This window comes from Glycine max, chromosome 17 (assembly GCF_000004515.6).
Source record: "Glycine max cultivar Williams 82 chromosome 17, Glycine_max_v4.0, whole genome shotgun sequence".
In the NCBI taxonomy this organism is placed as follows: Eukaryota; Viridiplantae; Streptophyta; class Magnoliopsida; order Fabales; family Fabaceae; genus Glycine; species Glycine max.
The window spans coordinates 31,303,491-31,375,579 of NC_038253.2; the positions used below are offsets into that span (position 1 = coordinate 31,303,491).

Consider the following 72,089-nt stretch of genomic DNA (forward strand, 5'->3'; position numbering starts at 1 on the left):
TCACAACCTTTTTCAAAGGCTTGGATACTTCATAGATATGCATAAATGAAGTATCCAAAAATATTAGGGGTTTGAATTATGGACATGTGAAGCAAATGCAGGGACAAGTGTTTCATAGCATATGGGCTGATATGGTGGAAGAACAAATCCATTGGGGCTATCACAGTTTGATCCATAACTAAATCATTATTTTTTAAGGATTTGAAAACCTCTTTTAAGTGAAAACAACTTCACAAGAGATTCCTTCTTTGTTTCTTGATTTGGCTGTTGGGCCTGTACATATTTTTACCATGAAAAACAAGTGTCTATAGATCTTATCCCAATTCTTGCTCCCTACTCATTTTGTTTTTGTCCTTGTTGTATGTAGGCCATTGACAAATTGCCAGTTTTCCCAACGGTACTAGAATTAATTGGAATATTTTGCTCTGTGGTAAGTGCTATGCTGCATAATTGGTGTGTGTTTCTGTTAATGCCAATTATGTTTCTATTAACTTTTCCTTTCAATTTTCAGTGGTTTACTTATCGCTATCTCATATTCAAACCTTATCGCTATCTCATATTTCCACAATTTTGTTTAATATTAACCACATCATAATATTAAGACCTCTGATTTAATAACTGAAGTGACAAAAGTAAAAGAAAATTTACTGTAGATAATGATTAACTATCTAATGAAGAGATTAATCTCATGTAACTAATGAAACTTTTTATTTCATAAATAACATCACTCACGGATTCTTGTCAAGAGAATCTCATTAAAAAAAATTAGCTTCTAGTGCACTCACTTTGCAAGCAACTTCACTTGAATTTTCTTAATACAGGGAAGAGCTTTTTCAAATCTTGAACAAGTCAGCATCAGATATCTTGGGCAAGTAAGATGTGCGGCCAAAATGCTATGCTAGATTAGGAGTTATGCATGACTGATATTTTATTGAACTTATTTAATATTTTATTAAACACATACTTAATGACATGTACCAATATTTTGTGAACATGTCAGTGTCAGAAAGTTGTAATATTTCTCTTATGATTTCTAATTCAGGTGTGAACCATTTGACACCTATGCATGCTGCAAACATGCTTTCTGTTGAGAAGAAAAGGTACATTTTCTCCTTTTGTTGCTCTTCTATCTTTTTATGGGTAATTTTGTGTTTGTGTTGTTTTTCTACCTTGTCTAATTGGAAATTGCTTGTTGCCCTTTTTCCTTTCCTGTATCATTGACTGGCAAAGGTCTAAGCTACTGACTAATGGCTTGAACCTTGTGACTTTATTGCTTGTGCTGTCCAAATTGCTCCCTATTTTGTCGCTTGTGCATATACAAGTCCTATGCCATAGGTTGATAATGCTAACAACTGCAAGAAAACAACTACTCCTCGATGATTTGCTAACACATTTGTTTTTAGTTATCACACTTTACTTTCAATGGTGTTACATTGGCCAAAGTTCAGTCTACCATATGCTTAGTTGATAGTTTGTTCAACAAAAAGGTCAATTTTGGAGAGGACAAAAGGATGAAAAAAGAAATAACCAAGGGAAGGAGTGTAGGAAATAATAACATACTAGACCGCATGAATGCAGCCAAACGGGCGTGGTCGCTTTGCAAGTCGAAGAAATGTGCTTTTATCACATGGCCAACTCTTTGTAGACTCGACAATCCCTTCCACCAAATCCCATGGTCAAACCCCAATTAGAACATATTCCACATGCAATTTTATTTGCTTACATTTGCATATGCATAATAAGATATATAATGGCATAGGGGATTGATACGGGATACATACATAGACAAAACATTGGTAGAATTGTTAGATCATGTGCCCTTGCCAAGCTGCACCTCTAAATTGTTGCTATATTGATGCTGATTTTCTTTAGTACTCTAATATTCTATAGTGTCTCCTTGAATGTGTGTGTGTGTGTGTGTGTGTGTGTGTATATATATATATATATATATATATATTCTATGTATGTTATCTTAATCCTTAGATTCTCTCTATTTTTTACCCTCCTCCAAAAGATGGAATTTGTTATTGTAACTGCTATCATCAAGATTTTCTTATTCTTTTTTAGTACAATATAAATTTTTACCTTCTAGTAAAACAAACAAAGAAAGCCAACCTTTCTTCAGTTCTATCATACTTATTCATAATACTGTTATTCTTCTGAGACTACAAACTTTTGTGCCTTTTAATTTCAACACTTAATATGTCCTATGTAATGATTTATCACTCTTTGCACTAGGGAATGTTATCTGCAGAATGATGGAAATGTTATTGTTTTTTGGTGCTTACTGCTTAGCTTTAATGATGTAAATTAAGTCTTATTAATCTTTTCTTTTAATTTGAAAATTTTGTTTATGTCACTTAATGATTGGTCTAAACTATGAACAAATGGTCCATGACTGTCTAATAATTTCTAAGTTAGGGAGTTAAGTACTACATTGGTTAAGATTCTCTACCTTGGGTGATGGGTTGGCCTAGGAATTCATTCATAATGAGGCCCTTCATGGTACACAAATACTTTCTGTCTACTCTGTTTCAGTTTGAACTTTCATTATTTTATTTATGATATGATACAAATACTATTGATGTTGTCTATATTGGAATCCTAATTTCCCAAGTTATATTCTTAGGTGATTTGGAATGGATACGCATAGTGTTGACAGTCGATCCTGGGGTTAGATTGGAAGATATTGAGGATCAACCACCGCCTCGGAGGAACGAACATCGCCGTGTTGGAGAGTCAAAAGGAAAACATAGACAACAAACCCGACCTTTATGAACATACAAAGTGAGACCAAGAGATTTAGGCAAGATGTTTTCAATTTAATATTATTGATAGCAAAACTTATTACATACATGTATTCCTATTAGAAATTGTATTATTGTATTGATAGCAAAATTTATATATATATATATATATATATATATTGATTTTTTCACATTTTTTGTTGTAGTTAAATGATTTTATTTATGTTGAAAATCAAAATGATTATAATACTTTTGGTTCCCGTCAATGTTGAAAATGATTAAAGATACAATAGAGCAAAAAAAAAAAAATATTAAACAAAAAAAATTCCAAAAGAAAAGTCGCCAATACTACGACGGTTATCATATAACCGTCTTAGTATCTTCGATATACTACGCCGGTTATGTGATAACCATCGTAGAAAGACATTCTATTAAAAAATAAATAAATAAATAATAAATATTACGACGGTTACTCAATAACCATCGTAGAAAGACGTTGCATATAGATACATACAAAGACGATCTGTCAAAAACTGTTGTAGTATTTGAAATTTTCTAAGATGGTTGTTTGATAACCATCATTGAAAGTGACATCACCATACGTGCTTACTAAGACGGTTGGACATATAACCGTTGTAGATTGGACACATATACAACGACGGTTCTATAACAATCATCGTAGAAAGTCTTACTTTCTACGACGATTCTAAAGTCCGTCTTTGTAAATTTTATACCTTTTACGATGACCTTTTTTACGATGGTTTAGAATCGTTGTAAAATAGGAAAAATAACCGACTTTAAAAGTGATTTTTCTAGTAGTGTTGACACGCTTCCAAATTCTCTCTTTGATAAATCCCAAAATTTGCTTCTTCTTTTTACCAATGATGGATGAAAACCTTAGATACTCAAATCATTTAAATAAGTTTTTTATCTTGAATCTGTGGGTCATATAATATTACACGAATTTAAAAATGTTTAAATGTACTTTTGGTATATGCAATTTAACATTTTTTTTGTTTTTGGTCTTTGCAATTTTATTTTTGTTTATTTTTGTTTTTGTTTGTTTTGCTTTTCATTCTTAAAATGCTTTAGATAACTTTTTTTCCCTGTTCATAATATTTTTTTACTATTCAAGGATAAAAACCAAATATATTTTGCAAGGACAAAAAAAATGCTAAATTGCAAGGATAAAAAGTATATTTAAATCATTTAAAAATTCTATAAAGAATGAAAATTGTATTCTAATACTAAAGTTGTTAAGATGAATGCATAATTTACTTTTTCTCATTTTTCTGATGATTGTTGGCTTGAAAAGTACCTTTTTATTGATAAAAAATAGCTAAAAAACATTGTTTACAAAGCCATTTTATTTGTGTAAAAAATGTTTCATTAAATGCTCCAATGACAATTTTGTTAAGCAACATGTCTTACTTTTAAGCAACTTGCATAATCAACAACATTGTAGTCTTATAGATTCTCTAATGATTTTCTATTGTACAATTTAACAATTTCAATATGATCAAGTTCATTTGTAATAATATCATTAAAAAAATTAATTACAATGCATATAATATCATATGAAATGATGAGTCTCTATATACAAGTAATAAAATAAATAAATTAAAATGCAATTAAATTATTCAAATTAGTATAGTAATTATTCCTTACATGCTTAGATGCACTTTGGTAACGGTGCTACATTTCTATAATAATTATTAGTTATAGTTTATTTGTCCTTCCTTCTACATTCCCTTTCATTTAAAGATGTTGATCTCACATGATAGAGATTATACTTGTACATGCATTTATGAACTAATTTTTTGGGGATAATGTTCCTTTCTTCTAATGTTGGATAAAGCACAAGTAAATTTTTCTTTTTTTCAAACTTTTACACATTCAAATTTGTTAGGTTGTTTTCTGGAGTTGAATCCCTTTAGAGCATCTACAATATATAATTGTTTAAATATGTTGTTTATCTTAAATTTGTGGCCCTACAATGTCACAGATTTAAGAATTCTATACACAATTTTCTTTAATATTAAGATTGCTAAAATGAGTGCTTAACTTAATCCACGCTAAATTTTGTGATTGAAAAATGATTTTTTTTTATTGGTATAAACAAATAAGCAACTCAAGAACACACTACCAAGTCGTATGCTCCAATGAAAAATTGTTGAGCAACATTGCTTAATTTTAAGCAACTCATGGAAACACCCGCACTACATATGCTATTAACATCCTTCTAAAAAATGTCAATAGTATCTGTAATACAAATTTTTCAATTGTTCCTTTAAAAATTTAATGTTTATGGAACTTCTTTTAGTTATTGTTATGTACTCCTTCATTACTTGTTCTTTGTAACATCCTTGTCAATAAGAGTTGAAATTAGTTGGCCAATGGTATATCATTGGTAGGGATGACAATATGTAATAGATTTTATGGGTACCTACAAAAATTGAATAAATGATCAATTTAGTCTTCTAAAATTTATCTTGTTTTCACATTTGTCACACCTTAGAGGATATTACCTTTTGTCTTCTTATATTACTAAATTATAAAATTCAGTATATAAGTACATCGAAGTTTAACTATGCGAAAATTAAAACATAAACTTATACAAAGCTCTCGACACTTAAACAGGCCTTACAAAACATAAATTAAAATCTCATACATTGAGAACTACAAGCTATACTAGTCTTCCTCCAACTAAGTAGCTCCAAGCTCCAAGATTTTCCACGAGGTGTCCATTTGCCAACCTGTAAAACGTGAAAACAAAAGGGATGAGACATAATGTCTCAATGAGTGCTCTAAGGAATCTAGGTTTACTCTTTATCCTAGGTATCATTTTCTTACCACTTTAAGATTTTATGGTATTTTTTTAGTTCTCACATTCATAACTAATCCTTCCTCATAATCTCTTTACCTTAGACCATGGATTATAGTCCAATTATTTCTTAGGCACTTAGAATTATCCTACTATGCCAATTCTAAGGCCATAGGTGAACTAACATAGTGAACCTACCTCTAACTCTTTGACCATTCCTTTGGGTTTCACTTCCCTATCACATCGGATAAGGACATACCTAAGCTTTCTATTCTTTCTTGACATGCCCGACTAGGGCTTACATCATCTCTCTATGAGGTATCTAAACTTGCCTACCCCTTGGGTAGTTCAAATCATGCGCACATCCTCAACTAAGGTGTAGGTCTAACTTACCTCTCTCACCTAGCAACTAGGCTCAAGACTACTCTAAAGCATGCACAAGGAAACAGATACATACATCAAGCATATAGTCATCCACTAGTTGATTTCTAATTGTGTGATTTGGGTTATCTTTGTATTTAAGTTACACTTGAGTTTTGTCATTACCTAATATTGGTTGAGCTCCAAGTTACTCATGATAGACAATGTAAATATCTACTTAATGGGTAAAAGTATTGATACAAGAAATTACTTCAAAAAACAATAACAATAGGTACAACTATGAGTACCTTAATACCTACCTCTATACTTCGACTTATATATACACACACACATATATGTAAATATGTATGTATATATGTATATGTGAACGCAAGTGAGCATATGTGTGTACAAAAAATAAATACACACACACACACACACAATAGAACTATCATTTTTCTTCTTATAGGTAAGAAGAAAAATTGTAATGAATTTTTAGTATGTTTAAGACTTGTACCAATTAGTTTTACATATACACACAAATGTGCACATGTGTGCGCACATATATATATGGGATATGATCCATTTACACTAGGTTACATCAAATCTCATACGTTAATTTTATTAAATCAAATGGTTAAGATTGTTTGACTTAAAAAATTAAAAAAAAAGAGTAAGTCACGTGTGTTCTTGATGAGAATTCTAAAATTGCCTAAATATAGGGACCTATGATCAGGAGTAGGACCAAACAGTCAATGGATACCCTCTTGTTGGATCAAGTGGCCTCGGAATAATTAAGAAGGGAGGGGTTGAATTAATTATGAACGTGTCTTGACTAATTAAAAATTTATCCTTCTTAATGTTACTAGATTCAATTAGGCTTTACTACTAAGTTATGAGAAAGTAAGGAATCAAAACAATAACTTAGACAAAAGTAAAGCATAAATAAAAGTACACAACGGAAATGTAAAGAGTGTAGGGAAGAAGAAGACAAACACAAGATTTATACTGGTTCGGCAACAATTCGTGCCTACATCCAGTCCCTAAGCAACCAACGGTTCTTGAGATTTCTTTCAATCTTGTAAAATCCTTTACAAGCCAAAGATCCACAAGGTATGTACCCTCCCTTGTTCTCTTTGAACAACCAAGTGGATGTACAAAGGGAAAGGGAAAAAGATATCTCAGGCGGTTAGTCCTTTGAAATCTTTTGTCAAGAGGGAGAAAGGGAAGAAACAAAAGAATTCTCAGGTGGTTAGTCCTTTGAATCTTTTGGCAAGAGAAAGAAGTGAATGAAGAAGAAGAGTAGCACAAGTTTTTGAACAATGAACTTTTCTTGGAAGAGAAAGTATTGAACAAAAACTCTATGAAAGAAATCTGTTAATCATGAAAGGAATCAGTCTTTTTGAATGAAAGGAATTAGTCTTAGTTTTTTGAAATTTGTGCCATGGTCACATATTTATAATCATTTGATGAATCAAGTTAAATTTTGTGACTCTTGGCAATTTCTTTAAAACTAGTCACCTTTTAAAATTTGTGACTCTTTTGAAAACTAGTCACTTTAAAAGTTGTGACTCTTTCGAAAACTAGTCACTTAAAGGTTGTGACTTTTGAAAAACTTTTCAGAAACAAGTCACTTTAAGAATTGTGACTTTTGGTAATTTATTTTTTGAAATCAGTCACTAGTAATCGATTACCATTATAGTGTAATCAATTACACATCAAAAGATGTGACTCTTCATGTTTAAATTTGAAAATCAAAACGTTTAGAAACACTAGTAATCGATTACAAGTATTGTGTAATCGATTACACAAGTTTAAAATTATTTGAAAATGTTTTACCACTAGTTGTGACTCTTGAAATTTGAAATCTAACGTTTTAAAACATTGGTAATCGATTACATGATTATGGTAATTGATTACAGCTTTGTAAATTAGTTTGAAAAGAAAGTTGGTTACTGGTAATCGATTATTGCCTTTTAGTAATTGATTACCAAAGAGTAAAACTCTTTGGTAAAAGATTTTGTGAAAAATTCTTGTGCTACTCAATGTTTTGAAAAACTTTTTTAGTACTTATCTTGATTGAGTCTTCTCTTGAGTCTTGAATCTTGATCTTGATTGTTCTTGAATCTTGATTCTTGAAATTTGATTGTTCTTGAATCTTGATTCTTGATTCTTTGAAACTTGATTCTTGAAGTGTTTTGACTCCTAATTGTTTAGAACTTGCTTAACTCTTGATTTTTTGGCATCATCAAAATAATCTTGGAAGTTATTGCTTCCACACCTCCAACAAATGGTAGCAGACATACTTAACAAGGCCCAAGTGGAGAAAGATGAAGACCTAGAGGCAGAGGCACTACTAAGAATATTAATTGTTGCTGAAGGCCCAAACTAAGTTGAAGGCCCATGCCAAATATATTCTATTTTTTATTTATAATTTTTTCATTGTAATTTTGGCCCAAACTGATTTGAAGGCTCATGCCTATTTCTATTTTTTTTTGTTCAGATACACTATATGTATGGATTTCATTTTCAATAGAAGCACTTTTGGCATTTGATAAAATTTTGTGAGAACTTCTCTCTGGGTTCCTAGCTGAACCAATCTAGGACTTATCAAGGTAATCCTTGTGGCGTCTACCCTAACTTATCTTCCCTCTCTAGAAGTGGCGTCATACAAAACTCTGTAACATGTACCAAGCGACCCGCTCCTAGTAAGGATTACATCATCTGGTATCAAAGCTTTGGCTCTTGATACAGGTTCTATCTTATCCAATTCCTTTTCTTTGTAATTTGTCTTAGGTTCGTGTTTTGTCCTTGTTCTGTTATTTGCGTTCTTGTTTGCGTCTTGTTGCGTTCTTGTTCTTGTTCTTGTCCTTGTTCTTGTCCTTGTTACATTCTTGTTCTTGGTCTTGTTTCTTCAGATTCCGTGTAAAAAAAAAAATTCTGTTTGAATTTTGTTTCAAATTCTGTTTGGGGACAATTTGGTTTATTGGAAGAATTTAGGGGTTTAGGGTCTAGTAGGTTCTTGAATCTATTTGCCTATTTGCTTGTTGAAAAAATTGCCTAATTTCCTATTGAACGAATTGCCTAAATTATTATCCTAGATGAATTTGAAAAGAAAGCATAATAAAAAAAAAGTTGCAGAAAACTTGAAAAAAAAGAGAAAGAAAGTGGGTGTTTGATCTTTGAATGCGGATTTGAGGCAGTTGGAGGCATTTTTTTGGCAAAGATCGCAGACCAAATATTTGTCTAGGGATTCTCCTCTGAATTCTGAGCGTTTTGACATATAGTGGGCGTCAAACAGACAACCGTAACAGAAGTTATGACCATTTGAAGTTTACATGTCATCTTCGTTAATTATGTTCTCTTCTTCTCTGTGATTGAGTACTTTCTTTGTTTCTTCTATTTGTTATCAAATCTGTTATTAAATCTATTATCCAATCTGTTATCGAATTTGATATCAAATTTGTTATCAAATCTGTTATCCAATCTGTTATCCAAATCTGTTATCCAATCTGTTATCCAAATCTGTTACTGAGTCTGTGATAATTAAATTGTATTTCCTATTATATTACCTTGTGCGTCTAATTTGATTCATCTAGGAACTTAAGAGGGAGTGAGTGGTAAAAGGCAAGAGTGAAAAAAACATCACTCAAAAGCCTATATTGAGAGCATCAAACACGAGTGTACTATCATCAAGAGAGAAACACGTGAGTAGAGTGTGGTGAGGTCTTGAAACCTTTGTTTAAATTACTGCAAAATTTTCTGTTCCTTATTTATGGTAGGAACTGGTGACGGTGGTGGTGAATATCATCAATTGGACAGATCTTAGCGTTTATTATAGGACATGATGATTACACAGATGCAACGTTTGTTGAACTGTAACATTGAAGAGATCTATGGACGAATTGAAGGATTGGAGAACCAACTGAATCAGAATGCTGGAAGACATTATGGTGGGAACAGATGGGGCAATGACGGATCCTGGCAAAACAGAATGGAGGGGCAAAACAGAATTGAGGGAGTAAAACTCAATGTACCCCCTTTCAAAGGCAAGAGTGACCCAGACACCTACCTTGATTTGGAGATGAAGATTGAGCATGTATTCTCCTGCAATGATTATACTGAAGAATAAAAGGTGAAGTTAGCAACAACTAAATTCTCAAACTATGCCCTTGTTTGGTGGAATAAAAATCAAAGAGAGATGATGAGAGAGAAAGGGCGGGAGATAGATACATGGACTGAGATGAGAAGTGTTATTTGGAAGAGGTATGTTCCAACTAGCTACAACAGAACCAGGGCGGGAGTTGTTTTTACGCACGGGGAAGGTATTAGCACCCCACGTGTCCGTCACAAGGGACGACAGCCTTTAACCAAGTGTGCAATATCATGTCTTCGATTTTTATTTTCCCTTTTTTTATGTTTTTATGTCTTTTGTATTTTTTATCTTTTTGTGATCGACAAGGGTGTTTCCCTCGCTCCTACGTATCCTCAATTGTGATGAGGAAATCAGACCTACGTAGTTCTTTGAGAACTAAATGTTGGTTAAGTTGTTTTGATCTTTTTCCGCAAGATCGATTTTAACCGCACAAAAGTCGTTTAAGGCGTTGTACCATTTAAACGATCTTTTGATTCTTTTGAAAGGAAGAAACGTTAAGGTGTTGGACCATTAACGATCTCTTTGTTTTTGAAAGGAGAGAAACGTTAAGGCATTGGACCATTAACGATCTCTTGGGGTGGTCGACAAAAGTGGGACTTTTGCTCCTATGTATCCTCAATTGCGATGAGGAAATCAGACCTACGTAGTTCTTGCAAAAGCGGTAAAGTTATGTATTGATTTTATGCTTTTGAATGGTACATGTTAACCGATAAAAGCAAAGAGGACCGTTTAAGGCGTTGGACCTTAAAACGGTTTTGAGTGACTTTTACAGACAAAGCTTGATTTGTGAGTTGATTTTAGCCTTAGTTTCACTTTGGTTATTAGTCAATTCATTCAAGGAAACTTCCAAAGAAAAACGTCCGATTGATTTTTTTGATTATTTTATTCAAAGATATTTTGATTATTTTATTATTATTATTTTTCAAGATATTTTGATTATTTGATTATTATTTTTCAAGATATTTTGATTATTTTATTATTATTTTGCATTTTATTGGTTTAATCATGGTTACAGCGTGAATGATCGGTTGAAATTCATTTTATCATTTATTAGGTGAGAAAACGGCTAAAATAAAAAAAGCTCGTTAAAGCGGAAGAAAAGAAAACCGAAAGTAAGCGAAATTAAAGTGAAAGTACATAAAACAAGTAGGGACCACTAAGGGTGCATAGAATGAATTGAAAGATTCAATTTTGGGAACTTACCGGTTGAAGACTGAAGAACGATGAAGAACGAACGAAGAACGGTGAAAAACGATGAAGAATTTCCATAGAATCGCTTACGGAAGCGTTACGGAAGCACTTCGACTCGATTTTTCTTCACGAAACACATTTTTTCACCCAAAACGGCCAAAATGCATAGCCAAGGGGTCCGGAATATTTTTGAAACAGCCCCCTTCCCTTATTTATAGGGAAAAAGAGAGGTGCTTGCCGCCCAGAGGCTTCTTGAGGAAGATTTCTAAGCGCACCCCAATTACTAAGGTCACCCCTTTTTCGTACTTTACGAAAAAGTTATGGAAGCCTTATGGAAGTGTTTCGGATTTGATTTTCATCCTTTTTTTTATCTTACCTTTCACCTATGTTAAGTGAAATATGCTTACCCAAGGTTTTCGGAAATTTTACGGAAGCATTACGGAAGCCACGGAAACCACTTTTCAACAATGTGGAGGAGCTTGCCGCCCATTTCTTCCTCCTTAAGAAACCCAATTTCCAAAATGTTCCGGAAGGGCTTAGCTTCGAATTGCTATTTACACCCCTATCTTGATAAGTTCACCCCCCATTTTTGTGTTTTTGGCCGTTTTCTTTCTGAAATCTCACGAAACTTTATGAATTCCACCGTGATGAGTGTTATGCCTTCCGAAGCGATCAACAATGGTCCTCGAATGAAATTAGACTGTAACAATTTATTTACACACACCCCACTTTGCTAAATACACTCCCATTTTTGTGTTTTTGACCGGTTTCTTCTCGAAACATCTCGGAACTTTACGGATTCCACAACGATGGGTGTTAAACATTTTGAGGTGGTCAAGCGAAAGTCGCATGCCAACAAACAATGGTCCCCGAACGAAATTAGGGTATGACAGTTGCCCCTCTTTACTTATCTTTTATTGGAGATAAAAGCAAAGTAAAGATAAGACACTAATTTCGTTCGAGCGGAACATCATTTGGCCGACCAATCTCCCAACCAGCGGGACCTGTCATTCAGAAAGAAAAGGCATCAAAAGCGTCAACAAAACTTTAGTGTCTTGAAAGCGATAAAATGGGATAACCATGACGTTTCCACACGCCATCAAACTTGATCGTCCCCGCCCAGCAGAGAAGAATCTCGTGCGTTGTGAGGCTTGAATTTCTCCGGACGACGAGAGTAAAAAGCTGCAAAATTTTTGAAAATAATCAGAATCGGACGACCAACATCATCTGGATACCGTCGAACTCGTTCGCCTTGGTTGACGAAAGGTGCGGACGACCGTAAGGTATCTCCGCCTGCCACCTGACCCGTTGTCCCTAGATGAAAAAAGGTGCAGAAGACGACATTAGTCTCTGCACGTCAACGGACTCGTTTGCCCCTGGTTGACGAAAGGTGAGGATAACCATACGGTACCCCCGCCTGCCACCTGACTTCCCGGGTCAGGGTTAACAAAAATCGTTTGTACGGATAACCGCTTGGGTATCTCTGCACGTCACCTGACTCACGGGTCAGGATTAACAGAAGTGTAGAAGATGACATTAGTCTCTGCATGCTACCAGACTTTGAGTCTGACAGATAGCGAAAGAGTGTTTATACGGATAACCACTTGGGTATCTCCACCTGCCACCTAACTTCACGGGTTAGGATTAACAAAAATCGTTTGTGCGGATAACCACTTGGGTATTTCCGCATGTCACATGACTTCACGAATCAGGATTAACAAAAATCGTTTGTACGGATAACCGCTTGGGTCTCTCTGCATGTCACCCGACTTCACGGGTCAGGATGACAAAGGTGCAGAAAACGACGTAAGTCTCCGCATGTCAACGGGTTTGCTTGCCTTTGATTGACAAAGGGTGCAGAAGACGATGTTAGTCTCTGCATGCTACCGGACTCTGAGTTTGACGGATAGCGAAAGAGTGTTTATACGGATAACCACTTGGGTATCTCCGCCTGCCACCTAACTTCACGGGTTAAGATTAACAGAAATCATTTGTGCGGATAACCACTTGGGTATCTCCACATGTCACCTGACTTCACGGGTCAGGATTAACAAAAAATGTTTGTATGGATAATTGCTTGGGTATTTCCACATGTCACCTGACTTCACGGGCCAGGATGACAAAGGTGCAGAAGACGACGTAAGTCTCCGCGTGTCAACGGGTTTGCTTGCCCCTTATTGACAAAGGGTGCAGAAGACGATGTTAGTCTCTGCATGCTACCAGACTCTGAGTCTGACGGATAGCGAAAGAATGTTTATACGGATAACCACTTGGGTATCTCCACCTGCCACCTAACTTCATGGGAATATAAGGAGTGGAGGTGAATCTGTGATCATGCTAGGTCTCCGACTTGCTTGATTACAGTGAACCCTCATCTAGAGTTTTTTTTTTCTTTGAAAACATATTGTTGCTAGTAGTCCCTACTGCTGCAATATATTCTTCAAAGAGGATGATACCTCTAGAGATCATCAAGAGAGATATGACCACCTTGGGAATTATCACTAAAAGCCTTTTAGCTCTCTCCCATATAGGTCCCTTAAATAGGGGCACGGAGCAAACACGCTGCGTGCCATTTTTCCACTGCCATGCATAAGTTTCATGTACCCTGTTTATATTTTGTGAATATTGTCATACTATGTTGTGCCTTTCGCATATGCGTCACACACGGATTCTGTCTATATCCCCTCTCTTTAACAAACCAACGGAGGGTCCGTGTCACCTTCTTAAATACATACGTTGGGCACTTTGCTACCCCAAGATGTTGTATCTAAAAAGGAGACAATTTCCCGGGCTCCCGTATTCGTAAATTGCATTTGTGTCATATGCATTTCTTCATGCATTCATCCATTTCCGCCCATGATAGATGTTGGAGTTTTGATTCGCGCCGATTTTTGTTCACTTTAGTAAAACATGGGATCAAGTCAAATGCCTTCGCTTAAAAAGAGGTTCTATCAAGTCAAGGTTAAGAGCCAAGGGATCACCAGTCTAAAAGAGTTAGGGCAGTTGATGGGTCAGCTCCAGCGGCAAGCTTTTCGCAAAGCTTACGGTAAAATCTGGGACCTAGCCATGGTAGAAGTCTCTACAGAGGCCATTGCCTCCCTTGCCCAGTATTATGATCAGCCGTTGAGGTGCTTCACCTTTGGGGACTTCCAGCTGTCACCCATGGTGGAAGAATTTGAAGAGATCCTAGGATGCCCTCTAGGGGGGAGGAAACCATACCTCTTCACAGGGTTCTATCCCTCATTAGCTAGAATTTCCAAGATAGTCCAAATCTCGGCACAGGAATTAGACCACAGGAAGCAAGTCGAAAATGGGGTGGTCGGAATACCGAGAAAATATTTGGAGGTAAAAGCAAGAATCTTGGCAGATAAAGGCGAGTAGGTCCTGTTCATAGATATTCACACATTGTTGATTTTCGGGGGAGTCCTCTTTCCGAACGTGGATGGGTTGGTGGACCTGGCAGCGATCGACGCTTTTCTCGCCTATCATAACCACAAGGAAAGCCCGGTTGTCGCTATGCTAGCCGATCTATATGACACCTTCGACCGAAGATGTGAAAAGAGCAATACAAGGATTGTTTGCTGTACTCCAGCTCTTTATGTATGGTTAGTTTCGCACCTTTGTCGCCAAGAAGTGAGGCATGCTTGCCCATTAGAAAGCCACCGTTCATGCACAAAGAAAGGAAGGGCGAATTGGGATCAACTCTTAGCAAGCAAAGAAAGAGCATCTGTCAACTGGTTCCCTCGATGGAATGAAGGAAGAACCGGAGTTCTTATTTCATGCGGAGGATTTCCAAATGTTCCCTTGATGGGGACGAGGGGTTGCATCAGCTACAATCCCGTTCTTGCTATAAGACAACTTGGCTATCCTATGAGAGGAGCACCACTAGAGGAAGAGATCGTGCCTGTCATTTCACGAGGTTTCAATAAGACCAATGTGGAGACACTTCAGAAGGTCTGCAAGGCATGGGAGGTGTTGCCAAAAAAGGACAAGGAACTCAGAGGCAGTAACAATGGGCCCATCGGTGGCTACCGTGAGTGGTTGAAAGCCCAGTGCAAGGTTTGGATTGGCTCCCAAGTCTGAGAACCACTAAAAGGGAGGAAGATGAGGCACCAGAGGAAGACGAAGAGGTGCAGGACCTTAGGACAGAACTCAAGCAAGCTCAAACAGTCAAAGAAAGGTTCAAGTCAGCAGCTCTTAAAATCCGAAAGGAGAATGCCGAACTGAGAGATGTAAATATGGTGATGCAATCCTATCCCGTAAGGGCATTGGGTAGAAGACTCCAAGTAGATTGGGCTAGAGATCCAAGGGTAGGCCCTAGGGTTCTCATGAGCCTTAGGGTAGATTTCGAGCCCATGGGTTAAGTATGAGCCCGCTTATCTTTGTAAATATTAGAATAGGTTTTTCCTTCGTTTTAGCCTTGTATTTCGGGGCATTTTGAGTAGTCTTTGTAGTAAGGACCTTTTTTTGTATTTTCATGTTTTTTGTCATGGGGGTGAGCTTAGCTATTATAGGGGGTGTGTAGCTAAGTTCTAGCTTCTCATCTCAAGGAGGTGAGCTTAGCTATTAGAGAGGTATGTGTAGCTAAGCTCTAGCTTCTTTAGGAATCTTCTTAAGGAAGCTTCTCAAGGAGGTGAGCTTAGTTATGAGAGGGGTGTGTGCAGCTAAGCTCTAGCTTCTCAAGGAAGTTTTCTCAAAGAAGCTTCTCAAGGAAGTTTTCTCAAGAAATCTTCTCAAGGAAGCTACCTAGTCTTTAAATAGAAGCATGTGTAACACTTGTTGTAACTTTGATGAATGAGAGTCTTGTGAGACACAACTCAAAGTTCAACTTCTCTCCCTTTTTCTTCCTTCAATTTCGTGCTCCCCTCTCCCTCTTTCTCTCCCTCTTTCTTTTCCTCCATTGAAGCATCCTCTCCAAGCTTCTTATCCAAGGCTCATCTTGGTGGTGAAGCTCCTTCTTCCATGGCTTATTCCTTAATGCATGGCGCCTCCTCTCACCTCTTTTCCTTTGTCTTCCGCTGCATCTCCATGGTGGAAAATCACCATTAAAGGACCCCATTGAAGCTCAAAGATCCAGCCTCCATAGAAGCCCCACAAGCAAGCTTCCATCATATGGCTACCACCAAGGCTTTGGAACAAGAGACCAAAAGGGCCCGTAGGGAAGAACATGGTCGGAACAAGTTTCGAGGGGCTCTGTGGGGCAGTAACAGCGAGCTTAAACTCCGAAGAGAAGAAAGGGACCAATCACGAGTAGACAGTTTGATCTTGAAAGATGAATTGAAGGCTTACTCGAGATCCAAGAGAAGTTTGTCTCAGCGGTTGTGCGAGACATAGACCAACATGTTAGCTATCATCACCAAGTATCAAGAAGAACTAAGCCTAGCCACAGCCCACGAGCATAGGGTGACGGATGAGTATGCCCAAGTATACGCAGAAAAGGAGGCTAGAGGAAGGGTGATCGACTCGTTACACCAAGAGGCAACCATGTGGATGGACCGATTTGCTTTTACCTTGAACGGGAGTCAAGAACTTCCCCGATTGCTAGCCAAGGCCAAAGCAATGGCGGACATCTACTCCGCCCCCGAGGAGGTTCACGGACTTCTCAGCTATTGTCAGCATATGATAGACTTAATGGCCCATATAATTAGGAACCGTTAGGGAATTTGTATTGTCACTCAAGTCTTGACTAGTCATAACCTTTTTGAATGAAATGAGTTTATCCCATGTTTCTACTCTAAAAAGTCGATGCGAATCAAATCACTCCTGCATTTTATCTCTAAACATGCATTCATAATTTTTTGCCTACTCCTCACGTTTGGTTTTTCTAAGAAGAACACCATAACTAAACGCGCCACAAGGCATCCCTATAGCACCAGATCCAAATCTAGAATGATGGGTGATCAAGAGGAGACACAGGAACAGATGAAAGCCGACATGTCGGCTTTGAAAGAACAAATGGCTTCCATGATGGAGGCCGTGTTAGGAATGAGGCAACTCATGGAGAAGAACGTGGCCACCACTGCTGCTGTCAGTTCGGCTGCCGAAGCAGATCCGACTCTCCTAGCCACCGCGCACCATCCTCCCCCAAAAACGCTAGGACGAGGAAGGAACACACTGGGGCACAACAACAACCCCCATTTGGGATACAACCGAGCGGCTTACCCTTATGGATTGCAGCCTAATTACTCGCCACCAGTCATGCAAGATGATGCGGGTCATATCTCTTCTCCCATCCTTGAAGGGGAGCCTCCTTAACAGCCCGAAGAGGTCCACGAAGGTCCTCAAGACTATGCCCGAAGGGATGTCGAGTTCTATCCCCCGATCCCCGAGGGGTCGGCACCCAACACGTTGCCTCAGCCCAACCTCACGGCACAGCCAATAGTTTTGTCAATGGAAGGACCGCCCCCGGCAACTGAAGAAAGGAGGAAGCTCGATCTCCTTGAGGAGAGATTGAGGGCCGTGGAAGGATTTGGTGACTATCCGTTCGCGGACATGACGGATCTCTGCTTGGTACCCGATGTTGTTATCCCTCCGAAATTCAAAGTACCAGACTTCGACAAGTATAAAGGGACGACTTGTCCCAAGAACCATCTCAAGATATACTGTCGCAAGATGGGCGCACACTCTAAGGATGAGAAGCTATTAATACACTTTTTTCAAGATAGCTTGGCCGGAGCCGCGGTGGTTTGGTACACTAATCTGGAAGCTTCCCGCATCCGTACTTAGAAGGACCTGATTACTGCCTTCCTAAGGCAATATCAGTATAATTCAGATATGGCTCCCGATCGCACTCAGCTACAGAATATGTTCAAGAAGGAAGGGGAAACCTTTAAAGAATACACACAATGGTGGAGAGACCTGGCAGCACAAGTAGCCCCTCCCATGGTCGAAAGAGAGATGATCACTATGATGGTAGATACCTTGCCAGTGTTCTACTATGAGAAGTTGATAGGTTACATGCCATCCAGCTTCGCGGACCTAGTGTTCGCCGGGGAAAGAATTGAAGTAGGGTTGAAGAGAGGGAAGTTCGATTATGTTTCCTCTACAAGTGCCAATGCTAAGAGGGTCGGAACAACTGGGGCAAAAAGGAAGGAGGGAGATGCCTATGCCGTCACTTCGGTGCCCGTGTGGGTTAAACCCCCGCAGACATCTCATGGTACGCATCAGTACGCTCAACATCATCCGAGCTTCTCAGCTCACGCCGGGAATTCCTCTAATTCAGCACCCATGCAGCCTAAGGCACCCGTTCAAAGGGAGGCCCCCCAAGTTCCAACTCCAACCACGACTCGCCCGGCTGGCAATTCCAACGCAATGAGGAACTTTCCCCCGAGGCCAATTCAAGAATTCACCCCACTCCCAATGACGTATGAAGACCTCCTGCCGTCCCTCATTGCCAACCAACTGGCCGTAATAACTCCCGGGAAGGTCTTCCAACCCCCTTTCCCAAAGTGGTATGATCCTAACGCAACTTGCAAGTACCATGGGAATACCCCGGGGCATTCCATCGAAAAATGCTTGGCCCTTAAATACAAGGTCCAACATTTGATAGATGCTGGATGGCTGACATTCCAAGAGGATCGGCCCAACATGGAGGGGGGGCGGTTAACGCCATTGGGTCAGATAGGCCCCGCCGGTCTAAACCTTTAAAGGATGTGGCAACCCCTAGGAGGTTTATCTTTGAGGCCCTACAAAAGGGAGGTGTGATTCCCCATGGTGGGCATAAGGAGGATTCTTGTTTGCTGCATTCTGGTGAGCTGCATAACATGGAAACGTGTTTGGAAGTGGAGGAATTGTTACAACGGATGATAGATCAAGGTCGACTGGAAGTCGGCAGTGAGGGAAGAGAAGAGCAACATATATGCATGCAGTCCGCGGAGGAGAGCAGTCTTGCGAAGCCTAAACCTTTGGTGATATATTTCACCAAGGGCGCAGTTTCGCAAAAACCCCGACCCCCCTTGGCACCTAAGCCTGTCCCTTTCCCATACCAAAATAGCCACGCAGTCCCATGAAAGTACACACCTCCAAATAAAGAGGAAGAAGAAACCACCAATATCAGTTCATTGTCGGCCAAAGTAACCAATATCACGGGGCTGAGCGGTGTGACCCACAGTGGTCGTGTATTTGTGCCCCCTGACCTACCAATTCAGCCCACGAACGTCAAGGGGAAGGCAAAGGTGGTGGAAGAATAAGATAATAAAAACCCCCTCACTCCGAACGAGGATATTCCGGCGAAAGGTCTTCCGGAGAAAAGGGATGGTTATGGCAAAAAGGAGGTGTCACTAGAGGAAGCCAGCGAGTTTCTCCGTACAATTCAGCAGAGCGAGTTCAAGGTTATTGAGCAGCTCAACAAAACCCCGGCCAAGGTCTCGCTGTTGGAATTACTCATGAGCTCGGAACCTCATCGGGCTTTGCTTGTAAAGGTTTTGAACGAGGCCCATGTGGCCCAAGATATCTCTGTGGAAGGCTTCAGAGGGCTTGTTAATAATATCACCGCCAACAACTATCTCGCCTTCGCCGAAGAAGAGATCCCTTCTGAGGGGAGAGGGCATAATAAAGCTTTGCACATATCAGTCAAGTGTATGGACCACGTTGTAGCCAAGGTGCTCATCGATAATGGTTCCAGTTTAAACGTGATGCCCAAGAGCACTTTGGAGAAATTACCATTCAATGCTTCCCACCTAAAGCCAAGTTCCATGGTAGTTCGTGCCTTCGACGACACCCGCCGAGAGGTTAGGGGAGAGATCGACCTCCCTATACAGATAGGCCCTCACACCTGTCAAGTTACCTTCCAAATAATGGATATTAACCCCCCTACAGCTGCATGTTGGGGCACCTGTGGATCCACTCGGTGGGAGTTGTTCCCTCTACACTCCACCAAAAGTTGAAATTCGTAGTGGAAGGGCATCTGATCATCGTATCAAGCGAGGAAGACATCTTCGTAAGCTGCCCATCCTCTATGCCTTATGTGGAGGCCGCAGAGGAGTCGTTAGAAACCGCTTTCCAGTCTTTCGAGGTGGTAAGCATTTCCTCCGTGGATTCCTTCTCTAGGCAAGCTTGCCTGTCCGATGCAGCAGTAATGATGGCCCGAGTAATGTTGGGGAGTGGTTATGAGCCCGGAATGGGTTTAGGCAAGGACAACGGCGGCATAACTAGCCTGATAAACGCCGAAGGAAATTGTGGGAAGTATGGGTTAGGCTATAAACCCACTCAAGCAGATATAAAGAGAAGCATTGCGGGAAGGAAAAGCGGAAGTCAAGGTTCGCGGTTGAAACAAGAAGGCGAAGGAAACCCACCCTGCCACATAAGTAGGAGCTTTATAAGCGCGGGTCTAGGGGACGAAGGTCAAGTCATTGCAATATACGAAGATGATGTTCCGAGTGCATTGAATTTGGTACGACCGTGCCCTCCTGATTTCCGACTAGGAAATTGGCGAGTGGAGGAGCGCCCGGACATTTACGCAACAAGCATAATGTAAACCTTTACGGTTTTAAAAGCTCTATAGTTGGGCCTAGGCTTTAGAGTTTTCTTTTGTTAAGGCTTTGTGTCTTTTGCTCTTGAATTTATAAATACAAGGATATTTCTTCATCTGTTCCTACGTCTCTACCCATTCTCATCCATTTGCATGTTTACTTTTTTATATTTAACGGCAGATCCAACGACGAGTCCCTCGAAGGTACTAATACCTGGGACCCGCCTATCGACTTCAAGCAAGAAACGAGTCAAACGGAGGATGAAAAAAACGAGGATGTGAGACTTCCCCCGGAGTTAGAAAGGTTAGTCGCTCATGAGGAACAAGAAATGAGGCCTCATCAAGAAGAAATAGAACTAGTAGACTTGGGAGTTGGCAGTGGAAAGAAAGTAAAGATAGGCACGGGTATTACCGCACCTATCCATGAAGAATTAATAACCCTGCTAAGAGACTACCAAGACATCTTTGCTTGGTCGTACCAAGATATGCCCGGTTTGAGTTCTGACATTGTATAGCACCGATTACCTCTAAATCCCGAGTGTTCCCCGGTAAAGCAGAAACTGAGAAGGATGAAGCCTGAAACATCCTTGAAAATAAAAGAAGAGGTGAAGAAGCAATTTGACGCTGGTTTTCTAGCAGTTGCTCGGTACCCAGAATGGGTTGCCAACATTGTGTTGGTCCCTAAGAAGGATGGGAAGGTACGAATGTGTATGGATTATCGGGACCTGAATCGGGCCAGTCCCAAGGACAATTTCCCGTTGCCACACATCGATATCCTCGTAGATAATACGACCAATTTCGCTTTATTTTCCTTCATGGATGGTTTCTCTGGTTACAATCAGATAAAAATGGCGCCGGAGGATATGGAAAAGACTACCTTCGTAACCCTGTGGGGAATGTTCTATTACAAGGTGATGTCCTTTGGACTCAAGAATGCCGGGGCAACTTATCAACGGGCTATGGTAGCTTTGTTCCATGATATGATGCACCAAGAGATCGAGGTCTACGTGGACGACATAATTGCTAAATCTAAATCCGAGGAAGAACACCTTGTCAACCTGCGGAAGTTGTTCGAAAGGCTTAGGAAGTACCAATTGAGGTTGAACCCCGCTAAGTTTACCTTTGGGGTCAAGTCAGGGAAATTGCTTGGTTTCATTGTAAGCTAGAAAGGGATAGAGGTAGACCCTGAAAAGGTGAAGGCCATCCTTGAGATGCCGGAACCCCGTACTGAGAGACAAGTTCGAGGTTTCCTCGGACGCTTGAATTACATCGCCAGATTCATATCACAGCTCACCACCATTTGCGAGCCGTTGTTCAAACTCTTACGCAAAAACCAAACTGACCGTTGGAATGAGGATTGCCAAGAGGCTTTTGGAAGGATCAAGAAGTGTCTCATGAATCCTCCTGTGCTTATGCCACCGGTACCTGGAAGGCCTCTCATCTTGTACATGACAATCTTGGACGAGTCAATGGGATGTATGCTAGGGCAACATGACGAATCTAGAAAGAGAGAGCGCGCTGTCTACTACCTGAGTAAGAAGTTCACGGCCTGTGAAATGAATTACTCCTTGCTCGAAAGAACGTGTTGTGCTTTAGTATGGACATCCCATCGCCTAAGGCAGTACATGCTGAGTCATACTACCTGGTTGATATCCAAGATGGACCCGGTTAAGTATATCTTTGAAAAGCCAGCTCTCACGGGACGAATCGCCCGGTGGCAAGTCCTGTTATCCGAGTTTGATATAGTTTATGTCACCCAAAAGGCGATAAAAGGAAGCGCCTTAGCAGATTATTTGGCTCAGCAGCCTCTTAACGACTATCAGCCCATGCATCCCGAGTTCTCGGATGAGGACATCATGCCCTTGTTTGAGGAAAAATTAGACGAAGATCGGGACAAATGGACCGTATGGTTTGACGGAGCGTCGAACGTTCTAGGCCATGGTGTTGGAGCAGTATTGATCTCTCCGGATAATCAATGTGTACCTTTCATAGCCAGGCTGGGATTCGACTGCACCAACAACATGGCCAAGTATGAAGCATGTGCCCTGGCCGTCCAGGCAGCGATTGACTCAGATGTCAAGCTACTCAAGGTGTATGGGGACTCAACGTTGGTGATCCATCAGCTGAGAGGGGAATGGGAAACTAGAGACCCCAAGCTGATACCCTACAAAGCCTATATCAAGGAGCCGACTAATTCCTTTGATGAAATCTCCTTTCATCATGTTCCCCGGGAGGAAAATCAAATGGCGGATGCGCTTGCTACTTTGGCATCCATGTTCCAGCTAACGCCACATGGGGATCTACCATACATCGAGTTCTGGTGTCGTGGTAAACCTACGCATTGTTGCCAGGTGGAAGAGGAACGGGATGGTAAGCCTTGGTATTTCGATATCAAGCGATACGTCAAAAGCAAAGAGTACCCACCGAAGGCCTCCGACAATGATAAAAGGATGTTGAGAAGGTTGGCGGCCGGTTTCTTCGTGAGTGGGAGCATACTATATAAAAGAAACCACGACATGATTCTCCTGCGATGAGTGGATGCCAAAGAGGCGAACCACATGATCGAGGAAGTCCACGAGGGTTCGTTTGGAACGCACGCCAATGGGCATGCTATGGCCAGGAAAATCTTAAGGGCAGGTTATTACTGGCTCACCATGGAAAGTGACTGCTGCGTCCATGTAAGGAAATGCCACAAGTGTCAAGCGTTCGCGGACAATGTCAATGCTCCGCCACATCCTCTGAATGTCATGGCCACACCGTGGCCCTTTTCCATGTGGGGAATAGATGTAATTGGAGCCATAGAGCCCAAAGCTGCAAATGGACATCGTTTCATCCTAGGTATGCCGTTGCTGCTTAGCAACATCCTACCCAGCGATCATAATTCTGACCTCCCCCTGCCGAAGTGTCAGTTGGTGTATGCCATTTTGACACGGATGAGCGTTCATGTGGCTCAGTTGATCGCTGATGCCATTTATCTATTTTCAGGTATGCCGCCTGCCAGGCACCCTCTGAACCCGGATAAGTCCAACAGGGCCCTGGGATTTCCAGCTTTGATCACAGGACTCTGCCAGTTGTTCGGAGTCCCCGTCGCACCTAGTAAGGTGATTCGGCAACCCATCACCCAAGCTTTTATTGAGAAGTATTGCACGCAGAGACAGGCACAGGGTGGCGACCCTCAGGCCCCAGATGCGCCGCCTCCACCTCCTCAGGCTGACCCAGCTGGGTCATTTGACACGGAGCGGTATTTACGACATTTGGTTCGCCAGCAGGCGGCCAACCACAGGGCGCACGTGCAGACCCATGACTCTCTATATCAGCTTAGCCTCAGCCTGCAGAGCTAGGGTTTTGCTTCTTTTCCATGCCCTACTCCGGATCAGTTCAGGGAAGAGGTCGCATGGCCCGGAGATTGGCCTGAGGCCCAGGCTGCAGAGGCATCCGCAGAGGCTCCCGGCGAGCCAGATGAGGCCCGCGAGGATGAGGAGATGTCAGATTTGCTCGGCTTCTTGGGAGGGAGTGGAGCCACATGACTGGGAGATTCCCTAGATTCATGTTCTTTTCAGTTTTATGTTCATTTTTTTGTCATTTTCATGTTATGTTATTTTATGAGGCTAACGTTTGTTTTTGTTGTTTCGATTGTCTTTTGTTTTGCGCATACATTTTGTTTGGATTGTTGCATTAGTGCTTATGTCGTTATTGTCAATAATGTTTATTTGAAGTTCCGGAACCGCGTAGAGTTTCATTTAGGAACGTCGCCCTGAAAAACAAACAAGAAAAAGAAATAAACAAAAAATAAAAAAAAGAAGAGAAGAAAATAAGTTGTCTAGCTGAAAAACCAACATGCTTTTGAAAAGAGATGATTTCCAACTTTTATTTGAAAAAATTTTCACTGATCATAACCAGTTTTTGAAAAAAAATGTGTATACACCTGAAGGGTGAATGCTGTGAAAATTTTCCTGAACACCAAAAAATAGACTCGGATGAATGCACAAATTGATAAAAGAACATATTTTGGAAACACTGGGTTGACTAAAATAGAGAAAATGAATCCTGAGCCCTAGCATCACATGACCATAAAAGTTTGACACTTGAGTGTCCACATAGGTGCATGCATGACTAGTTTTGCATAAAATTTCCAAATCATCATTGTTTGCATTCGTGTCATGGAAATAATTTGGGGCAACCCTTTTATCCTTGAACTAAACCAAACCCTGACATGTGTCATGTCTATCCATTTTATGAGCCTCGAGCCAAAAATCCTAACTTACCATAAACCTTGACCCAGGGTGAGAATGTCAATCCTTACCCTCGGAAGAAAAAAATGGGAGAAAGCAAAAAAAAGAAAAGAAGGAAAGTTCCCAATCAAAGAGTGGGAGAAAGCAAAAAAGAAAAGAAGGAAAGTTCCCAATCAAAGAGTGAGAGCAAGCAAAAAATAAAAGAAGGAAAATTCTCAAATCAAAGAGTGGGAGAAAGAAAAGGAGAAGAAAGAAAATCCCCGATCAAAGATCAGAAGAGAAAAGAAGAAATATGCAGAAAGGTCTTGGGACCAGACAATATCTGAACAATACAAATTTGTCACCAAGTAAATAAGAAAAGAAAGGAAACCACGACCTAAAGTGGTCCTCTCCCTTTGATTGCCAACCAAAAACCTGTGTGTCAGCGACTTTTTTGCCCCGCACTAAACAAAAACAGAAAAGGAAAAGGCCAAAAAATTCAAAGCCAAAATTCCCGCAAAAAATACCATTCCCAAGAAAAAGTCCTACTGATCCATGATCGCGCATGTAATCTTTGATTTGATAGGAAATAATTTGCAAAATCAAGTCATGGCATATCTATGGTTCGGAATTAGGATGAAACACTTACCCGTGTGAGATTGATACACTTTGAGTGATTTTCTTCTATTTTTGTTGAACCCAGTGTTTCCTCTAAATGCTCATTTAGAAGTGAAAGGCTAACTTCCAAAATCTCATTTATGGTTATGAGAAGATTTCATCAGTTTACATTCCTTCCCTGGTAGACACATTGTTTTTCCTCCAAAAAATATGTTGCTCTGATCAGTTGGAAGTTTTGTCTCTTTACTAAAAGCATGTTCGCATTTTTAGTGAAGAAAACTCTGAGACTATTTTTAGTCTCACAAGTTATCCAGAACTACGTAGGTCTGAATTCCTCATTTGAGGATACGTAGGAGCAAGAGCCTCGCTTTTGTCGGCCGCCCCACAATTTCTGTCATACTGACACTGGAGTCACGTGACATGCGGAGATACCCAAGTGGTTGTCTGCACTTTCAAAACATTCTTTTGCTATCTGTAAGACAGAAAGCCTGATAGCATGCAGAGACTAACGTCGTCTTCTGCACCCTTCGTCAATCGCGGCCCAACAAGCCCGTTGACACACGGAGATTTACGTCATCTTCCGCGCTCACAAGATCTGTCATGCTGACATTTGAGTCACGCTGATGGGCAGAAATACCCGAGTGTTTATCCGTATAAACATTCTTTTGCTATCTGTAAGACAGAAAGCCTGATAGCATGCAGAGACTAACGTCGTCTTCTGCACCCTTCGTCAATCACGGCCCAACAAGCCCGTTGACACGCGGAGATTTACGTCATCTTCCGCGCTCACAAGATCTGTCATACTGACATTTGAGTCACACTGACAGGTGGAGATACCCGAGTGGTTATCCGTATAAACTTTCTTTTGCTATCTCTAAGACTCAAAGCATGATAGCAAGCTGAGTGGGTAAACGCGCAGATACATATTCTGCGCCCTTTATCATTCAGGAACAACAAGCGGAGTGGGTAAACGCGTAGAAATAGATTCTGCGCCCTTTATCATTCAGATTTCGCAAGTTGGGTGATAAACGCGCAGAGAAAAATTTTGCGCCCTTTGTCATTCCGCACACCTTTTCGCCACCCAGGCTCGATCGTGTCCAGCAAAATGCAGAGACAAATTATGGTCTTGACTTTTCAAAGTTTTTTTTGAAGTGTTATTACTGGTAATCGATTACAAACATTTGGTAATCGATTACAAGATTTAAAATTCAAATTTCAAGATCCTTTTGGAAAGCTCATTTGAAATCTTGTCTTCTGGTAATCAATTACACTGCCTGGTAATCGATTACCAGTGCCTTGATTTGTTGGAAAATAATTGTTTGAGGCCAAAGCTGATCAACCAGTGAGATTCTTTTAACAAATGAACTAAAGCCTTATCTTTTTCTTGATCTTGTTTGCTTGACCTTGAATTAATCTTGAAGCAATGTTTGTTTGCTTAACCATGAATATTTCTTGAAGCAATCTTGTTTGATTATACTTTTGGCATCATCAAAAACCTGTATTCATACATTTACATGGTCATGGAGAAGGAAACACTACCAATGCCACCACAAGGAGGTCAAACAATAAAGGGCTTCATGAAATTTCATTGTCTATTTTGGAGTTTTAGACCGTGTATCGATGGGTTTCAATATTGTAAGTCCATGGTTCAGGTTGATGGACATGGTTGTACGCTATGTACAAGGGGACCTTCCTTGTGGCAGTTTCATAAGATGACAACAATAAAATTCTTCCAATAGTTTTTGCCATTATCAAGGGTGAAACAATGGAAGCATGAATCTTCTTCTTTAAAAATTTAAAAAGGCATGTCACCCCATAACATTGTCTATATTTTATTTCAAATAGGCACGAGTCAATAAAAAGTTCCTACTCAAGACGTGATAGTGGATGGACGACACATAATTATGTGCATGTGTTTTGCATTCGACACATTGCGCAAAATTACATGAGGAGGTTCAAGAACAATGACATAAAAAAGCTAATTACCAATATGGGTGAATGCCAAACTTCTTTTTCTTCATATTAAATATCACTTAATTTTATATTATTCATAATATTGAAATTGTATGTTTATAACTACTTAACATATGCAAGGACATAACCTACGTTCAATCATTACTACAACAATTTGAGGAAGGAAGCATATGGTGATCGAGCAATTAATTAGCTCAGCGAGATTCTGTGAGAAAAATGGACTCTCTCATAGGATGGTGCACTAGTAAAATCAACATATACAAGGTGTAATACATTGTCAACCAAAGAGGGAGAGAAATCACAACAATGCTTACATTTGGTGAAGTTTATATGCAAGTACTAAACAAGGCCATGGAAGACGCATAGAGAAAGGAAAATGCTCACATTATTCTTAAGTTCAATTGATGTGACACACGATTCTTGGTCTAGGAGACAATTAACCCGAGAGAGGTTCGGCCCGATGGAAATTTCACGATTAGGTTGGAGGAAAGGTGGTGTGACTGTGGCAAATTCCCAAAATTGCACATGCCATGCTCTTTCATTGTTGTTGCTTGTAAGCATGTTCACCATGAGTACAGGAACTACCACTACTACAAAAACAACCTTTTACGATGCTAGAACAATGACGGTTCTACCAAAATCGTGTTTAAAAAATTGTCGGTGGTATTTTTGTAAATAAGTGGACACGTTAACAACAATTTTAGGTAAAACCATCGTAAAGACACTCAGATTTAAAACGGTTTTGTGAAAACCATCTTTGATGGGATAACTTTGAAGATGGTTTTACCTAAAACTGTCGTCGTACTACATGTAAATAATATTAAGTGAAGCACTCAAACTCTCACGTTTCTGAAACACTCGAGCTTGATCTTGTGCGAAAATCCTTAAACCTCTCTTGCTCTTATCGTACTCTGACTCTGGCAAGTCCTTCACACGCTCACACGAGATTGACTATGAGAACCCACCGCCATGGGACAAGCAGCAGAACAAAAAATACAAGGCCAAGTTCATGTGTAGCTACGATGACAAGATCCCGCCCCGCACCCATGACAACTAGCTCTTCTATGTTGGCAATGACACTAAGATCCTCGTTGCTGCCCTCTGCAGCTCCCTGCCACAGGACCTCACCTTCAAGTACCAACTCCCCAGCGAAGACCTCGACGCCCTCATCTCCGCCACCAACGATGATGAAATCAAACACATGATGCACGAATACGACAGACTCTATAGCCCTAACCTAAAACTTACTAGAATGAGACTCTTCCTTTTCAGACTCTCGAATTCAAACCCAAATTCCTCTTTCTCCTCTGAACATGACTGTTTCGTTGAGGCTCTTAATTTGGGTTTGATTCCTTCTCAACCTGACCCAATCAAAACCGTTGCACCTACATTGTTCAATATTGTATAGTCCATAATTTTTAAATCCTCAACAATGAGGTATACTTTGATGGTGTTATTGTGGTAGTATGTCATTTTTCATCCTTAATAAAACAATTGCATTTTTCTTATCAAAATTCCAATAGGATGCTTAAAGCAAACCAATTTTCTGGCGATGTTCCAACTAAACTTAGGAGACTAATTAACTTGCAGACCTTGTAAGACTTCCCGGTTCCATTTCTTATTTTCATTTTTTAATATGATTATTTGATTATTTTGATGTCTCATGTAACTTGTAAGATATCATGTTTTCCTAATAAAATTTTTAGGACTTATTGTTATTAATAATGTGATTATTAGTAACTTGAGTTGTGACATGACATGACAAGCATGGTTGATGGACGATAGCAATGAAGATCAAAGGCTTCCTCACCATCGCAATCCCAACGAATTAGTTGCATTGTACCAATTAGCAGGTGAGCTCATCTCATCTCTCTCCCTCTCTAATTTTACTTCATTGTGATGTTTGTGGTGAATTTTGCAGAATTGAGGGTGTTATGTTGGAAGCTCCATCCAACTATCTATGAGAATGATCAAGAGTTGACCAAGATTAGAGAAGATATGGGATACAACTACATGGTAATATTCTATTTATCTTTTAATTTTATTTTGCTTTTTGTGATTAGATATTACTTCAATTGTTACCTCTTCAGTCTTCATTGATTAACCCATGATAGGAATAGTATTTAGAATTCCCAGCATACTATGAATTTGAACATACATAGAGCAGAGTTGCTACAATAGCCAGTGAAGTTCAAGAAATAAAAACTAAATTCTTGAAAAGATAATAAATCTTGCAAAAAAATTGAAAAAGAATTTTCCCTGGGATTTGACAGCTGTCATACCCTAATTTCGTCCGGGGACCTTTGCTTGGTGGCATGCAACTTTCATTTAACCATTTGGAGGTACTTGGCACCCATCATCAGGCAATTTGCGAAGTTCCGTGACATGCCGGAACTCAAAAGGTAGCATCGTTGCACAATTCGTGAGGTTCCGTAACATTCCGTAAGTCAAAAAGGGGATGATTATGTAATCCGCAAGGTTCTGTAACATTACGGAAAGAAAACAGGTATTGTTACGAAATTCGTAAGTTTCCGTAACTTTACGAAAAAAGAATCACCAAAAAAGGGCAGGGGCTGTATTTAGAGAAAATGGGGGTGCAAATAGCAACCAGGCCCACTTGGGCCCTCCAGAAGATTCCTCCAGAAAGCGGTTGCTTCTGGAGGAAGTCACCTTGCTCGCTTGGGCGAGCTGGGTAGCAAGCATCTCCCCCATTTTCCTATAAATAGGGGGAGAAGTGAAGAGGAATTTCGTTCAGCCCTCCTGGTAATGCAAGAATCACTTGAAATTAGTGAAAAAAATTGGTTCCGTGAAAAAAATCCGAGCCGAGGCGCTTCCGTAAGGTTTCTGAAACGTTTCCGTGGGGATTTTCGCGAAGATTTTCAGCCGTTCTTCGTTCGTTCTTCATCGTTCTTCGGTCTCCAACGTGTAAGTTTCCAAATCGAGCTTTTCAATTCATTCTATGTACCCGTGGTGGTCCTCATTTGTTTTTTTTCGTGCTTTTATTGTCATTTTTATTTTACTTTCCGTACCCCCTTTTGACGTGCTTTAGTCATTTGCTTAAGTTATTTTCTCGCCCAATCAAAAAATAAAATAAATTTCCACCGATCATTTGAATTGTAATATCCGTTAGTTTCTATTAAAATGAAATCCGACCGTTCGGTCATGCCGTAACTACGTTGGAAACCAAAAAAGGGGTAAAATAATAATATAATAATAAAAAATATCTTTTAGTAAAATAAATCAAAAAGAATCAGTCGTACATTTTCCTTTGGGATTTCTCTTTCTTAATCGAATCGATTAATAATCAAAGTGAAACTAAGGCTAAAATCAATTCATAAACCAAGCTTTTGACGTTGCCTAAAAAAGCCATTTTCAAAGGTCCAAAGCCTTGAAATGGTCTTTTCTGCTTTTATCGATTAAGTGTAAATTTCAAAAGGGCTAAAATCAACATGTAATTTTATTACCTTTTTCAAAAATAAAGAGAACATTAAATGGTCCAATGCCTTAATGTCTTCTCTCTTTTCAAAAGAATCAAAAGTTTGTTTAAACGGTCCAACGCCTTAAATAACCTTTCATTCAACAAAAACATATCTTGCAAAAAGGATAAAAACAACTTAACCAAACATTTTGTTCACAAAGAACTACGTAGTTTTGATTTCCTTATCGCAATTAAGGGGTAGGAGCAAGGGAAACACCCTCGTCGACCGCAAAAAGATAAAAAATATAAAAAGTACAAAAAGAAATAAAGACGTAAAGGGAACATAAAAATTGAAGTCATATTTGCACATTTGATTAAAGGCTGTCGTCTCTTGTGACGGACGTGTGGGGTGCTAATACCTTTCCCGTGCGTAAATACAACTCCCGAACCTTTCACTTAAAGTTTGTAGATCACGTCTTTTCCGGTTTTTTCAACGTTTTCCTAAAATAAACGTTGGTGGCGACTCCGCGCGTATTCCTTTCTTGGAACACACATCCCGCGAGTCACGCGTCGCCCTCCCGCCGAAGGGTAGGTTGCGACAACAGCGAACTTAAAAAGCCACCTACAGACGCTTTATGCCCAATCATTCTGGATAACGCTTGCAAAATATATTATACTTTATGGAGAAGAGTGGGTGTGATTCCTGGGATAGGACACAAAGCTTAGCAGCTACATTATATTGCTCTAAGACTAAGTCCATTTCTCAGTACTTAGTAGCATATTTTCTAAGAGCCTAAGACTAAACGGTGTTCTTTCCTGTTTATGAGTCCATTTCAATAATCAAGGAGAACAAGGCAGTCTTTCAAGTTTCTTGTTGTTTGCTAACCATTGTTATGAATATTGTAGGTGATATAAAGATTTGTTTGCATCTTATGCAGTAGGACCTGCTTGATTTATGACCAGAAAAAGTGAAAAATTATGAACAGAAGTTGAAGAACTTCTACACTGAGCACATTCATCAGGATGAATAGATTCACTATTGTTTGGAATAAAGTGGTTACTTTGATGTGCGAGACAAGGATGATCACTAGATTTGCATTTTGATCAAGGTTGGTGATCTTATCATTTTACTAGCTGGAATCTATCATCACTTCACCTTAGACCCAAGTAACTTTGTGAAGGTATGAAAGTCTTATGCTAACCACAACCATATATTCTCTTGCTAGGGCTTCGTTTTTGTGATGTGGAAGGAAGAAAATGATGCTGGTCTAAGATTGTTTAAATATATCAAGATTCAAGGTTTTTCTAGGTTGATTAATCATTGTTTTTTTTTTTTTGTGTTTTTGTTTGCATTTAATGAAGCTGTTTAAGGGCGAGCTAGTGTGGACAACATATAATAGACCAAAGGAAGACAATCCTGCTAGAAAGGAATACATTAAGGGGATAACTGAGAAATTTGGAGTGCAATTTGAAGCTCATTAGGGCCCTGAAATACACCTGTATATCTTGTTTCAGTTATTAATCACAACTTAAGGTTTGCGATGTAATTGTTGGTATAATATTTGTGTAGTTTTACCATGTTCCGGGGTGACATGTCTTTTTAGATTTTGGAGGAACAATTGCCATGTTCCCATTGATTCACCCTCGACAACAGCAAAGGCTATAAAAGGATTTTATTGTTGTCATCTTGTGCAACTGCCACAAGGAGGGTCCCCCTGTACTTACCGCACAACCATGTTCCATCGACCTGAACTATGGGCTTACAGTATTGAAACCCATCGATACACAGTCTAAAACTCCAAAAATGATGGTGGACCATGATGAAACCCTCTATTGGTTGACCTCCTTGCGGTGACATTGGTAGTTTTTTCTTCTCCACCACTATGCTAGGAAGAAATTGTTGCATAGCTCGGAACAATCTCAGTAGATCATGGTACGATCTTTCCCAGTTGCCGTAGATGTCTTCAATATCCTTTTTCTTTGCCAACCATGCTTTGTGGTACTTGGTGGTGTATCCTTCAGTGCTTTTGATATGTGCTATCAAGGTTGACACTGGAGTTGATGGATCGTTTTCGATTAAGTTATAGATGCTTTTATTGATCAAAAAATACAAAAGCTTTGCATGATCTTATGACATTGAAGGATTTGAACATGTGTGGGGTTCACATAGCTTTCTTATTTCCCATTTCTTGGAGGCAAGGATGTATGATGCCTTGCACCTCCAAGCACAACTATCATCATTACAAATGAAAATTAGCTTTGTTGTGTTCGATAGTTATATCTTATAGTTAGCTCTTTTGCTCACATGATACTGCTGCAAAGCATTTTGTATGTCTTGTTTTGTCAAGAAACACACATGAAACTACTGCAAAGCATTTTGTATGTCTTGTTTTGTCAAGAAACACATCCCTTCGAAGAGAGTTCCCACTGGATGTCAGACTTCTTTGCAATCCAAGCTATGCTCGTATTTAAAATCTTGAAAATAGGATTCTTCAAAATTTTGCATATGGGGTGGTATGTAGCTTGGTGGTATGGTTGTGATTGGTGAAATAAGCCAGGCTTCTTCCTTATCATCTTCCTCCTGGGGTTGATTGTGAATAACTTTGTCTTCATCCTCAATAAAGGGACCGAGTTCTTCTTTAGGTAAGCCTGGCTCTGTTATGAACGCAGGCTCGTTAGGTTAGGTTGATGAGGAAGGCTTTGCTATAGGGGTACTCAAGTACGTGTAAGGATGATCCTCAATAGCATCAAATGGTTGTGAGTCAAAAAAATTGGTGGAAAATGGTGCAGAAAGACGTTGGGTAAAAGAAGAAGTGTTTGGTTCAAATATATTTTGTTTTTGTTGGGATAAAGCTAAAGTGTCTTGGGTTACATGGGATAATTATGAATAATGGGATTAAGGATAATATTGTGGTTGATAAGGTACCAGTTCAGGGTTTAAGGTGGGAACTATATTGCGCTCGATGTTTGCATACAATTCACAGCATAGAAGAATCTGAGTTTGGCAAATAATTGAAATCATACCTTTCATGTCTTCGTTGTCAACAAGTTGGATTATTGTGAATTTAAACATTGAGTGCCTCAATACTTGTGGGTATCAGAATGGAATATTGCATACTTGGTCCAATGGTTGAAGACGGAGGCGTTGGTGGAATTTTGTTTTCAAGGCTTCAAGTGTGAGGCCTCGCTTTGTTTCAAAGAACAATGGGTTAGGGCTTTGAAAAGTATCCCCTTCATCTATTTTGATAATTTCACCATCATAGTGCACTAACCATTTGACAAATGAGGAAGACATATTGTGTAACAGACAAAGAACTGATAAACAAACGTGACGTGACATAGGGTTTGTGTTTGCAAACTTGGAAGAAAGTAAAAGAGCAAGGAAGTGTTGTGTGGATGTGTTCAAAGAAGGTGGATATGAGATGTATATATAGGGTTCAAGGTTAAGGTATTATGACCTAGCTTCAAGGTAAGGGTTAGGGTTTGGAGTATTGGATTCCCTAGGGTGAATAAATGACGGTTTGAAACATTGGATTTCGTGACGTGAGTAGATAATGGTTTGAAATAAATTGGATTCTCTGACATGAGTAGATAAGGGTCTGAAATAAATTGGACCTATGTGAGAGAAAAAGAAGAGCAAAAGAAACATAAGAGCAAAGAAGGTTTGTCTCATCTTAAGCGTAGGGTTCGAGGTTAGGGTTAAGGAATTACAACCTAGGGTTATGGTTTGGAGCATTAGATTCCTAATGTGAGTAGATAAGGGTCTGAAATAAATTGGATTTCCTATTGTGAGTAGATAAGGGTCTGGAATATATTGGATTCTCTGACGTGAGAAGATGAGGGTATGAAATAAATTGGATTCCCTAATGTGAGTAGATAAGGCTCTGAAATAAATTGGACCTGTGAGAGAAAAAGAACTACATGAACCAAGTGGCCTTAGATTGTTGTTTGTATCAACTGTTTTGGTTAAAATAATGTTTCATTCCCACATTTTTCATGTCAATAAACCTATTAAGACAACTTTTGGGTCTCGATTCAGCTCTCAAACACATGAACCAAGTGGAAAAACATAGGAAAAAATTAGTAAAACTTGAACATTTCAATCCATGAGCGCAACTTTTGGCAGTTAGATTGTTATTTGTATCAATTGTTTTGGTTAAAATAATGTTTCATTCCCATAGTTTTCATGTCAATAAACCAATTAAGACAACTTTTGGGTCTCGATTTGGCCCTCAAACGCATGAACCAAGTGGCAAAACATAGGAAAAAATTAGTAAAAATTAAACATTTCAATCAATGAGGGCAACTTTTGGCACCTAGATTGTTATTTGTATAAGTTTTTTTGGTTAAAATAATAGTTCATTCTCATAGTTGTCATGTCAATAAACCTTTTAATACAACTTTCAAGTCTCTATTCGTCCCTCAAACACCTGAACCAAGTGGCCAAAAAACAAGAAAAAATTAGTAAAACTTGAACATTTCAATGCATGAGGGCAACTTATGTCACTTAGATTCTTATTTGTATCAGCTTGGAGATGTCTGCGAACATGGAAAACATAGTCATTACATCCATATCATCGTGCAACATGCATGTCGTCTACTTGCACCTATCACCAACAAATGATACAGGTAATCAAAAATGTATATCCTTCACCACTTGACCATTTGGTAGAATAATGTTGTTTCCAATAGCTTGCTTCAAGGCATCAAATGACATTTTATTGTCAAGTTGAACAATCTTTGGTGAATCGCTTACAAATGTTGGACCATGTTTAGTTGTTATGATGGCGCCATCGTAATACACTATTGCATTGACAATGATGAAGCCATGGTTTAGGGTTTACAGTTAGGGTTTAGGTTATGGTATAGGGTATAGGGTTACAGAAAGGTTTCTTGTTGAGCTGATGGATTAGACTGTCTTACTGTAGATCATATTTGTAATGTTTAATGGCTTGTCAAATACACTTCAAAATGAATGGCCAAGATGTCACCGACAAAATCAACGGCCTAGATATCATTGATTGGAGCAACGCACGTTCAATGACCTAGATCCCATCGACAAAATCAACAGCCTACATATCACCGATTAGAGCAACAAACATTCAACGTCCAAGATCCCACCGACAAAATAAACGGCCCAGATATCACCGATTAGAACAACGAATGTTGAACGGTCAAGATTCGATCGACAAAATAAGTGACCTACATATCACTGAATGAGTTGTGTTACTGTTAGATTTTTCCTATAATAAAACACATGTATTGCCATCATATACCCTAACTCACAAACTCACTTTCTCTCGTTCTCATATATCCCTCTTTAAATTGAAAGTTAATTATGTCATGATTCAGAAATGATAATGTTGTTATTATTTTGATTTCTTCAGGTAACAAATGATGTAATTCAGTCATATGCTCAGGCAATGCCCTCTTCAGATCCCAAAATTGAACCTTTGTTGGTTCAAAATGGGTTTTCAGATGTTGCAAAGCTCATACAAGTTAAAATCGACAACATTTTAGTGGCTTCTTTGGTTGAAAAGTGGAGACATAAGTCACACATGTTTCATCTTCTTGTTGGTGAATGCACAATCACCTTTGAAGATGTTGCTCTACAATTAGATTTACGTGTTGATGGTAGACCAATTACTAGCCCAACATATTATGATTGGGAACAAATATGCACAAAATATATAGGTGTTGTTCCCCCTAGAGAATGCACTAGTGGAATCAACACTTAAACTAAAATGGTTAAAAGAACACATGTTGATTCTCCCAGCTGAACCCACACCATAACAACTAGCAGACCATTGTAGGGCATACATTTTAGGGTTGATTGGTGGGTGTTGATGACAGACAAGTTAGGAAACAAAGTTCACCTGATTTATCTACCCCTGTTAGTATATTTTGATTAGGTTGGTCGATACAGTTAGGGTTGGGCATGTTTAGCACATTTGTACAGAGAAATGTGTAAGACTATTTATCCCACATCCAAAAAATTAGGAGGATGTACACTGTTGTTATAGTCTTAGGCATGGTATCACATGTCGTCCATTCAACCAAGGGTCAAGCGCCAACCATTATATCCACTTGCAAATAGGTAAACAAAAAATTCTAACTCAAAGAAAGCTCATTTTTCAATAATGTATTTGACACTAACATACCACATTAACCCTTTGTTTATTTATTTATTTATTCAAGTGCAATTTCATTGTTTTTAAAATAACTAATGCAAATTAATTTTTCAGTTCCAATGGATGCCTTATAGAGGTTTTCAGTCATTTCTACCAGAAAATGCATACAAGTATTCCAAAATATGAAGTGCTTGTGTAGTTTTAATCTATTTTCCAATGGTAGTATGGCATCAAATTGACAGGGTCATGCTCCAATTTGGAATTTGTCAAGATATATCGGATTCACCACTTATCTTGACAAAGTCCATTATACTGATGTGAGAGGACATAGCGACACAAATTGGGTAGAAGAACATCAACGGTGGATTGCAATTTGGAAGGAAAGATGAAAATATGTGTTAATCGGCCAACCAATTCTAGGAAATATTGAACATATGAGTCACTACATGAATTTGTACCAAGCAAATTCTAAAATTTTCCTTACACAATTTGCAACTTATCCAAACGTTGGGGTGACATCTCATTCAGCTCTAGACATGGAAAGTGAACAACATCGTCCACGTCAAAGTCCACTAGTGGTTGCAACATGCATGATGAAGGACTACCACCTCATGCTTAATCATTTGAATTCATGCCACAATTCACACCACAACCTCATCATCATCAACAAGATTATGGGCACAATTCGCAGTTCTGCAGTGCAAGCGGAGAAGACTTTATGAGCAATCTCATGGGTACACATCTTCGCACACTGGAGTCTGCTTATGCATACATGCAAAGTATGTCTATACCTTCATTTGCATCCTTTCACCAAAATATTTCCAAAAGTTCTTCCACTAATGACTTTATGCAGGAAGAACCTGTTGTTGCTCCTAATGAACAAGTTGAACCACAACAACATGGTGGAGTACGTCGATAGCCGACAAGAAATAGGTGTGGAACTGGTGGACATAGATGACATTAATTGTTTGCCCTTGTTAATTATGTCCTATCATGTTCATTGTCAGTTTGCCGTTTTTGATTGAATGAACAGTAAACAATGCATTAATTGACTGAGCACTGTATTTTTCTCATACGAATTGTCTCAACATTTATTTCTTTGAGAGGATTTGATCCCACATTGCTTGTATCAAAACAATGTGACTGCACAATGCTTTCTAAAAGATGATTTCTCTACATACTGGTTTTTTCAAATAGCGCAAACGACAATCAATAAATTAAGACTTAATCTAAACCATTTATATTGTTAGTGTCATCTCAGGTGTTGATATGTGTCACGTGAAAATAGTAGATCACCTAATATATATATATATATATATATATAGCAGTAGGGGGGTTAGATGCAACTCAACACATTTGCTTAAAACATGGACAGTGTATCCGCTCTTAATAAATGTTTTTTTACCGTCAATCAAACTACGTAGGTAATGGTTGTGTTGTATACAATTGTATGGAGCTCAAACACGACAATGATGTCAAAAAAATATTTTTCATCTAGTTAGAATATAGTAGCAAAGGTCCGATAGAGTTGAATGCAACTTTTGGCCGTTCTCCAGAGGAAATCCTTGCCCAGCTGTGCAAACCAAGGAAACCAAGAATGGATGATGAGATAATTGCTATGATGCGTGATGAATCTATGTAGTCACTACGCAAAGTACTTGCTGTCACTTTTTTAGAATAAACTTGCAATTCATAATTGGAATTTTGTTGTTTTTTTTAAAAACATTATCTACTTTAATTGTGTTAGTTCTATAGGATTATGGTGCTTACCTAAGTTTCATCATTGGAATTTTGTTGTTGCAATTCATCATTCGTCTTCTTCAAACAAAATAATTTTGGTTTCGTTTAAGGATTAATTATTTTAAAAAAATACTATTTAAGTAATAATAGTTTTACATGAATTAATGCATACTATTAAAATTGAAAATGTTCTATTTATTTAATTTTTTTGGTAAAATAATTAGATCACTTAAATATATGTATTTTTGATAAATATTTAACTAAATTATATTTATATTGGGTATTCAAATATAGGCATTTTTCTTAAATTCTATTCTACATAAATTCTATTTTTAAATTACTGAACTAAAAAAATTAAAAAAAAATAAAAAAACAAATAATTTTTAAATAAAAAACAAAAAAATAAAAAAATTCAAATAAACAAAAAAACCAAACAAAAACAGTTAGTTTTTAAATAAAAAATAATAATTTTTTTAAAATAAACAAAACCAAAGAAACTCAAATAAATAAAAAAATAAAACCCAAAAAAACAGTTAATTTTAAATAAAAAAACAAAATAAAAAACAATTTTACATAAACAAAAATAAAAAACTCAAATAAATAAAACAAAATAAAAAAATTATTTTTTAAATAAAAAAAACAAAATAAATAACAATTTTAGAAAAAAAGCAAAAAAATCAAATAAAAAATTAAAAAAATGAAGAAAAAGAAACACATTCTAAAGTGTGTTTAAGAAAAAAAAAACCTTACGATATTGGTTCCTGGGAAACTGACTTAGAAGATGATTTAGAAAATATGAAATCGATTTTATAATGTTAAAACGAAATAAAAAATATAACATATGTGAGAAATCGATTTGGAAAAAACCAATTTCTCACCTATGTATAGTGATTTGTATCATGCATGTAAATAATTCTTACCTTGTATCATTTGGGTAAATTTTTATTTTATTTGTATTATTTGGGTTAAAAATTCTCTAAACGTGTATAAAAAATAAAATAAAATAGTTTTTAAGAAATTGATTGTTTCTTGGGAACCAATTTCTTAACTTCATTAAAAAAATATATAAAGCAAGTGAGAAATTGATCTGGGAGAAACCGATTTCTCACTTGCTATAGTACTTTATATCATCTATGTAAATGATTCACTGTATGTATTATCGGTTGGGTGTCTTGGATCTTGGGTCTTGACCGAGGATGATCACTTAGCTCGGGACTAGGAGATAATTCTGTTAGAGGGGATCCTACTTAGCTTGCTCATGGCCAATACCTTTGGTATTTGTATCGTTGGTTCCCTTTCTTAACCATTTTGTGCACTTCTTGCGCTGTTTTGGCCTTTTAATAAAATCCATTTCTTTGCTGAGAAAAAAAAAACCTCTAAAAAGAATTCAACTGCCAAGTTATATCACATAAGATTTCTTTTAGGAGCTTAACCCTAAATAGAAAAAAGTGGTCAATATAATTTCTAAAACAAATTAGAGATTAGTGAAAGCTCAAAATAAGTGAATTATCAACTACAGGTCTACAACAGAAGTAAAGATTGATGCTTTAAATGCATCAATTATTAATTGTTTTTACGTTACCCACTTCACAGCTAGAGAGACTAAAGTACTTTTAAAATTCTTATTTGTGAAAGTGGAAACACCTCAAAATAGTGATATAGTTAAATCTTTAATCCTTCGGAATCTGTAACTCCAGACAAAGAAACAGATATTTTAATTATCTAGAGCAATTTATCCAAAATATAAAAAAATAAAAAACAAAAGCTTAGCTTGTGATAGTGGTCTGCAGTATGGGTCTTACTTTTTCTCTTTTACTCTCCCTTTTTTTATTCTCTCTCTCATTTTTTCTCTCTAAAACGGCCTAGTTTATAATATATCCTTATGCTAATGTACATATAATTAGTGAAGGTAACGTTTGAAACAGAAGTATATATCCACACAATGAGCAAAACGTGTGCGTATTTCTTCTAAGTATGTGAAGGCAACTAGAATAAGAACGATTGTGGGGGACACATGACTAAGTGCAGCGTGTCATTCTTCCATTCACCTTGAATCAGCAATGCATGTAGGAATTGCTAACACTTTGTGCTGTAAATACCCAAATAAAGTAAATAACCAAAGTGGCTATCATATGCTCTATACAGAAGAAAAGGTGCAATATAAAAGCACTTACGTAATACATTGGCCAAATTGCAACATTTGTAAAGCTAGTTGAGGTTTATGTGTATACAGCTACTATCTCATTTCTTGCAGGAATCCAACTACAAGAGAAGTAAAATATAGAAAAGCACCATTACACTATGTGAGGGACCAACTAACTTTATGTTATAAACTAAGCTGCACTTTTAATAAACAAGTTGTTTCACCACTCCTAGAGCTTCCATTGCAACCTCTTGACACAAATTATAATGTGAGCATTAGAGTGAGTGCTTAGTCAGATATTCTAAAAATAATGAACACTTTTCCAAAAGCATTTTCTTCTTGGTGTGTAGTTCTTGTTCTGTTTCTTTCTAATATAACACACTTGGATTCTTCAAAGAAAAGAGAGAGAGATTCGTTTGAGTTTCAATTTTCCTTTGACTATTTAAGGGTGCAATCACCAAACCAAATGTTATGTTTCAGACACTAGAGCAGCCACAGAGTGAAAATGTGTTCCCATAGCCTCATTTTCCATGCTAACTTGTTTCTTCTGCTGCTAATAGTTGGTTGTCATGCTCAACTTCGAGTTGATTACTACAAAAACACATGTCCAAATGTTGAATCGATTGTACGAAGTGCGGTTGAGAAGAAACTTCAGCAGACATTTGTGACAGCTCCTGCTACACTTAGGCTCTTCTTCCATGATTGTTTTGTTAGGGTCAGAATAGTTACAACTGTAACTTATAATCTCTCCTTTTTTTTTTCTATTTGCATGCACCTCTTTGGCAATAGGTGTTACTAAACCTTTTGTGCATGTTGGATAGGGATGTGATGCATCTGTGATGCTAGCTACAAGAAACAACACATCAGAGAAGGATAATCCTATAAATCTTTCACTAGCTGGTGATGGATTTGACACTGTGATCAAAGCCAAGGCTGCGGTTGACAGTGTACCTGGCTGCCAGAATAAGGTTTCATGTGCTGACATATTGGCATTGGCAACTAGAGACGTCATAGCATTGGTAAATAAGCAATAGCCTTGGCAAAATATAGAGAGCTTCCAATTAATATGCATAAAAATAAATTGTATCCTTTATAAACTAACTAGTTGTCTCTATTATAAGTAACAGTGGGGTAGGAATTAGAGAACACAAAATGAATCAGCAACAACTGAGGAAAATATGAAAAAAAAAATCAGTTAAAGATGTTGGAGGCACTAGTAAGCAGAGTAGATTGCATAGTTTTTAGACATGTAAAGAGGGGGAGACCAAGGACATTGGAGGAAGTTGTTAAGAGGATATGAGGGAAAATAATATATCTAAAGATTTGATTTTTATCCGAGCTAAATGATGACATGAAATTCTTGTAGCCGATTTCACCCAGTGGAATAAAGTTTTTGTTTTTTTTTTTAGGGTAGAGTTAGACAAGTATTACTAGAATGTTAGGATCCCTGCATACTCCATAGAGTATCATATTTCTTTTGATTTGTCTTTATAAAGTTATTTTATTTTGGCTATGTGGAAGATTATATGTGGCATTTTATTCCTTGTACAATTTAGCTGAACACCATATGAAACATAACACTTGGTTTCAGGCAGGAGGACCATCTTATGCAGTAGAGTTGGGAAGGCTAGATGGGAGAGTCTCAACAAAAGCCAGTGTTAGACACCATCTACCTCATCCTGAATTCAAACTAGAACAGCTGAACCAAATGTTTGCTTCACATGGCCTCACCCTTACGGATCTAGTTGCTCTATCAGGTATTTCATTCATACTGAACACAATACAAGTTTGATATCCAAGAGTTTTTTAAGCTTGTTTTTGGATATACACCGGGATTGCTCAAACCTATGTTTTGCAATAGCCAATTTTCAACTTGTTTGGTTTTATGTTGGCATCAAGTCTCAAAGTGAATTTTAACTCTCAAATCAATCATGAAAAGAAGCAAGTCTTGTGCAAGTTATGCATTAGGTTGTAAAAATTATACTACTTTTTATGATAAAAGTTTCCAACATAATCACTTCACTTAAAACTCACTTTTAGCCGAAATCAGTTTTACAAGATCAAGATACTCCAAATACACTTTATAAATGCCTATTTGAACACACACACAGAGACATAATCACATAAGTCCTATTTTGGACAAATTTCTTGATAACAACTTCTAAGAGAAGAAAAGAAGATAAAACGAATTAAGTTTTTCTCACAAGTTAAAATAAACTTAAACATATGTTAAAATCAGTTTCTAGAAAAGTTAAATGAGAAAACTTCTATAAATTAACTTATGCATCCGGCAAAATTTGTTTACTATTGATTGCAGGAGCACATACAATCGGGTTCTCTCACTGCAGCCAGTTCTCCAAACGGATTTACAACTTCAGAAGAAGGAAAAGCATTGATCACACACTGAATCCTACGTATGCAAAACAGCTCCAGCAAGTGTGTCCAAAAAATGTGGACCCCAGATTAGCCATTGACATGGACCCAGTTACACCTAGGACATTTGATAACCAATACTACAAGAATCTTCAGCAAGGAAGAGGACTCCTTGCCTCTGATCAAGCTTTGTTTACTCATAAAAGAACAAGAGACCTAGTGAACTTATTTGCATCCAACAACACAGCCTTTGAAGCTTCTTTTGTAAGTGCCATGATGAAGCTAGGACGGATTGGGGTCAAAACGGGAAACCAGGGTGAAATTAGGCATGATTGCACAATGATTAACTGAGACACTAACCATGTTTATGTTCAGATCATTGTCCAATACTTCTTTCAATTTCTTTCCTTTTGGAGGTTAATAAATACTAATGTCTAAGACCAGTGTAGGAATGGTGATAACAATAAAATGCAATGCAGGCAAAGTCACTTAAGTAGAATTTGATTCTAGAAGAGTTTCCAAAGAGACTAGGCACGACTTCAGTTTTGGACTGTTTCAACTCAATTCAAATAGTGAAGCATCTATTTCATTTTTATTCTACAACTACATCAAGCTATGATTTATGTACTGCAATGGACGCATTAGACAGTGACAGTTGCAATTGCAATTTTAAAAACTTATGGATAACCTTGTAAAAATAGGGTAAACATCTCAAACTCGACTTATTATGGCTGGAGGAAAACACAGATTAAGATTGAGTTCAATATTGAGCAACAGTGCCAATACCAATGTATTGAGCTTTTAATACGTTCTTAGTAAGCACTATCACTAGCATACTACCCAGATAAAAATGTTGATAATAAATCCTACCAATTATGTTATTTGGTACTTAAGAGCATAGTATCTATCCATCAAGAAGAGCATAGTATCTCCTAGAAAAGATAGAAACACTGAAAGAAACCATTCAAATTTTCACAGGACTCATTTTTTTATATAACTTAAAGACGGATTGAAGATGGTATTTGAGTCTTTCAGTCTTTCTTCGTCATTATATATGATTTTTTTTCCTCAAAAAAGCAGTGAACCGGTTCTTGTTGAATCTTGTCCAAGCTCCTTAAACTGTATAGAAACTATAATCTAAAATCAAATCATGTGAAGGTATACACAATAATACAAGTTCCTTATAGTTTGGTCCAGTTTCATGAATGGAAACTAAAACTGAATCAAACAGATAAATTTTTTATCCAAAAAACCATCAAACTTAGGAGCTTTTAAACAAATTTATTTAAACTTATTGAAAAGAATTATAACCTTACCCGATATTCTTTTAGCATAACGAATACTAGTTATTTACCAAATGTTCCCTAAATTAGTTAAGTTTTTTCAGGCTTTTCTGTTTACATTCTGTTAGGGAATTCCTATTTGGAACCAGTGAACAGCAAGAAAACGAAGAATGTGAACACAATTGCACTTTTGCAAGAATTGTTCATAGAAAAGAACAACCACCCAACCACAAAAATGAAGATTAAGTGCAAATAATTTGAGATTGTAAATCAAATCTTTAAAGCCTTATGCAGAATTCAATTTAAGTACAAGCACTCAATAACTTCTACACAGATGTTCAAGAACAGAAAAACTACGTCCCTATTATGTGTTCTTACAGTCTTACATTTCCTTCCTACCAAGGCATATTTTTCATTTTCAGTTTCCTTCCTAGAGCTTAAACACCCAAGTCATATAGCATGTTATATCAAGCAATAATAACTACCAGGTGGTTTAATTCTAATTAGTGTTGCTCTCCAGCTCCCTTTTCAACTGGAGAGAAAAATCATCACTAACATCATCATCATCCCAATCATCCTCCCACTGCTGAGTCACTTCTTTTCCTTCCTCCTTGTCATCCCACTCTGAAAATTGTAAAACAATAAAGTGCAACGGAAATAAGAACCATTAGAATGACACCAAATCAAGTTGAATAAGCAGCTTCTAATTACCAAAGAACATCCAAATACCATCACTAGAAATAAAATAAAATAAAATAATTCAAGCAATTAAATGAATTATAATCTGCACACTATAAGTGTTTAATAATACTAATGACTAATGAGACACAGGATCAACAGCATGAGGAGCTAACTCTCAAAATAATGCCTCTCTGGAGTGTTAGGTAAACATGTTAAAGCAGAACTCAATATGCATAACATGAGTTCTAATTCATTGAACCAAACTAACAAATGTCACTTGTGAAGCATTAGGTTTAATGGGCAAAGGATTAGGTGACTTTGTGACATGAAAGTCACCATGACTTTCTGAACATCTGTTCTATTCAATTAGTATAATGGCTCCGATTTTAGTATGTGTCCTTTAAACAATATTGCTTCCAAAACAACCACTTCTGCAACCACCACCTGTCTTGCACTTCACCAAGAATCAGATGCGTCCCTCCCTCCCCCATACACACTCAATGCCCACCATCTCCCACTCTTCCGAGTACTCAGCAAGTAGCTCATGTGGAATAAGGGGTATTGGTATTGGAAGCTATTTTTTGCACACAGGGGAAAGATAAAGTGCATGCGCAAAACTAGGGGTGACAGTGAAGGAGAAAAGTAACATGAGGAGCATGGAAAGGGTAGTAGTGAGGGTGAAGGCAGTGGAGGTTGAGGCTGCCACATCAGTGCAAGTTTCAATCATAGAAAGCAGCATGCTGTTGGAGATCGAGTGGCCCCACAGAGAAGGGTTTCTTATCGACGTGATGCACATGGTGAGGGAAGTGAGGATATAGGTTAGTGGGGTTCAGTCATCATTTAACAATGGAGTACTCGTGGCAGAGTTGAGGGCTAAGGTGAAGGAACATGTGAACGGGAAGGTCAGCATTGTGGAAGTGAAGAGGGCATTTAATCAAAATATACCCCACGCTGTTGACTAGCACTATTCTAATTTGGGCTTTGCGCAATGAGGATTGAGGAGTGCATGATGTTAGCTACCATATTCATGTCTTCACTTTATGAATCAATATTTCAAGAGGAATTAACTGGGCATGTCTTCCATTTTAGGAATTTCTGCACTACAATAGATTCAACTATAACAATCAAAATTAAGCAGTTTCTGGTGTGTATGCCTTCCATTTTAGGAATTTCTGAACTACAATAGATTCAATTTTAACAATCAAAATTAACCATCGTCTGGCTTTCCTCCCCTGTTTGTATCAGAACTGATTTTGCTACTGTAACGAGTTTCAGGCAATGGGGCAATGGGTATACACATGGATAAAATATTGCTAAAAGAATGTTACTGCAATATGTCTGACTATTCCCTAAAAGAATGGTACTGCACCAACAGTATTATTTGATATATACTAAAGCAAGAAAATAAAAGACCAGACCATCTTGAATACATATGTTGCCAATTATATTACACACTCATAACATAATAGAACAGACCAATTGCTTCTATGTCCAATTATCCATAGTTATATCCTGTTTTTCCATTTTACTCTGACATGTTTTCAAGTATACACACAAATTAGCACAATTAAGAAAAGAAAATGGTGTGCTCGTGTTCTCTCTAGCTGAACATACAACTGTCTTTATATGTACATCACATAATATATATATATAACCAACAGAGATAACAAAATTTGCATGTTATTGAAAGTGAAACAATGGAAGCAAACATATCAAACAACTTTCCACGGGGAAAGTTAATTGATTGATTCTTAAATAATTCAAACAATCAACAGTCATGTGGTTTAATAAAACAACAAGTACTATGCACTGGATTGAGGCCTTGCCTCATTAAACAGTCCCGATTGCCTTATGAGTTATGAACTAATAGAAGAGAAAGCAAGTTAATACAAGAGTACTAACTAAGGATAATGTAAATACCCAGGTTGTAGTCAGCGGCGGATCCAGAAAATTTTCTTAGTGGAGGCAAGAAATAGTTTATGCAAAAGAAAAAAAATGCTTAAATGTAATTGTGGTCTCTCTATTTTAAAATAGAGACATTAGTCTTCATATGTTTCAAAATCTGTAATTTTGGTCATCCTATTTTAAAATAAAGACATTTAACCTCCAATTTTGCATAATCACAATTTTGGTCATTTAGTCAAACTAAAAGTGTTGACTATTAAGAGATTAACATTGATTATAATATGGATTAAACGAATAATCTTGTGTCACATCACTAAATTTGAGTCTCATCAGATTAATCTCTTACCAATCAATATTTTGGAAGGACCAAAATCGCAAATTTTACGAAAGTGAAAACTAAATGTCTATTTAAAATAGAGGGATTAAAACTGCAATTTTTTCAAAAATATGAGGACTAAATGTCTCTATTTTAAAATAAAGAGACCAAATTTATGGATTCTAAAAAATAGGGACCAAAATTGCACTTAAGCCAAAGAAAAATATCACAAGCTTTTATAAAATACATAATGTCATGACAAATAAAATCCAAAATACTTAAATTTCTACAAATTATAATTGTCGTGTATCTATTTTTATACTTTGAAAATGTTCTATGATTTTTTTTTCATTTTCAATACTATATAAAATGAAAAGAATTAAGTATTAAAATTAATATCAATTTATTCACTTTATTTTATTTCTTATATTTTTTATTATACATATACAATTGGAAAAAAAATCTTGTGGGGGCAATTGTCCCCACAGCCCAATACGTGCATCCGCCATTGGTTGTAGTGCTAGTGCTCCTTCAGAGCTTTATAATCATCAATACCCAGGTTGTAGATAATTAACAAGAAAAGCTCAGTGACATGGCAAAATCGAAGTTAGAAATTTAGAAGACAAAGATACTGTTATCATTTTAAACATTTGAATACATGGCTTAAATTTTTTCCCTTTAGCTCGTTATTATCTGACGTATTTGTCTATAATTTTCTACCAGAAAATGAAATTTAATTGTTAAATAAACAGAACTAATACTAAGAAGGAAACAAAAAAGAGAGTCATTTTACGTAGATTTGGACTTATTTACTAGTGGCCAATCAAATGCTTCCTGAATATCATACATCATACATTCATTCTAAAAAATGAAATATCACATGGCAGGTCTCATTGCTAAGTTTCATATAAACATTTTTTTATTGGTTTCCTTTAAGAGAGAGGAGTAGAGGACTTGCCTCATCAAACAGTTCTCATATGATATGAGTGAGTCGAGTGAGAGGTGGTCGTTTTGGAAGCCACATTGTTTAAAGGACACGTTAAAATCGGAGCCATTGTAGTATTATTAATTGAACGGCACGATGTTCAAAATGTCACAGTGACTTTTGCGCCACAAATTAACCGGATCCTTTCCCGGTTTGATGATGGCATTACTGACGACCGATTTCTTATGGGTCAAAACATCAAACAGGTGGTGTTCAAATAAATTCTAAAGGTAAAACATCTACAACAAAACTTGAAATAGAAATTGAAATGCGTGGGGATTAGAAAGAGAGAACGAGATTACTAAGATTGATTTTACCTTCATTGATTTCAAACTCTTCAAACTCATCATCGTCTTCGAAGAGATCGATCTTGACGTCATCGGTGGCTGCTTTTGGTTCGGTCGCCATGGATGCGGTTATTTCGAAAACCTACGTGCATAAATTTGATGAATTCATAAAATAAGGTAATCAAGTCAAACCAAACAACCAAAAATAATACTCACCGACTAGGGAGGTTGGAGTGTCAACCCTATGAGCCCAAGAATCTTGTACTACTTTTGAATCAAGTAACGTGTCTGCGAGGAAACGTGAATGGTGACTGTATTTATATACTGAAAAGAAAATTGGGGGAAAAATAAAAAATAAAACGGCGTGTGAGAGTGAGGGCATTTGAAAAAAAAAAAAAAAAAAAAAAAAAAAAAAATATATATATATATATATATATATATATATATATGTTTGTAAGTTTTTTATATGCATCTATTTTCTTTTTTTTATAGGTTGTTTGGCTGTGATAAAATAGAAAAAATAAAAGAGATGCGGACACCCAAAATAGAATTAAAAAATAACTTCCTGTTATATATATATATAGTATGCTTGAAATGAAAAGACTTCTTATAATAGAGTAAAAAGAGGAAATAATAGAATTTGTGTTAATAATATGTCTTACCAGAATTATTTTTCTTTTTATGAGACATGAAATGGGATGAAAATGGTTCACGGTGTTTTTTAATTTTTGTTTCAAGTTTTTAAAAGTTTTTTTTTTTGTATAAAGAGATAAATATTAAGAGAAAGAAACCAAAAGAAAACATCTAGAAGAAGAAAGAAACTCTTAGGAAAATCAATTGTATAAAAGTGAGAAAGAAAAAAACTGAATTACATAGAGAGATTTTAGTCCTATTTATAAGGTGCAGCATAACTTAGCAAAGGCTAAGTTAGTTACACAGTTCTAACAGAAAGGAGACCTATAAATTGTTTAACAACTATTACAAATCTTAACAGAACATATCAAGTAACAAAGAATAAAAGAGAGTCTTTTATTCTCATACTCCTAATATTCCCCCCTCAAACTCAAGGTGGTTGATTGACACAATCAACTACATTGAGTTTGTCACGTAAACTTAGGAATCTACTGGTTGAGAGAGGCTTGGTCATGATATCTGCAACCTGCTCTTGAGAAGGAATATGAGAGACAACAAGATCCTTGTTGAGAACTTTTTCTCTAACGAAGAAAATGCCAAGTTCCCCGTGCTTAGTACGATCATGAAGAACAGGATTGTGAGCTAAAGCTACTAAACTCTGATTGTCACATAAAATTAGAGGAGTATCAAAAAGAACGTGAAGCTCCTTGAGAAGAGATTCAAGCCAGACAATTTCAGAAGTAACTTAAGCCAGACTTCGATATTCTGCCTCAGTTGTTGATTTAGCAACCAAAACTTTCTTTTTAACCCACCATGAGACCAAATTAGGCCTAAGAAAAACGCAAGCTCCTGAAGTGGATCTACGATCATCTTGATCTGCAGCCCAATCAGCATCACAGAACCCAAAAATCTTGATAGAAAGAGTGGTCTTGGCAGGTTTGATTAGCAAACCATGCGTTATAGTTCCTTTAAGCTACCTAAGTATGCGTTTGACAACTCTCCAATGCTCTTCCATGGGTTTGGACATGTACTGGCAGACTTTGTTTACTGAGAAGCTAATTTCTGGTCGTGTGATTGTTGCATACTGCAAAACACCAACCACAGATTTGTACAGTGTAGGGTTCTCAAAGCATGTAGTTTCTTGCTTTGACAATTTGAGATTACTAACCATAGGGGTGGAAATTCCTTTAGCTTCTTCCATATTTACTCTTTCAAGCAAATCTGAGATGTATTTGGTTTGAGAAAGCATGACAGAACCTGCGGAATTATACTTGACTTCAATCCCAAGGAAGTAGTCTAACTTGCCAAGATGTTTAAGAGAAAAAATAGAGTTTAGCTGTGAAATAAGTTGCTGAATTAGAACACTGTTATTTCCAGTGAGGATTATGTCATCCATATAGACAAGCGCATAAGTTGTGTTTCCACATGAGGAAGAGACAAATAAGGAAGGGTCACACTTGCTAGCCTTGAACCCAAGAGAGATGAGAGTTGCTGAAAGCTTTTCAAACCATGCACGAGGTGCTTGCTTCGACCCATAGAGAGCCTTGTTCAGTTTACAAACAAGGTTACTGTCATGTTCGAAACCTGGGGGCTGCTGCATATAGACAGTTTCTTCAAGCTTGCCATTTAAAAAGGCATTGTTAATATCAATTTGCTGAAAGATCCCAATGAAAGGAAGTGGCTAAAGTCAGAATAGTTCTGATTGTTATAGGTTTCACAACTGGGGAAAATGTTTCTTTGAAATCAAAACCAGGTTGTTGATGGAAGCCTTTTGCTACAAGACGTGCCTTGTACTTACTGACAGACCCATCTGAATTATGCTTGACTCTAAAAACCCACTTGCAACCAATTGGTTGCCTATTAGGAGGTTTAGGAACGAATTCCCATGTATTGTTTTTGAGTAGTGCAACCATTTCTTCATCCATAGCATCTTTCCACTTAGGATCTTTAAGTGTTGTTTTGACAGTTTTAGGCACAACATGAGTTAGAAGCAAGGTTGGTTGGAGTCTAGGCTTGAAAATTCCATTTTTTGATCTTGTTGTCATAGGATGAATGTTAGGAGGTATGACTGAATTGGTAGAGGAAACTGGTGCAATATTTTCATAATTAGACTGATTGGTTGATGAAGGATTTTGACTAGGTAAGGGAAGAGAGAAATTTTCTGTGGATGAGGAGGAAGAAGTAGGTATAGGAGGATTGGAAGGTGGTAAGATAAAGGATTGTGTATTAGTGAAGGGTACAGGAATGCAATTGCTGCTAGTGTTGGGAGATTTTGGAGAGAAGAGACTAGGAAAGGGGAAGTGAATTTCATTGAATATCACATCTTTAGAGATGTATATTTTTCCTTGTTTGCTCAAACACTTGTAGCCCTTGTGATTTTCATAATAGCCCAAAATAAACATTCTTCAGACCTTGGCTATAACTTTGACTGATTATATGGTCTTAGACACGAAAAGCAAGCACAACCAAAAACTCTAAGTGCCTTGTAATCATGAACTCTTTTAAAAATAGTGTAGTAAGGGGTTTCAAAATTAAGTGATGATGATGGAAGAAGATTAGTGAGATAGGTGGCAGTGAGGATGGAATGATCCCAATATTCCAAAGGCATGGATGCTTGATTTAACATAGGAAGACCCAACTCAACAATATGCTTGTGCTTTCTTTGTACAGACCCATTTTGATGATGGGTATAAGGGCAAGTTAACTTGTGAATGATTCCCTAGTGCTAAAGTAAAGGTGTTAGTGGTTTAAATTCTGTTCCTCCATCAGTTTGAATAGATTTAAGCCGTGTTTGAAATTGTTTTTCTGCCATAGCTTTAAAAGGCTGAAACTTGTTAGAAACATCAGATTTATGATTAAGCAGATAAATCCAGGTGAATCTAGAATAGGCATCAAAACAAGTTAGGAAATACAAGAATCCACAAGATGACTCTACTGAAGAGGGCCCCCAAACATCAAAGAATACTAATTCAAGAGGTGCAGTATAAACAATAGAAGAGGGTAGTTTGTGAGATTTGGCTATAGAGCAAGAATTACAAAAATCACTGCTAGTTTTATTGATAAAAGGTATATTACATTTATCTAGTACAATTGCTAGTGCATCCTTGTTAGGATGGCCTAGTATTTGATGCCAAAGTTTAAAAGAACTAGATACAACAGTATTATGAATTTTTTTTTGGACTAAGGAGACTGTTGTGGACACTAGCAGAAGAGTGTGTGTTGTTGTTATGAGAAGTGGTTCTTGCAAGTGAAGGGTAAAGCTTGTATAAGCCATCTTCTCCAAGAGCTCCTTGAAGAAGAACTTTATGTGAATCCTGAGATTTAACACAACAATAGGAAGGATGAAACTCAAAGAAACAGTTATTATCTCAAGTGAATGTACTAACATTAAGTAAATTTTTGGTAAGGGGGGGAACTAGCAGTAAATTTTTAAGGGAGAGTAGTGGTTGGAAAATAGGGGGATCTAAACAGATTTGAGCCTATGGAAGAAATTCTTGTACCTGTGCCATTAGCCATTAGGATATGTTCATTTCCTGTAGTTGTACTGCTCTGAAGGAGATTATGTGGATCATTGGTTGCATGGTGTGAAGCACCTGAATATGGAAACCAAGCCTGGGAAATGTTAGCAGTAGGTAGAATTTGCTGCTGCTGGAGGGTGGTGCCATTATTGGGTGGGATAGTGGGATGATAACCAAAAGGAGGCATTGGGTTCTGAAAATGTGGACCAGGTAAGTATGGCATCCAGGGAGTGGGAGTGGTGCCATTAGCAAAGTGTGGTTGCTGCATGGTGCCAAAAAATTATGGAGCACCAAAGTTGGGTGGTGCAAAACTATGTTGAAGCTGAAAACCGTACGAACCAATCTAAGAAAAGGATGGCCCAGAGAAGGATGGTCCAAAGAAAGAGTATGGGGATCCGAATTTGCCAAACGGAGCCACAGCAAACCTATGGTAACACGTTGAGGCTTCTTGGCCACGTTTCTTGCAGATCTGACACTGGACTTGGCCACCGCGACCTTGTGCGCCACAATCAAGAGTCTTTTATTCTCATACTCCTAATAATAAAGGAAAAAAGAAAAAAAGAACTAGACATGGTTACATCCCCCTTAAGAATGAATAAGACCCCCAATACCAGATCTATCATTTGGCACTTGGCTCCCATCAACATTGAGAATCAAGTTCCCATTACGAGAAGGGTTGGCAGTCACCCACTTTTGATCCCTAGAATCTGAAGGGGCAGCTCTAAGAGTGCGTTTGGATAGAGAATTTTAACCAAGAAAAGTAATTTATCAGAGAATTTAATTTTTTGTAATCTAGAATTCATTGTTTGGATGTTTTTTTTATGAAGAATTTAAATTTTTGGAATTTTAAAACAGAATTTTAAACAACTAAAAATGTGGAATTTCAATTTCCTTCCAAATTTGGCTAAAGAATGAATGATTCAAGTTGAAGCAAATATCATTGTGGGCTCTCTGATACACCATAAACCATAAAGCAACAAGGAACCAATTGTGCTTATCACCCCAAGAGTGAGTTAGAAGTCGATGCACTTGACAGTTATCATTGTAACACCCTAAAATATTATTATTAATTATAATTGATATTTGATTTTATTTATTGTGTTTTTTTTATCCATGTTTTATTTTCAAGGAGGTTAGTTTAGTTATTAGAGGGGTGTGGGTAGTTAAAACTCTAACTTCTCAAAGAAGCCTCACGAGGAAGCTTTTCAAGAAAGCTACCTGAAGCTGTCTTGGTAAAAGTATCCTCCTGCATTAGTTAACCGTTGGATCTTCTTGAAATTTGGTTTGGAGGTTAAAAGGACAGATTTACACGATCTGACCGTTGCGATCTGCGATATGTCTTCTGGTGTGTGAGAAATGCTTCTTTTCCCGAGAGCAGAAACACTTGAGTGTTTCAAGTCTTATTTTTCGTGTAGCCTTGGAAAACAACCATTCCTTTCTCCTTCTTTCTTCCAAAACCATTTGCAACGTCCCAAGCTTCTTCTTCACCACCCACAACCACTAGTAGCCACCATGAACTACCGTAGTTCTCCGTTGAAACCCCACACCGAGAGGAACCCTTCAATCGGAGCAGAATCTTCTAAGCTTGTCTCGAGGTTTCGGTAAAGAATGAAGCCCAATCTGACCTTCGCGGTTTTCTTTGAGGTAACCATGATTTTAAGCTTGTTCCTTGGTATTTTAAGCTTATCTTTGCATCTTTTCTGACTTTGGAACCATCGTTGTATATTTTTACGCTTCCTTTGAAAAACCCTAGAGAAAGAGACTTTGTAAAAGTTATCTTTTTATGAAATGGGTGTTATTTTCGTGACCTTCATTGAACCCCGATCACATTGGCGTGATCGGAATTTTAAAATGATGTTCCTTTTGTAGAATCTGAAATGCCCTTAGCCTTTTTCATGTAGTGACATGAGTATTTGACTCAGAATATTGTTGTTAACCTTATTTCTGAAATCCATAGTAATTTCCTTTGTTTTGGCGTAATAGAAACTTGCGTTGGATCGACAAGCGTGAATGAAAAAGAGGCCTCTAAGTGAGGCAAAGAGGAACCGACGGGGAGCTCACGATAGGTGAGGGGAGTTTATTATAAAATTTACCATTTTGACACTATAATTAGGGTCAGAGAACCTAGCTATGAGAATACGTGTCTGTCCCTGTTGCATGTTGATTTTCCTTTATAGAAAACAACGTTTTTAACTAATGGGATGTGATATATTTATTATTGATGAATGGAATTATTGTCTTTATTTGACTTGTGTTGTTTGAAGACCTGGGGAGTGTGAATCTTAGGCATGAAAGAAATATGTATATGCGGAATGCGACTTACTGCTGATGTTGCTATTGATGACTTTAATTGATATGTGGTGATGTTGATATTTATGATGATATTGATTTGAGATGATGTTGCTAAGGAAGATCATGTCAACATGAATTGATGTTATTATTGCTGATTATGTGAATATGAAATGAGGTTGTTGTTGTTATTGATAACGTCATTGAGATGAGATGATGTTTATGTTGAGAATGATATTGAAATGGAATGTTGATGATGTTGGATATGCATTGAGATGTGCATGTTGTGTATGTTCATGAGGGGGGTGTAGTGACCTTGTCGGATGTCCCTTGTGTGGGAAACTAGAGTGGTTAAAGAATTTAAGCATTTCTGAGGGGATGCTTAGGCGCTTTAATTCATCCATGGTCATTGTTAGTCGATGAATACGACTAACTTTTGTGCATAAAACCTGTGTATTTTGTATCAAACTTTCCCAATTTATGGTTGTTTTGTAATATTATAAGTATTTTTTATTAAATATAGGTAATAGATAATTTATACTTTTGTTTTGTGTGTTTAATAATCAATTTCTCTCAATTTTAGGTTAATTAGGCAAATTGGCAAAAGTATTGTTTTCACCTTCTCTCTAAGCCAATATGCTGGCTTAGTGAGCATTCGCTAAGCAGGACACTCAGTGGCTAAGCGCGAGGAAGAATCCAGAAGAAGATGAGCTGTCAGGTTCGCTGAGCGCACCGCTCCAGGTCATCAAGTGCACCACTTCAGCTCATCCGCTAAGCGAGAGAAGCGCGCTGAGCCAAAAATCACTAACATGCGCTAAGCGGTCCATACGTTCACTAAGCGCACGAGCACGAACAAGGCCACCTATTTAAGCCTGAAATCATATTTGCAAAGGGAGTTTGGAGTTTTTCTTGAAGAAGCCTCTACATGCACGAGATTCTGGCCTTGGCTTGAAGCTTTTGCATGTTTAGGAAGTTCTAGAGAGAGAAAGGTCCAAGTTCCAAAGAGTTTTGAGAGATTTTGCTTTGTGAAGATCTACAGAGATGCGAGTTCGAAGCGAAAGCCGTTATGAGAACTTGAGATGAGTTTGTGAGTGATTGTGAGATCCTAGAGGTGAAGGGAACATCCTCACCACTTGTGTTTTTGCAGTCTTTCATCTTGTTCTTCTCTTTGTTGTAAAGGAGGTTTTCGGACTATGGAAAGCTAAATCCTCTGTTGGATCTTCCCTGTAGGTACTTGATGTAAATATATTTCTATCTATGTAATGATGTTTTGTGTATTCTCTGTGCTATCTTCTTTTCATTTCAGTGTGCTTTTACCTTGATCACGTAGATGCATGCTTTGTTAGGGTCATTCAACAGTGGGAACTGGTTTGATTCTAAAGTCCTTGGTAGTACGGGACTAAGTTGTTGTGCGATAACGAGGGATCGGGGTACAAGAACTTAGTTGTGTATGTGTGTCTTAATGCGGTCTTGGTTGAGTTTAGTCTTACAAGAGGGATCTGCAGACGAGGCTTGATCAGGACTAGGCTAGGCTATCATGAGGAATCGGGGTCCAACAGTCTAGGAGACAACATAGGAACGCATGAGCATTGTTAAATAGAAAACATCCTTTTTAGCATCAGGAACCTATGAGGAAGACCAACGCTTTCTTTACTTGTTTTTACACAGTATTTCTCTTGCGTGATTTTCTTTCTTTTTGCCTAGATAGTTTAAATACTTGTCCATAACCACAGTTATATTTTCATACCAGACGCCTATTTATCGAAATAGCTTGCCAGATAACACAAATTCCCCGAGAGTTCGATACTCGGTTCTTACCGTTTTATACTACTTGTGCGATCCGGTGCACTTGTCAGCCGCGAACAAATTTTTGGCGCCGTTGCCGGGGAACTTCTTTTTATTTGGGAAGTTAGTTCGTTTTTAGGTGTATTTTCTTTATTTGTTATTCTTTTATTGTTTTTGTGAATTTTTGTTTTTGTTTATGTTTATTTTTCTCTTGACTTGATGACTGCTGCTCTTGTTAGTGCTTTGTATACATAACAAATCTTCTGCAGATGATTTATTTCCATGAGATGTGGAGCTTTTTAAGGGGTGAAACGAATATCTTGACTGCAGACGATCAAAGGTGGGAGCAGGAGTTAAGTCTTTACAATCAATATGAAAAAGAAAGAACTCTTAATCTTGAAAGTGTGTTTGAGGAATTCATGGCATATCATGCTAGCTCAAAAGCCAATCAAAATTCAATGAAAAATCGTGAAATTCATTTTGGCAAGAGCTGCTTAGTAGAAAACTTTCAAGGGGGACCAAAGTTACAACCTTACTATCAAAATGAAGCAGAAAGAGGATCCAATCTAGATAAATTGTTGATGCAATTCATGGAAACAACTAAATCAACTCAACAAGCACTCCAAAGTGTAGAAATCTAGGTTGGTGAGCTGGCAGAAGCAGTAACTCAATTTATGGTCAGACAAGAAAAATCCTTTGTAGAGATTGAAGCTCAAAAGAAAAGCCATGTAAAAGAGCATGAGTCAAGAGAAAAAGATGAGGAGAAAGATGAGGAACAAGCACAACAACAATGGGAGAAGTACTCAATTGTAGAAAACCAACAAGAAAATATTCTCCAAACCAATAACCTTCCTCATCAACTGATTGACAAGAAAGGAAGGCAAGGAGAACATGAGGAAACCTTAAGTGCCATTCTTTCTTTAATAACTAACACCTTTCTTGAAATGATTTGGAATGTCCTTCTAGATTATATGAAGTTCATGAAATTTCTAGCTAAAAGGTGAAACTTCAAGGAAGATGTGTTCTTTGTGACTTTCATGCCACCTTGAAGGTAGTAAAGCTATGCGTCAAGCTAATGACGTTAAAGAAGCGCTTCTTGGGAGGCAACCCAGTTTTAATCTTTGTTGTGCTTGTTTTTTTTTTTTTTTTGCATTTAAATCATTTGGAACTTGCTATGTAATCTGTACATAGGAGTATATCAGCCAATCATTGAATGCGTAACATAAGGGTTTCAATTTCTTGGAAAAAGGACTAAAAAATAACTTAGAAAATCTTTTTGAAAAAGAGTCATTTCGCTAAGCGCAAGCCTCGTGCTAAGCGCATCTCTGTTCATGCGCTAAGCCACGAGTCTTGAGTGCTTAAAGCCCAACCCTTGCATCTGAGGCTGATTTGGTCCGCTAAGCTGGCCAAGGTTGAGCTAAGCTAACTTCGATTCAATCTGAATTCAGCTAAGCTTCAGCCTGATCGCTAAGCGACAGCTTATCAGTGGCTAAGCGGGACCTATTATCGCCAAGCGTAATTCCTTACGACCATAACTGAGGTCGATAAAGCTAAGTGCCAGTCATGGCAGCTAAGCGAGATTCATTGCAGCAATATGAGCGCAAAGCGAGAACCTCTCAGCTAAGCGCATGCTCCTCTATACTTAAGATGCATCATTTTTGCTAAGTTGGCCAGAGCCAGGCTTAGCGAGAGTTGCAGCTTTTCTAATCTGCAGACCTTGCTAAGCGGACTTACTCGCACGCTAAGCCGAGTTTCTGTTAAAAAAAAATTGTTTTCGAATTTGAAACGTCGGCTAAGCGCACGTTCGCTAAGCGAGCTTGGTTTAGAAACCAAACATCTCTCTTGCTCGCTTATCGCAATGGTCCGCTAAGCGAAAGTATCAAACTGCTTAAGTGAGTGTAACAGCAGTTACACTCACATTTGCCAGATTACAGAAACCTCGCCTCTGCATTCTCTCTTTCCAAAAATTTGCACATTTTGCATTTTTACTCTCTTTGTGCATTTTCAACTTTGAAGCATCAATCATACACCGTCCAAGTAAGTTCCTTGATCCTTTTTCTCTTTTTCTTGTCTTAACTTTAGGGTAGAAGACTTTAATTGTAGCTTTAGATTTTTAGGGTTTTTATGTTTTGTTAGAATTAGTTTAAGATGAGGGTTATGTAAGCTTGTATATTGAATTGAGTATGGCACACACATTGCATGTCTGATATGCCTTTTAGAGGCTTGAAAAGTGTGAGAAAACGAGCTATGTTTTCTGCGTTTTCTGGAAAATGCGATGAACTCGCTAAGCGAGTTCATCAATACTCATTGTATATAAGATTTATCTAAAGAACTCGCTAAGCGCACTGACTGCACTAAGCGAGTTCATCCTTTGAGGATGAACATTCATCCTCTTGCTGAACTACCTATGGCTAAGCAAGGCTAAATCGCTAAGCCCAGGTAACTTAACCAAATTTCATATCATAAGCCTTGCGCTAAGCCGATTCTACCTGAGCTAAGCGCATTTCATCACGACAACCTTTAGGCTAAGCCGACATGTTATGTTGCTCAGGGTGCACTTAGCGAGCTGTATCCCGCTAAGCGCCTATTGTTAATTTTAGCCTTTATTGTTGTTGTTCAACTTGAACGATTTTTGGTCTAAGGAATCTTGATTTCTTTTTAGTTACAAATGGAATCAAGAAAAAGAGCTAGAACAGAAGACATCCCTTTGTCATCCACTCCAGCTCCTCCGTCAGTAACTGTAGGACAGGAGGTGCAAAGTTCACCAACTTTAGTTCCTATGCTACAAAGTTTATTCTGAGGACTGTTCATTATCATGCACAGCCTGCAAGAGTTGGCTCACAATAGGCCAATCATATCTATGGAGCATTTTCTTGAGCAAGTAGCCTAGCCTGAAGCTCAACTTCCATTGGTGAGACCCAACAAGGCTGCTCCGCCTGAGCCCACACCTGTGCAGGTCAATACAGAGCCATCTGACCCACAATCTCTAGTGGTGAATCCACCTTCTTCACCTGAGCTTGAAGCAGTTCCGCCATCTCCTCCTTTGATTGTCATTTCTGACGCATCATCATATGAAGCGGCTGCCCCTCCTGATTCACCAGTTGCAGAAACAGCTGACCCCTCTGTTTCCCCAATTGGAGGAATTGCTGATCTTTCTGATTCATCATCTGGAGAAGCTATTGCTCTCACCGATTCCCCAGTTTAAACACTTGTGACATTGTGATTCTTAATGTCACTTTTTGCTTTTTGGGTTATTATTATGATTTTGGTTTTCATATAATATTTCCTTTATGTTTATATATACTACTAGTTTTATATATGAATAGTTAGTATGCTTATCCGGAAGCATTTTGAACAGTTTAACTTATTTTAGATGACATGGCAGTGAAACACTTTTATCTTTTTGTGAAAAATGGGTGTGTGACTTTGTTTTAAATTGAATGCATGCTTAAGATAAGATTTGTGTTTCCTTTCATGAAGTTGAGCAAGTGTGCATGTCGAACAAAGAAAGAACAGGAATGTGAACTTGCAATTAGAATTGTTAGTCAGTAGACAGATTGATTGTGAAAGAAAAGCTTGAACCAAAAACCGGTGAGAGTGTGACCTTAAACTGTGAGTGAACGACTAACTGTGAGTAATAATCTTTGCATGAATCTCTGAATTTTAGAATGAAATGTATAAATGAGGACATGATGAAGGCCATGATTATACATACACAAGCTCTCTGACCAAATAGCTTACCTTGAATGATACTTGTATCTTTTGCTCCCGTGTATAAAGCTTATTGATTTGTCATTAACTGAACCATGAACTTTAAATGATTATCTCCTAATACCTTGTTTAGATTCTAGGAGAGCATATGGTTCAATTATAAAAGCAAAAACATTGAATATTAAACACGCAATCAATCAAATATACAATCAAAAGCAATCAACAACCACAATTAATCAATTATAAAATATAATCAATCAATCAAACTAACAAACATTGAATGTTAAACACGCAAAAACAAACACATTAATCAAAAAACACAATCAATCAATCATCAAACACAATCAATCAAATATACAATCACAATCATCAAGGACAATCTAAACTCAAGTAGAAAACAAGCATCAAAAGTAATCAATCAAAGACAAGTGACCTCTTGGTATCATTCAATATCACTTGTTGGGCTTGTTGATCAAGTGGCCTTTGTTCGTTGTCTCCATAGATCACATATTTACTTTTCTTGAGATTCACTTTTCTTGGGGAGAAATGTGACCTTTTTTTGTTGTCTTCATAAATCACATATCCACTTTATCTTGGGGAGAAATATGAATAAACTTTGATGCATGCCATGTGTTTGGAGAAATTGCTATCAATGTATCGACTTTGCTCTTCTCCGTTTTCATAGTCTTTCATCAAGATACCCATACTTATGATTTTTTTCTCTGAATCACTTGAATAATTTATGACATTATCTTCCCAAGTGATGTATCCTTTCTTTTCTTTCTTCTCTTTGAAATTCATCTTGTCGGATTTTTCCATTCTTCTTTTAAACACAGGACAATTGAATCTCATGTGCCCAAGTTGATCGCACTCAGCATTTTGGGGCTAAAGAGGAATCTTCTTCTTTCTTCTTTCATCATCATCCTCTTTCTTTTCTAGTTTTTTTTATGTAGTTGCATTTCTCTCTACCATTGTAGGAATAAAGGAATCAAATTCAATGGCTTCCCATATATTTAGATCTATGGCTTCTATAAAAATCTGCATTCGGGTTTTCCAATAATGATAACCCTCACCATTGAACATAAGAGCCTATTGATAGAATTTCCCTCAGGAAATGGAAATTGGGATGATGCCATATCTATTCTTGAAGTTTTTAAACTTTATACAAGAATCCTGCTTTGATACCACTTGTTAGACCTTGTAGCCTCAATAATCTTAAGAGGGATAGGCTTTTAATGCAGAAGAAGCAACAACAATCAATTAAACAATGTTCTTTAAACATGCAAGACACAATTGATTGCAACAAAATAAATAAGATAAGGGAAGAGAGAATGCAAACACAATTTTATACTGGTTCGGCCACATCCCGTGCCTACGTCCAGTACTCAAGCAACCCACTTGAGATTTTCACTATCTTTGTAAAATCCTTTACAAAGTCTGAACCACACAGGGACAACCCATCCCTTGTGTTCAGATGCTTTACAACAAGAGACTCACAGTTTCTTAGCCAATCTCATTGAATAAGAAGAATGGAAGAAGAAATCTCTCTTCAAGAGAAGAATATTACAATGAAGATCCATGGATGAACTCTTAATGGATTTGCAAGTGTTTGCCCAAGAGTTCTTGAGAGAGCATTTGACAATGAAGTTCTCTTGGAATCTCTCTCATTTTCTTTTGAGAGGATAAGACATTCTGGACCAGCAAAACTCTCTATTAAAATTTGTGCCCAAGTCACCTATTTATAGGCCTTTGATGGCCATTCACAAATCTAATGAAAAGATGTGACTGTTGGCAGATTTTTTGAAAACTTTCCACTGGTAATCGATTACAATGTTTGTGTAATCGATTACACAGTTATAATTTGAAGGGTCATGACTTTTGAATTTGAATTTCAAGAGTTTCGTTGCTGGTAATCGATTACAGACATATGGTAATCGATTACATGTTGAAAATTCAAATTCAAAGCCTTTTTCAACAGCTATTTCTCAACCCTGTCTTTTGGTAATCGATTACACTTCCAAGTAATCGATTACCAGAGCCTTGCATGTCTTGAAAGCACTCTGTTTTAAGGCAAGACTTGGTCTTTAGTGAATCTTGAAACAAGGCTTTGTTTGTTGAAGCAATCTTGAATTATTTTTGAAGCAAATGCTTATCATTTGAAGCAGCCTTGTAAGATTCTTCTTTGACCTCATCAAAATCATGTATACATACATTCACAATATTGTTGTCCATTCCAAGAAGTTGTAGGAAAAGGACCACAAATGCCTGTATGCACTAGTTCTAAGATGTCTTTAGCTCTTTCGACACCTAATTTCCTTATGTTTGTTCATTTTCCCTTTATGCATTCAACATAGACCTCATAGTCCGATAAATCCAAAGGGTCAAGAATTTCATCCGAAACAAGTCTCTGAATTCTCTGTTTAGAGATATGGCCTAAACGCTTATGCCATAAGGTGGTTGAAATCTCATTCAACTTTCATTTTGTACCACGTGAACTTATTTGCAGTATTTCATTATAGTAACTAACAACATCAAACATGTAAAGATTATCAATTAAAGAACCATAACCAATCATATTTAATTTTGGTAGAGACTAACTTTATTATTTCCAAATAAACAAGAAAATCCAAATTTGTCCAAACTTGAAATAGAAATCAAATTTCGTCTAAAAGACGGTACAACAAAAGTCTCAAATAAATCCAAATAAAATCTAGTTTTTAACTATAATCTAAAAGTTCCAATAGCTGCCACTGCAACCTTCTTGCCATCACCTACAAAGATGAGTCTTTCATCATCACTTGGCGGTCGGCTCCACAGGCAATCCTGCATAGTCATACTTATGTGAGTAGTAGCACCAGAATCTACCCACCAAGTATCTTTAGGTACAAAAGCAAAATTAACTTCAGAACAAACTAGAGCAAGAAATTTACTTGGGACACTCTTTCTTCATGTGTCCCGACTTCTTGCAGAAGTAACAGGTAAATTCCTCATCCTTCTTTTGTTTCTTTTACTGAGAAGTCCTTTCCGTAGCACCCTTAGTCTTCTTCCTTTTCTTATTCTAAGAGGTCGAAGTCAAGTGAGCACTTTTAGTCCTATCTCTCTACAGCTTCTCCTCTTCTTGAATATAGTGAGATATAAGCTCATTGAGGGATCATTTGTCCTTTTGAGTGTTATAGCTCACTTTGAATTGCCCAAAGTGTGCAGGAAGCGAGATCAAAACCAAGTGCACGAGCAATTCTTCACCAAGCTCTAACTTAAGTGACTTAAGTTTCAATGCGAGATTGGACATCTCCATAATGTACTCCCTTATGTTCCATTTGCCTTTATACTTCATGGAGATGAGTTTAGCCAACAGGTTACTCGTCTCCGCTTTTTTATTTTTGGCAAAGTATTGCTCAATTTCCTCAAGGAATTTCTCTGCACTTTGACCCTCATAAATAGAGCCCCGGGCCTCTAGAATAGAGCGCTTCATGATCATAAGGCACATTTGGTTGGACTAATCCCACTTCTCAATTTTTACCTCATTAGAGGTTTTCAGAGTGGAAATGGGTCGTTCCATCCTCAGTGCCAAGTCCAAATCCATATAGCCAAGAACAGTTTCTACGGCTTCCTTCTAGACCTTAAAATTTGTCCCATTCAACATTGGGATAGAATTCACTTGGGCAGTAACATTTGCAGCACTGACAATATTAACTAAAGAGAGAACAAAAATTAATAACATGTTCACAACTAATCAAGCAAGTCATATAAAGTATATATAACAAGACATGCAAATATTTCCCATAACATATTCATCACAAGATACCTAGCACAACATTAATTCTAGTCTTTGGACAAAGAAATTAATTTGTAATTGGTACTCTCAACGCAATGATCAAATATTGACAATTAGTTCTGTCAAATAATAGGTTTTCTTTGGATCGACTATTATTCACATGAAAAAAAAACTTTATAATTGTCACATATTTATCATCGCAGGTATGTTATTATTTGGCCAAATTGTGTCTTCCTTTGGGTCGAGCACAATTCGCATAAATAATTCCATACTAACATCCATGCAATTTAATTAAATCAATTTACACAATAGAGGCTACTTTGGCAACATAATGGTTCAATCAATTTAATTAAAATGACCGAACACACAAATAAATGGAAAGGATCCGTAATGGTTAAATTTGCACCCAATTATGATAGCAGTAAATATTTGAAAACAACATCATGGTAAAATGCCGGATACGTAGAACCTTTATCCCAAATAGAATAATATGTAAGCACACGTGACACAAACAAAAACTGTGTACAAACCCATAAATCAAATGTAGAGGCCTTTTATTCTTTTGAGAAAAAAAAGAAAAATGTTACGACCATAACACAAAAATTTACGGGTTTTACAATTTTATTGATCGAAATAGTTTCTCCCCAAAATAAAATTAGGGTTCATATAACTAAAACGATCCATATATGATACATATCAAACAACTTTAAGTCCCAATAATTTAATAGTAATGGTGGCTCTGATACCACTTGTTGGGAAAATTTTAATAACCTTATAAAATACCAAATGAGCACCAAAACACATTACGTTAGATTATCAAGAGGTTTCAAGGAATACCTGGATCCATAGAGTTTGATCAACACGCAACAGAATCTTACAGCGGTCACGAATAATTGGTTTAATGACCTTCCTCAACCAAATCACCTTCTTCATTTTGGGACCTTCGTTTTCTCTTCAGATGAGAAGAGGAGAAATTGTTTCTTGATTTGGTGTATAGGGGACCATAACCATGCCTTAGGTTTTAACCTATTAGGGTTCCCATTATCCCCTAATGGGGCAAACTGGTTTCCGCTCATTAAACCCATATCAATTTTCTATTGGCAGTCTAATGGGCTCATTGAATTAGATCACTTTATATTGAATCCATCTAAATGTAAATAACTAATATAAATGTTATAATATAATATGTAGCTCATATTAATTAATTTGGTATTATAAAATTCCGAACATAACGAACACACCCAGGGAGAGTCATATCCCCGATAGACCAGCAATACCATGGATAACAACAACACCTCGCACGCACACTGACGTGAAGAGCGGACGACTCGATGATATCCTTTTGTCAATTGAATCATAGAGGTTGACCTACCTCTAGGTTGGAAACTACTTACCCTGGAGCATTACGACGGGACTACTGATCGAGACAAGTACTTGGATGTGTTCCTCATCCAGGCCAACATCTATACTAACAACAACGCGATCTTATGTTAAGTCTTCCCTACATCCCTCAGGGGAGCCGCATTGACGTGGTATGGAGGACCCCCTCCCCCGATCTATCAATAGTTTTAACACCCTTGTCAGTCACTTCAGCTCTCAATACGCAACTAGCCGATCGCACCGTGTGACTTCTTCCTCCCTAGCTAGTCTACGCCAGGAAGACGACGAGCCACTCTGAAAATTTATGGACAAATTTGGTCAGCTCACTATTCAAATCACGAGCCTTAATCCCGAGGTGGCGCTACATTCTATGTTGTTGGTGCAAAAAGCCTCCCAGCAACATGGACAAGTTATGAGAGCGGGCCAAGGGCTACATTTAGATGGAAGAAATGTCGAGATTCTGAAATGAAGTTCAAAGGGGACTAAGGTATGAACGTTATACATCCTTGACGGCAAATCAAGCCACCGTCCTCGAGTAAGCTTTCAATGTTGAGGTTTCCACACAATTACCCCCCGTACCTCCCCCCAAACCTAGTCTGGATAAAACTAAGCATTGCAAGTACCACCGAAACCATGGTCATGACATTGAAGAATGTTGGGCCCTCAAGGACAAGATTGACGAACTTATACAAGCGTGTTACCTAGCCCAGTTCGTGAAAAAACCCAATAACAACAAGACTGGAGGATGACTCAGAGGGCACAATGAGGACCATTGAAAGAGAAGAGACAAACAAGATAGAAGGGGAGACAAAATAAAAGATAAAGGAGGACCAAGGCATCACCAGCAAAGACACGAGCACCAACCTTAACAAGAGTAGGAAGACAAACCTACTTAACAGATTAGAGGAATCATCAACACTATTGTAGGTGGATTTTCCTATGGAGGACTATCCAACCAGTCCTTAAAGCATCATCTCCATGCCATCAAAGATCTCGATGTCAACTTTGTTGATGTCAAGCTATCGAGAAGTCTCCCTCCTATAACCTTCATTGACAAAGATATTGAAGGCATCAACCCCATCAACCAGGACGACCCTATGCTTGTCTCTATCGTCATTGACAACTTCATGGTGGCCAAAGTCCTTATTGACCAAGGAAGTTCCACAGACTATTGGAACACATTTTGAAGGCTAGAAATCTCACCCGCCACGATTCAACCACACTATGGACCACTCCTAGGCTTTGCTAGAGAGAAGGTGTAAACTAGAGGTTAGTGAACCTGATGACCACCTTCAATCAAGGCAAGCTCTCAAGGAGTTTCACGGTAAGGTTTTAATTATTCATACAGGCACTTCTTACTTTACTCTGATTGGTAGGAAAACATTGAATAAGCTTGAAGCTATAGTCTCGACACCACACCTCAAAATGAAGTTGCCTACCTTGACAAGAGAAATTGTCATTGTCAAGGCAGACCAAAAGCAAGCCCGACAATGCTATGCAAAGATCCTGAAGGTGGCCCCTTATCCATTTATTAGAGAGCCAAGCAAATCCCATTCCTCCTCTGGTGGCAGCAACAATCAATTCATGAGCATTGTCGAAGATTCCAAATAAGGACCTTAACCATCTATGAGACAACCATGGGAAAATTAGGTAACACATTCGACGTTGACCCTAGAGATGATAGCATTGACAAAGGCCCTAAACCAATAGAAGAGTTCATCAAGCTACAGTTTGGACCTAAGCCTAGGCAATGCACGCATCTCAACAACGACCTCACTAACCACAAGCATAGACATGTAGCTGAAGTCCTACGAAGGAATGCAGATTTGTTCGCCTGGAAGCCATATGACTTGCCACAAATTGGCTATCTGCCCTTAGGCCAAATCAATCTCACAGAAGAAAAGGAAGATGAGAGAAGAATTACGTAAAGCAATCAGGGAAGAGATCGACAAGCTGCTCAAAGCCCAATTTATCAGATAAGTCAGATACTCGACTTGGTTGGCCAACATTGTCATGGTGAGGAAAGCCAATGAAAAATGGTGCATGTGCACGGACTACACAACCTCAACAAGGCATGTCCCAAAGATACGTATCCCCTACCCAGCATCGACAAACTCATGGACGGTGTGTCTAGCTTCCAACTGCTAAGCTTCTTAACGCTTATTCAGGGTACAACTAATCAGGATGCACCCCCCAAACGAGGAAAAAACTACCTTCATCACTGAAGACGCCAACTTCTGTTATAGGGTCATGCCTTTTGGACTCAAAATGATGGAGCTACATACTAGAGGCTCATGGACCAGGTCTTTAAACATCAGATAGGCCAGAACGTTAAGGTATATGTGGACGACATGGTTATCAAGTCTTATAGTGTGGCCCAACATGTAGCAGACTTGAAGGAAGTATTTGGAGAAACCCGTAAATATGACATATGCCTCAACCCTGAAAATGCACCTTTGGGGTCGGCAGTGAAAAATTCTTGGGGTTCATGATCACCCACCAAGGGATCGAAGCCAACCCAAACAAGTGTACGGCAATATTGGAAATGCAGAGTCCTAACAACATCAGAGAAGTTCAAAAGTTGAATGGTAGATGGGCGTTTTTGTCCAGGTTCCTTTCGAAACTCGTAGAAAAAACGAAGCCTTTCTATAAGCTACTCAGGAAAACCGAGTCGTTCTTGTGAAACGAAGCCTGTAAGCAAGCTTTCCTAGCTTTAAAGAAAACTATTGCAACACCACCTGTTCTAAGTTGACCTAAGCCTGGAGCATCCCTATTCCTATACCTTTCAGTGGCAGAAAAAGCCATTAGTTCAACCCTTGTCCAAGAAGATGGAAAGTACCAAACACCCATCTACTTTGTCAGTCACATCCTTCATGATGTTGGAAAGAGATACCAAATGATCGAGAAAGTGGCGCTAGCACTCATAACCTCTGCTCAACGCCTCAAGCCCTACTTCCAGAGCCCCTAGATCATCGTCAAGAAGGATCACCCCATCAAGAAGGTGCTAAGAAAAACTAAGCTAGCAGGAAGAATGATAGCATGGTCCATAGAGCTGTCAAAGCTTAACCTAAAATATGAGCCTCGCGGCCCCATGAAATCTCAATTTATGGCAGACTTTCTATCAAAGTTCGCTAGTAATGTCCAAGCCACCCCTGATTGGTGGAGCTTATATGTAGATGGCGCATCTAATGTGAAAGGAAGCGGGGCAGGCATCATTTTTTAAAGGACCCAATAATGTTACCTTGGAATAGGCCCTTAAATTTGATTTTAAAGCATCAAATAACCAGGTTGAATATGAAGCACTCATAGTAGGCCTAAAACTAGCAAAGGAAGTGGGAGCAAGAAAGCTCAAGTGTTATAGCGACTTATAACTAGTCTAGGGATAAGTTGTGAACAAATATCAGACCAAGGAAGCAGCTCTCCTTAGGTACTATCTTGTCGTTAAGACTCTTATTGACGACTTCAATTGTTTTGAAATGCATCACATACCAAGGGAAGAAAACACTAGGGCAAATTTGCTTTCCAAGCTTGCAAGCACCAAGCAGACTAGACACCTCAAAACTATCATCCAGGAAACATTCCAAGTGCCAATGATAGACACTGATGAGGTCATGGGAGGGGAAGAAGAGGAACCAAACTGAATGACCCCCTATAAAAATTTCTTAACCCAGGGAATATTGCCACCAAATGAAAATGAAGCACGATGCTTGAAAAAGAAGGCCAATTACTACATCATTCTCAACGAAAAGCTCTTCAAAAGAGGCTGGACAACACCCTTACTCAAGTGTCTGGACATTCAACAGGCATACTACATCATGCGAGAGCTACATGAGGGAATCTGTGACCTCCACACAGGGGGTCATTCCTTAGCAACCAAGGTAGTACGTCTTGACTACTATTGGCTGACACTTAAGGCTAACACCCTCAACTTCACAAGGAAGTTCAGAAATTGTCCAAAGTTTGCATATGTACCCCATGTACCGCTTGACAACCTCCACAACTTGAGCTCTCCTTGGCCTTTTGCCATGTGAGGGATGGACATACTAGGGCCATTGCCAAAGGCTCCAAGACAAGTCAAGTTCTTGATGGTCACCGTAGACTATTTCACCAAATGGATTAAAGCACGACCACTGCAAGAAATTTAAGCCAACAAAGTAGAAAAGTTTACCTAGAAGCACCTCATATGCGGCTATGGACTCCCCTATGCCATTGTCACCGACAGCAACACTCAATTCAAGGCTGAAACCTACAAAGAATTCCTATCAAGGTTAGGAATCAAGCACCTAATGACCTTTGTCAAGCATCCTCTGACAAATGACCAAACTGAAGCACCGAACAAGGTCATCCTTAAAGCCTTGCGCATGAGACATAACAAGTCCAAAGGCTAGTGGAAGGAAGAACTCCCAAGCATACTATGGGCCTACCACTGTTTGCCCCAAACAACAACCAAGGAGACTCCATTTCGTCTTACATATGGAATGGATGTCATGATCCTTGTAGAAGTCTGGGAACCCTCGACAAGGAGGCTATTTTTTTAGACTCGACAGAACGAGGAAAACATAAGGGTTGAACTTGATATGAGAGAAGAAGTCCAAGAGATGGCAAGGATCAAGGAAGAACTACCAAGCTCCACGCCTCAAGAAGATACAACACCAAAGTCTGGCCTCGTGCCTTTTAGCCTGGTGACCTAGTATGGCGAGTTTGAGGAGAGGCAAGGAAAATTCCACAAGCAAGAAAGTTGGGACCTAATCGGGAAGGCCCATTCAGGGTCATGGAGTACCTGGACAATGTAGCATATAGACTTGAAGTACTAGATGGAAAAGCAATCTTGAGAACGTGGAATGTCACCCATCTAAAATTTTATTTCACTTGATCTACAACAAGACCAGGGTTTTGTCCCAAAACAAAAAAAAAATCAAGATTTTGGCTTGAGAGGTTTTAGCGAGGCACACTTGAGGTATGGAGGGAACTTGTACTCAAATAATTGAACTAAATAAAATCCCCTCTCATTCAGTCTAATTATTCCTATGCATATAATACAATGATGAATGCCACAATCTTCAAAGGCTCGTTAAACCAAAGGTCCTCCCTTGGTGAGTCTTGCCAAACCTAAGACAAACGCATTCCTAGCCGAATCTCTAAAGGCTCGTCAAACTCAAGGTCCACCCTTGGTGAGTCTCGCCAAACCCAGGACAAATGCATTCCTGTTCAAATCTTCAAAAGGCCTTTAAAACCCAAGGTTCGCCCTTGATGAGTCTTGCTAAACCTAAGACAAATGTGTTCCTGGTTGAATCTCCAAAGGCTCTTAAACCTAAGGTCCGCCCTTGGTGAGTCTTGCCAAATCTAGGACCAATAAATTCCTGGTTGAATCTCCAAAGGCTCGTCAAACCTAAGGTTCGCCTTTAGTGAGTCTCGCCACACCTAAGACGAATGTGTTCCTGGTTGAATCTTTAAAGGCTCAACAAACCCAAAGTTCACCCATGGTGAGGCTCGCCACACCCAGGATAAACGTGTTCCTGGTTGAATCTCCAAAGGCTCGACAAACCCAAGGTTCCTCCTTGGTGGGCCTCTATGCACCTAAGACCCGTCCTTCAAGGATATTCTAAAAATCAAGGCATACTTTAGGTAAATTTCTTCACTCAGAACCACGACATTCCAAGTCAAAGTCCAAATTAGCCTAACATTTGGCCAATTTAACACGCTCTCGGCAATACAAGACAAATGTATAGCTAAAGACTGACTCACCCTTGGTCAGCTCCAATACCCCCAAGTTAGTTTCATACCTAATGCGTCTCACTAGAAAGCCCATGACTTTGGTTAAGAAGCTCCGCAAAGCAAAAAGGGAAGCACCAACAAGTGAGAAGCCAGAACTAGTGCGCACTTATCTCTGCAACATGATTATTGTGCCTGAGATGAGTGGTAGCATCACTAGAATCTACCATGGAAAAACCTTCAACCATGTTGAAATCAAACCCGAGATGATTGGACATTATCTCATTGAGTTCACTATTTCATACAAACCCGTCAAGCATGATAGTTTCATACCTAACACATCTAACCGATAAGCCTAAACCAAGCCAGAACTAATCAAAACGCAAAGAATCACACTCATCATTCCACGATGAGGCCAAATCCAAGTTCAGTATAAGCCCAAACAATCAATATGCGTAACCCAGACAAATTTGT

General features: G+C 38.1%; 3 protein-coding genes and 1 pseudogene across 4 annotated transcripts; 3 read left to right on the forward strand and 1 right to left on the reverse strand.

The window, feature by feature from the left end:
- The first annotated feature begins 29,303 nt into the window (after positions 1-29,303).
- LOC100804805 (1,2-dihydroxy-3-keto-5-methylthiopentene dioxygenase 4-like) lies at positions 29,304-32,606 on the forward strand (annotated as a pseudogene).
- An 8,718-nt stretch (positions 32,607-41,324) lies between these two features.
- On the forward strand, positions 41,325-43,950 carry LOC100793327 (peroxidase 16-like). 2 transcript variants are annotated; one of them, XM_006600128.4, is made up of 4 exons: positions 41,325-41,715; positions 41,804-42,001; positions 42,574-42,739; positions 43,300-43,950. In XM_006600128.4, the coding sequence occupies exons 1-4, from the start codon at positions 41,488-41,490 to the stop codon at positions 43,704-43,706; spliced, it is 999 nt and encodes a 332-aa protein (XP_006600191.1). In that variant the 5' UTR covers positions 41,325-41,487; the 3' UTR covers positions 43,707-43,950.
- Positions 43,951-44,894: 944 nt separating this feature from the next.
- On the reverse strand, positions 44,895-49,179 carry LOC100793857 (protein DSS1 HOMOLOG ON CHROMOSOME V). The gene is made up of 3 exons (XM_026126484.2): positions 49,029-49,179; positions 48,843-48,954; positions 44,895-45,262 (listed from the first exon to the last, which is right to left on the reverse strand). The coding sequence occupies exons 2-3, from the start codon at positions 48,931-48,933 to the stop codon at positions 45,138-45,140; spliced, it is 216 nt and encodes a 71-aa protein (XP_025982269.1). The 5' UTR covers positions 48,934-48,954; positions 49,029-49,179; the 3' UTR covers positions 44,895-45,137.
- Positions 49,180-59,705: 10,526 nt separating this feature from the next.
- Positions 59,706-60,242, forward strand: LOC102667012 (mucin-7-like). The gene is made up of 2 exons (XM_006601545.1): positions 59,706-59,789; positions 59,928-60,242. The coding sequence occupies exons 1-2, from the start codon at positions 59,706-59,708 to the stop codon at positions 60,240-60,242; spliced, it is 399 nt and encodes a 132-aa protein (XP_006601608.1).
- The last annotated feature ends 11,847 nt before the right edge of the window (positions 60,243-72,089 follow it).

Excerpts from the sequence above, each read along its gene's own strand:
- LOC100793327 (XM_006600128.4), top strand. The coding sequence starts at position 41,488 with ATGTGTTCCCATAGCCTCATTTTCCATGCTAACTTGTTTCTTCTGCTG. Across the intron at positions 41,716-41,803 it reads GGGTCAGAATAGTTACAACT|GGATGTGATGCATCTGTGAT; the intron begins GTAACTTATAAT and ends CATGTTGGATAG. Across the intron at positions 42,740-43,299 it reads GGATCTAGTTGCTCTATCAG|GAGCACATACAATCGGGTTC; the intron begins GTATTTCATTCA and ends TATTGATTGCAG.
- LOC100793857 (XM_026126484.2), bottom strand. The coding sequence starts at position 48,933 with ATGGCGACCGAACCAAAAGCAGCCACCGATGACGTCAAGATCGATCTC. Across the intron at positions 45,263-48,842 it reads AGAGTTTGAAATCAATGAAG|AGTGGGATGACAAGGAGGAA; the intron begins GTAAAATCAATC and ends TACAATTTTCAG.
- LOC102667012 (XM_006601545.1), top strand. The coding sequence starts at position 59,706 with ATGGAATCAAGAAAAAGAGCTAGAACAGAAGACATCCCTTTGTCATCC. Across the intron at positions 59,790-59,927 it reads CAGTAACTGTAGGACAGGAG|CCTGAAGCTCAACTTCCATT; the intron begins GTGCAAAGTTCA and ends CAAGTAGCCTAG.